The sequence below is a fragment of the Porites lutea genome, chromosome 7, assembly GCF_958299795.1.
Source record: "Porites lutea chromosome 7, jaPorLute2.1, whole genome shotgun sequence".
Taxonomy (NCBI): domain Eukaryota; kingdom Metazoa; phylum Cnidaria; class Anthozoa; order Scleractinia; family Poritidae; genus Porites; species Porites lutea.
Window position 1 is genome coordinate 10431603 of NC_133207.1, and position 67719 is coordinate 10499321.

At 40.1% G+C, this 67719-nt stretch overlaps 6 protein-coding genes and 1 long non-coding RNA gene across 8 annotated transcripts in view; 5 read left to right on the plus strand and 2 right to left on the minus strand.

The window, feature by feature from the left end:
• The window catches only part of LOC140943614 (uncharacterized), a 20157-nt gene extending 19015 nt beyond the window's left edge, over positions 1-1142 (plus strand). The window contains exon 3 of the long non-coding RNA XR_012166613.1: positions 537-1142. This is a non-coding gene — a long non-coding RNA (uncharacterized lncRNA). The remainder of the gene's footprint in view (positions 1-536) is intronic.
• A 15745-nt stretch (positions 1143-16887) lies between these two features.
• Positions 16888-25792, plus strand: LOC140942508 (lymphotoxin-alpha-like). The gene is made up of 3 exons (XM_073391421.1): positions 16888-17004; positions 23068-23185; positions 25287-25792. The coding sequence occupies exons 2-3, from the start codon at positions 23068-23070 to the stop codon at positions 25643-25645; spliced, it is 477 nt and encodes a 158-aa protein (XP_073247522.1). The 5' UTR covers positions 16888-17004; the 3' UTR covers positions 25646-25792.
• Positions 25793-27998: 2206 nt separating this feature from the next.
• On the plus strand, positions 27999-45356 carry LOC140943249 (protein transport protein Sec23A-like). The gene is made up of 22 exons (XM_073392317.1): positions 27999-28202; positions 28299-28417; positions 28527-28584; positions 29902-29988; positions 30274-30354; positions 31540-31611; positions 32046-32132; positions 33296-33399; positions 34683-34827; positions 36515-36574; positions 36896-36994; positions 38511-38626; positions 39301-39424; positions 39818-39898; positions 40296-40385; positions 41162-41358; positions 42111-42249; positions 42378-42451; positions 43540-43627; positions 43995-44081; positions 44360-44515; positions 44766-45356. Exons 1-22 carry the CDS (start codon positions 28101-28103, stop codon positions 44922-44924), a joined length of 2325 nt encoding a protein of 774 aa, XP_073248418.1. The 5' UTR covers positions 27999-28100; the 3' UTR covers positions 44925-45356.
• Positions 45357-46773: 1417 nt separating this feature from the next.
• On the plus strand, positions 46774-49787 carry LOC140943874 (uncharacterized). Its single transcript, XM_073392990.1, has 2 exons — positions 46774-46905; positions 48101-49787. Exons 1-2 carry the CDS (start codon positions 46824-46826, stop codon positions 49348-49350), a joined length of 1332 nt encoding a protein of 443 aa, XP_073249091.1. The 5' UTR covers positions 46774-46823; the 3' UTR covers positions 49351-49787.
• Positions 49788-51446: 1659 nt separating this feature from the next.
• On the minus strand, positions 51447-60080 carry LOC140943711 (protein-glucosylgalactosylhydroxylysine glucosidase-like). Its single transcript, XM_073392823.1, has 7 exons — positions 59395-60080; positions 57501-57700; positions 56448-56785; positions 54970-55487; positions 54031-54192; positions 52280-52627; positions 51447-51574 (listed from the first exon to the last, which is right to left on the minus strand). Exons 1-7 carry the CDS (start codon positions 60004-60006, stop codon positions 51560-51562), a joined length of 2193 nt encoding a protein of 730 aa, XP_073248924.1. The 5' UTR covers positions 60007-60080; the 3' UTR covers positions 51447-51559.
• Positions 60081-62011: 1931 nt separating this feature from the next.
• On the minus strand, positions 62012-67374 carry LOC140942713 (protein-glucosylgalactosylhydroxylysine glucosidase-like). The gene is made up of 6 exons (XM_073391685.1): positions 66446-67374; positions 65865-66058; positions 65389-65726; positions 64253-64770; positions 63515-63676; positions 62012-62674 (listed from the first exon to the last, which is right to left on the minus strand). Exons 1-6 carry the CDS (start codon positions 67049-67051, stop codon positions 62213-62215), a joined length of 2280 nt encoding a protein of 759 aa, XP_073247786.1. The 5' UTR covers positions 67052-67374; the 3' UTR covers positions 62012-62212.
• LOC140942714 (3'(2'),5'-bisphosphate nucleotidase 1-like) overlaps positions 67072-67719 on the plus strand; it is an 8258-nt gene continuing 7610 nt past the window's right edge. Inside the window, exon 1 of one of the 2 annotated variants that reach the window (XM_073391687.1) lies at positions 67072-67170. In XM_073391687.1, the coding sequence (XP_073247788.1) occupies positions 67078-67170 (93 nt within the window). In that variant the 5' untranslated portion in view covers positions 67072-67077. Of the gene's footprint in view, positions 67171-67457; positions 67618-67719 lie in introns of those variants that run through there. The other variant, XM_073391686.1, reaches the window with a different exon arrangement.

The following is a 67719-nucleotide window of genomic DNA, read 5'->3' on the forward strand; positions in this document are numbered from 1 at the left end:
GGATGGTAAAGTCCCACAACAGTTTAACCTCCTCATTCTCTTCTACGCCTTTGGGGGAATGCTCATACCATTTGTCACTGCACTCAACTCCATATTCCTTGCACACCTCCCAGCTCCCAGTGAATGACCCGCCCAACAACATCATGCCTCTTTTTATATTCTGTCTGCGCAAGCTTGGGGCAACTACACAAAATATGCTGCACAGTTTCATCGTGGCTACCACACATTCTGCATTTGGATGATACATTTTGGTTTTCGATTCTGGCATTTACGGTGTTTGTTCTTAGTGCCTGATCTTGCGCGGCAAAAATAAGCCCTTCTGTCTCCTTCTTCTTCTTCTTCTTCTTCTTCTTCTTCTTCTTCTTCTTCTTCTTCTTCTTCTTCTTCTTCTTGCTATTGTTATTGTTATTATTATTATTATTATTATTATTATTATTATTGTTATTATTATTATTATTATTATTATATAAGTAGTAGTAGTAGTGATAGCAGTGGTACGTTTTGTGTAATTTTATTTGTTTTTGTTTTATCCATAGTTATTACCCACTGGAACCCGAACGACCCAAAAAGCCACGTGCTTGGCGGCTTTTACTACAACAATGCAGGCGGACTCACAGTCCCATATACTGGACGCTACTACGTCTACGCCCAGCTCTTCTTTGTCCATCAGCCATCTCGGTCAAAAAACCGCGTGTTGGTCATGGCAGGCAACAGAGTTCTTCTCATGATCAACAAGGATTTACCAGGAGGTTCAATTGAAGAGACCGGAAGTGCTGGAGGAGTGTTTTTATTGCATGCGGGAGAGCAGATCTCCCTAAAGCCTGATCGGAATGATACCAGTATGTGGTTCCATCCAGAGCATTGCTATTTTGGAGCATACATGGTCTCTGCTTAATTAAGCTTAATATCTCAGACCAATGTTTAGGTTTCAACTGTGAAGTTTAAATTAGCGAATTTTGTTTTGAATATTGGCGGTGTAGCTAGGACCAGTGAATAAACCACATGTTTTCGTTGAATTAAAATATGATGCTAACGTTATAGGAACTTTTGAATGAATTTTTATCCAGGGAATATGCTTGGGATAGTCTTGTCTGCTTCTTTATCCTGCGCAATTAAAAACTAAGAACCGTTCTTCGTACTTATTCGATGGGTTACTTAATTGGTTCCAGTTTTAGTCTTCTTTGGCCGAACACAAAGCGGGAGACTCGGCCGAGTAAACACTTCACGGGGTCAGATTTGTGTGCGTTTCGATCGATCGTTGCTAGACTCGAAACATTTGAAACCGAGATGGTCGCCTGTAACGCAAAGCTTATGCTCAATCAATCAATGGATTGATAAAGAGGTGTTATTGTTAATTAATTAGATAGAAGAACAGAACTCGACGTAAAGCTAAGTTGAAAGATTCCGTAAGTTTGTGGGAAAGATTTCGTGAGCTTAGACGTCAGGTTAAGAAAATGGTTAAATTTCAAAAGCGTAGTCACCTCACTAAGCTTAGTTGTTCCTTAAGGGACAATCCTCGCAAACTTTGGTCACATGTATTATAAAGCGATTACCAAAACTACTAGAATTCCCGGGGTGATTTTTATTTCCTTATAAGAGGCTAATGGGGATGTACCGCTGGATGGGGTCGCATTTTCACGAGTGGATTGACTATAATGGGGTCGCATTTTCAAGAGAGTTACTAAAATGGGGTCGCGCATTTTCTGACTTTTGGGGGTAAGACAGTTCTTCATATTTACGGTTAGCAAACGTACCAGAATGTTTGTACTGTAGATGGAAAGTAACGTGTTCTTCATTTAATCTAAAAAAATGGTCAATTCATAAACTAGAAGTGACTAAGCTGGGATCGCGAAAATGAAATATTTGTCCAAAAGTGACTAAGATGGGGCCTATAACTGGCCACAGAATAGACTATAATGGGGTAGGGGCTCTGAGAGGCCAGCGGCAAATAGCCAGCAAAAATTAACCCAAGTACCCCCGTTGTATCATTTACGTAAATGTATACATGTTATGAACAAAATTAAACGAGTGCGATGATCTTCGACGCACTTTGATTTGGAAACACTGACGTAAAAGTATTATTTCTACTTGAAAGGGGGATTTGTAGTATTGACACCGTCGACTTTTTTTCCATTTGTAACTGCAGTTTCGGTATTTGGCTGAATTTTACTGCGGTATTGCGGTATTCTCGCAGTTTCGGTATTTGGCTGAATTTTACTGCGGTATTGCGGTATTCTCGCGCTACCATGTGCGGTATTGCGGTATTCGTACCCCCCCCCCCCCCTTACGCCCCCTCCTTGACGTTAACAAAGCTTCCCTTGGTCTTTCCAGTAAGTTATTGCAAGCATGTGCTAATGAAATTTCATCTTCATTATGCAGATTATTCAATTTGTCCTTAGAGCTTGGGACATCTCCTGAAAAATGGAAAGACACAAATCTTGTCCTTATTCATAAATGAGAATCTAGGACGATGGTTTCAAACTACCGTAGTATTTCGCTTCTTGATGTTCTATCTAAAATTTTGGAAAGACAAGTTTATAATGAGATCTTGAGTATTATTTGCCCCCATCTTACCCACTGGCAGCATGGTTTCCTACCACGAAAATCCACCGTGTCTCAACTATCTCAAAATGTTCATCAATTCGCTAACGCTCTTGAGAGGAGACAACAAGTTGATGTTATTTATTTAGATTTTTCTAAGGCTTTTGATCGCATGTCTCAAGAAAAATTCCAATTTAAATTTGAATGCCTTGGTATTGGTGGATCCTTGTTAGCTTGGTTTAGATCATATTTATCGGGTGGAAGACACAGAGTCGTGATAGGTAACAAGTCGTCTGATTACCTCCCTGTTACATTTGGAATCCCGCAAGGGTCAATTTGGGGCCTTTACTGTTCGTGCTTTTTATCAATGATGTGCCTAATGCAATTTCAAAGGAAACGTCGTTACCCCTCTTTGCTGATGACTCGTAGTGTTTTCGCTTAATTCTTGGGCGGGATGACGGCGACAAATTGTAGGATGACTTTAATAAGTTATGAGTTTAATTCCAAGAAGTGTAAGGTTTAAAGGGTGGCTCCTATAAGATCAATCGATGACAGGGACTATTACCTTGGTGGGATTAAGTTGGACCATGTTGATGTTGAGAATGTAGCGTACTGGTCATCACGTTGCGTTAAAAGGTATAGACCAAAACCATAGATAGCGATCGGTGATACTTCACAAATTTATTTATCGTTTAGGCACGAAAAACTGTAACAGAAACAACAATGAAATTACCGAGAGTCTAGCTAAGAGACTTGAACACAATGTCTTAAATAACTCGGCGATAACATGATACAAAGCAAATACGATTATCGACTAGTTCGGTAGGTAAATAAAGACTGATTTATCCGTGATTCATGCAACAATAAAAGCGAAAAAATATATATTAAACGAAGAATCATACCTCTTTTCCCGATTAAAATGATTGGACCTTACAAAAGTTCATATAACCGATCACGATATAGGCATAAAGCACAAAGCAGGATTACAGACGATTACACAATCATCGGGCCTCGCCCCCTAGGCTGGTGCGCATGCACGTTGGTAACGCAATACGAAGTAACGCATTCGTAACATGGCTCCCCTAAATTGTAGCAACAATTTACTTAACAAACGAAACAAAACTTAATAAAAGTCATTCGATCATTGTTCATTGTCTCTTCTTGGGATTCTGGCTGGTATTAGGTCAACATTATACTTGGTACTGCTATGGCTCCTCGGAGGGGATTCCCCGGTCTGCAAGTTGATCTGTAGGGAGCAATAGAACCAGTTTTTGGACAGGTCGTTCAAGGTACACAGCTGCCTTTGTGGGCCTGCCAAGGTCGTCAAGGGCGTCTGTGGCAACCACGATTCTTACTTTCCTGACCAGACCGTCGTTGTCGGGATAAGTCTCGCTGACACGAGCTAGCTTCCAGCAGTTTCTTGGCAAACTGTCGTCCTTTACGATCACGACATCATCCACTTGCAGATTTCGCTTCACTGAAATCCATTTCTGTCTTGACTGCAAGGACTGCAGAAATTCTCTTTTCCATTTGCACCAGAATTCGTTTACTAGGTATTGGACACGACGCCATCGCTTGCTTAGGTATAGATCAACGCGTTGGAAATCACCCGGGGGAGGTAAGACAACCTTCGACTTCATGGTGAGTAAGTGGTTGGGCGTCAGCGGCTCGGAAAACTGCGAGGAACTGATGCTGTCAACTGTTAAAGGCCGACAATTAACGATCGCTTCGGCTTCAACCATGAACGTTCTCAGTGATTCGTCATCTAGCTGGCTTCCGTGACGTTCTAATAACGAGGCTAGGACACTTCGCACCGTCCGTATCTGACGTTCCCAAACTCTTCCCATGTGGCTTGCGTGTGGAACGTTCATCTTAAACTTCACCCAATCGCAGCTACTTTTCAGCAACTCTTCTCTTATCTGCTCGTGATTTAATTCGGAAAGGGCTTGTTGCAGTTCGTTCATCGCTCCAACAAAGTTGGTACCTTGATCGGATCGAAGCTGGCGCACTGGTCCACGGCGACCGATGAAGCGACGATAAGCGTTTATAAAGGAATCCGTGCTAAGTGTGTTCGAAACTTCAAGGTGGATCGCTCGGGAGCATAGGCATGTAAACAGTACTCCATATCTTTTTAGCTGCTTCCGACCTTCCTTCACGAACCAGGGTCCAAAATAATCAACTGCTGAGAACGTAAACGGGGGAAAAGGCTCGAGACGATCCTCTGGCAGGTCGGCCATTTTCTGTTCTTGAGGAGCTGCTCTCAGTTTTCGGCATTTGACGCACCTTGAAATGTGACTGGACACGGCTGAGCCACCACCGATAATCCAATAACCAGTCGATCTGATCTCGTTATGGGTGATTCCATGACCTTGGTGTTCGACTGAATGATGGTGATGACAGACAATCAACTCGGTTACAAGCCCCTTTTTCGGAAGGATGATGGGATGTTTGGCATCGAAGGTAAGGCCAGTTGCAAGTCTAACTCGTCCACCAACTCTGAGTACTCCGTTATCGTCAAGGAATGGATCGAGCTTGTAAAGAGAGTTTGTCTTCTTCATTTCCCTCCTTCCTGGAGCGGTAGAGGTGATTCGGTCAGTTGCTCGTTCTCTGGTACTGGCTTCCTTGAGAATACGTAATTCGTCGCTAAATGCTTCTCTTTGTACGTTTTTGATTATTTCGTTTTCAGCCATCTGTAACTCTTGAACATTAACTGGAATATACTTGGTTTTCTGAGAACCAGTTGGATATCGTGCAGTGGTGTCGTTGACGCCAGGAGATCGACTTCGAAACTTCTCTTGAATGCGAAGACAAACAGCTACGGCTTTCTTGGCTCGGTGCCAGCAGGAAAAGTATTCTAGGCGTTCTAAAAGGGACGGGGGATTTTGGACTTTAGTCGTCAGAACGGAAGCCCTTTTAACTTCGGGATCGACGGGATGAATAGAAGGGCTAATGTCAGTCTGGTTCCAAACTCTTGAGGGTTTCCAGAGGAAGTCTGGTCCATTCCACCACAGACGGGTATCGATCAGTTCTTGTGCCCCGGAACCACGGGAAGCGATGTCGGCTGGGTTTTCTTTGGTCCCTACATAATGCCACTGTGCTGGTGACGTTCGTTCACGTATCTCCTGGACACGATTGCTAACAAAAACGTGAAATCTTCTAGCATCGTTGTTTATGTATCCCAGCACAGTTTTGCTGTCTGTCCAGTAGGTTTCCTTAATTTGGTCAAACTCAAGTTCCTTCCGCAGGACACCACCCATTTTGGATGCAACCACAGCAGCAGTGAGCTCAAGCCTGGGCACTGTAAAAGGCTTCAATGGCGTTACGCGAGACTTTGCTATAACGAGGGAGCAGTGGATACTTTCTGCGTCGTCTATCAAGCGAAGATACGAACACTGTCCGTAGCCGTTCTGGCTGGCATCGGAAAAATGATGCAGCTCAACTGTCTTAACTTCTCCGAAGTCTTCCGGTTTATAGCATCTCGGGACCTTCAACCTTTCCAGTAAGGGGAGTTCGGCTCTCCATTTCTCCCATCTCGCTCTAATGTTGTCTGGAATATCATCGTCCCAATCAACACCTTCGCGACACAATTCCTGAAGGATTCTCTTGCCTAACAAAATGAAGGGTGCTACCAGGCCCAGGGGATCATAAACAGAACTAACGGTGGACAGGATACCCCTTCTTGAGAACGGTTTGTCCTTCAGTTCGATTCTGAATTGAAGTGTATCAGACTCTATACACCAATGCACTCCCAGTGCGCGTTCGATTGCGGTGTCGTTGAGGAGGCTGGGATGCTTCGTTTTGGTGGCTCGGTCTTCAGGAGGTATGGAGCTGATGACTACCTGACTATTTGAAGTAAATTTGTGTAGTCGGAATCCTCCTCTCTGGCATAAAGACTTGGTATTCTTGATGAGGTTTATTGCTTGTTCGTTCGTCGCCACCGACTTGAGGCCGTCGTCGACGTAAAAATCTTTCCTTACGAACTCTGCTGCTTCTTTGCCACAAACATCTTCAAAATGGTCAGCAGTGGTCTTTAGGGCAAAGTTGGCACATCCAGGGGAAGAAATTGCGCCAAAAAGATGAACAGTCATGCGGAACTCGACTGGATCGCTCTCGACGTTTCCATCCTCCCACCACAGGAATCTGAGGTAGTCTCGATGCTTGAGGTCGACCTTGACTTGATGAAACATTCCCTGGATATCGCACATGAAAGCCACGCGTTCTTTTCGGAAACGACACAATACTCCAGTAAGGTTATTGGTGAGGTCTGGGCCCTGTAGAGGCTGTTGGTTGAGGGACTGGCCATGGCATAGGGCGCTACAATCAAACACCACTCTTATTTTGCCTGGTTTTTTCTTATGGTACACTCCGTGGTGAGGAATGTACCAGACGCGTTTATCGTTTCTTGATACCTCTGTGCTGGGAACTCTCTCTGCGAAGCCGTTCTCTAAGGTCTCTTGCATAAAGCCAACGTAATCCTCTCGGTATTGTGTATCGCTCTGCAACTTCTGCTTCAACTTCATTAATCTGCTCAGTGCTAGGTCCTTGTTGTTCGGCAGTTCGACGTTTTCGTTCCTTAAAGGGAGAGGCATTTCATAATGCCCGTCTTCTCGTTGATGAATGCCTTCCTTTGCTGTCTTAAGGAATCTTCTATCTTCGAATGAGAGTGACTTTTCTTCTGTTCTTTTGTCGTTAAAGTCCAACGTGAACATTCTCTCTACTTGAAGAGGGCTAATAATTTCTTTAACATGGGTCTTCACGGCGAAGTGACATATTCTTCTTTCTGATGTAGTTTTGACTTCGTGAGCAACTATTCGGTTGCAGAGTATGTCACCGGCAACATCAATGGTGCTGTCGTCTTGGCTCGTTCGTTCAACCACGCCAATAATTCTCCAGCCAAGAGCGGTTTTCTTGGCGTACGGGTCGTCATCATTTCCGAGGATCACTTTGTGCGGTTTGATTGCTCGGGCGCAGTTAGCTCCTATGAGGAGACCAACTTCGATGTCGTTATCAAGTGGCATCAGGTGACTTGCAATTTCCTTTAGGTGGGGCCATTTCCTGGCGGTCTCGGGAATCGGTATTTGGCTGCTTCTAGCAGGAATGACGTTTCTTGTATACGTTCTAGGGAGAGGAATATCTATCGTTTCATTGATGCCACGGACTGAGAGGCCGGTTATCTTCTTGCTAGTTATGGTCTTCTGAGCAAGAACGGTTGAAAGTTCCAAGTGAATTTCTGGACCGTCAACGCCAAGCGTATCGAGAGTAGATTCCCTGATGAAACATGCATCTGACTGCTCGTCCAGTAGTGCGTACACTTTGATCTTGTTCTCAGGGTTATTTTGATGATGAAGCCAGACCGGGACGATCAACGAATGGGATGTACAGTGGTCGAAACCCTTCATATGACAGACTTCAATTCGATTGGAGACGGATGCGTCCTTGTTTGAGTTGCTCCTGTCTTGTTTCACGTTAGGGGCTTCTTCCTTTGTTGGTGTCTTCCATGTTTCATCATGTAAGGCAGAAGGATGTAGTCCATTACATGTCTTGCAGGCTTTCTTCCTACGGCAATCTTTGTTTACGTGTCCCCACTTTAGACACCCCCAGCATAGGCGCTTGGCGAGGACGAAGTCTCTTCTCTCATTCAGTGGCAAGCGCAGAAATTTGTCGTAATTTTCAAGATCATGAGAGGCTTTACAGTAGAGGCAGAGCGTCTGTCGGTTCCTTTTCTCTTCTTTGCTTTTCTCGCGTCCTCCCTCAGCTTCGTTTACGCCTGTTGCGAGACTGCTGAGTCCAGGACCCTTGCTCCTTCGTAATCCGCTATGCGTTTTCCCTTTCAAATCTTCGTCTTTAATTGCTCTTAGAGAGGTGACAGGATTGCATGCAATTCTCGCTTCTGTCGCCAGGAACTGGCAAAACTCCGCAAAGGAAGGATATGTAGCTTCTCTTGCGTGACGAGGTACTTCTTCTAAGTTCAATGTGTCCGTTTGCTCTTCACCAATGCATTTATCCACAATTCGGCTCCATCTTGAGACTAAATAACTTGGAAGTTTCTTGAGCATCCTTTGATTTTCCTCTGGATCGTTGAGTACACCCAAGTACTTAATTGAATGCATTGCGGTGTTGCAGTGTTGTAGAAAATCTGAAAACCTTCTAAGACCTGGGCCATCGTTCGGCAATATCCTTGGCCAGTCGTTAATTTTCTTCCGATATGCATTTGACACCAGGAAGGGATTTCCAAATCTGCTTGCCAGGATTTTCTTAGCTTCAACGTAAGCCTCCTCAGAGTCTAGGGGGAGGAGTCCGTTGATTGACTCCTTAGCTTCGTCAGCTGTAAACTTGCCGAGGTAGTAAAGTCTTTCGGATGGGTCCTTCGTTTTTCTCTCAATAAAGGTCTCGAACGACTTGATCCATAGTGGGTATCGCAACAGGTCGCCGTTGAATACTTCAGGTTCTGGCCTGGGGAGTGAGTCCTTGTCCTGTCGCTGAGTGAGCAGATCTGCTAATTTCGTGATGACTTCGCCGACACCTGTCAATTCCGGTGTAGTAGCTCTACCGTTCGGGGAAGCCTGGGAAGGACTGAATGGATATGTAATCGTTTGGACAGGCGTCGAATTTGTCGTAAAGGCGGGAGCGGCAGGGTTTAAAATAGAAGGCTGACAAGAACTGGCAGTGACTTCTGACCTCTTTACGAATGTAACGTTTGTTTCGGCGTGCGATCTTGAGATTGAAGTGGAGGGGGCGTTTTGGAATCCAGAGGCTGCCCCGGAAGATTGATACGAGCTGGCGACCACTTCCGACATCGTTGTGGATACGACCTTTGTTTTAGCGGTAGCTTCGGGAGACGATTCGTCAGTAATGGACTGCAATTGTGACTTTAGGTATTCCTCGATACGGCTATGGGCATCATCTTCTGGGAGTCCAAGATCGTCAGTCTTATTTATAGTAACACCGAATTCCTCCTCTTCGATTTTAGTTACTGCTTCAAGTTCGGCGTTAGTGGCTGCTAGTTCCCTCATTATTTGCAGTTTCTTGATGTCTTCTTCTTGTCGTTTTAAAGCGGCCACCTTATCTCTTTCGATATCATGGAATCTGAGTTCTGCGCCAAGTCTGGCAGCTCTTGCCATCATTTGCGCTCTTATTGGAATAGAGAAGCTGGAGTTTTTAGATTTACTCGACGATTTACTTCGGCGAGAACGTTTTGAATAGAGGGAGACTCTATCGTTCACATCGGATTGTAACTCGCATATCTTGATATTCAGGCTTCTGGTAACTTCCATATTTTCGTGCAGCCACATTCCGTGATTTTCCATGTCCTTAGATCTTTCTTCGGGATCTTGCAGGTCGTTCAGTTTATGACTCACTTTAGTGAGATCCTCCATTCGTGTTTCCAGTTTGAGGACTTCTCGTTGTAGGACTCTTAGGTCATCCGAGGTCGAAGCCAATGACCTCGCTGTCTGGAGCTGATCCTTCCATATTTTCAAAGCTGAATTGCGATCTCTTTCTAGTAACTGTTTTCTATAGTCTAATCCTTTTTCTGTCATCCTTCTTTCGCGTGAACATTTCCTAACGTTTTCTTCTTGTGACGGTTCCGTTGATTCAGCCACGTTTTCCATAATAAAGTCCTTTCACAGTGGGAGAGTTTTTACTGTAGCGTACTGGTCATCACGTTGCGTTAAAAGGTATAGACCAAAACCATAGATAGCGATCGGTGATACTTCACAAATTTATTTATCGTTTAGGCACGTAAAAACTGTAACAGAAGCAACAATGAAATTACCGAGAGTCTAGCTAAGAGACTTGAACACAATGTCTTAAATAACTCGGCGATAACATGATACAAAGCAAATACGATTATCGACTAGTTCGGTAGGTAATTAAAGACTGATTTATCCGTGATTCATGCAACAATAAAAGCGAAAAAATATATATTAAACGAAGAATCATACCTCTTTTCCCGATTAAAATGATTGGACCTTACAAAAGTTCATATAACCGATCACGATATAGGCATAAAGCACAAAGCAGGATTACAAACGATTACACAATCATCGGGCCTCGCCCCCTAGGCTGGTGCGCATGCACGTTGGTAACGCAATACGAAGTAACGCATTCGTAACAGAGAAAGACCAGGGGGTTTTGGTTAGCCACAATTTAAGCTGGAATAATCACGTTGATCTTATCTCCTCGAAAGCTCAAAGAATGCTTGATGTCCTTTACCGAACATGCAGGGACATAAATGATATTAGTAGAAAAAAATTACTTTATCAGTATTACCCGGGTTCGTTCGCGCCTTGAGTATGCTAGCGTGGCATGGTCTCCTCATACCAAACGAAACATAGACAATTTGGAACAAGTTCAACGCAGGGCTACAAGATTCGTTCTTGGAAGGGATTCTTCTGGGTATGAGCGCCTTAGTAAGTTAAATTTATTACTTTTGAAGTATCGCAGAGAAATAAATGATTTCAGGTTTTTTTTAAAGTGTCTTAAGAATATATAGAAGTTAAACATTTTCGATTATGTATCGTTTCGCTCTTGTACCAAACCGCTTAGGAATATTGATCATTTAACGCCTGATGCCCCTTTCAGTAGGACTGACGTTTTTGTTCGGATCTGTCGCCTGTGGAATGAATTACCTCTTAGTATAAGAGAGCCAAATACCGTGTCAATCTTCCTTAAGAATTTGATGGCCTTTTATTATGATAAGTTTAATGTAAATTTTCCCTTATTTTACATTGTAATTTACTATTTCATTTGTCCATTTATGGAAATTTTTTATTGAATTTTTATTTTTTATCTCATGTCTTCTGTAAATTTTTTAATAATACTTTTTAAAAGAACGTTTTAGATAATTTTTTTACTTAATTAATTCTCTAGATCTATTTATGATGTAATAATAGGTGGCTTATTTTTAAGGAGTCTTTTACTCTGTTTTTAGCCTTCCTCACTAACTAACACTATTCATAATTAACTGTAAATAGTCTAGGGATCGGCCAGCTGATCGGCGACCCCTAAGAAGGACGTTTTGACCGTCAAAGCTGCCGAGACACAGCCAAGAAATGAAGTCTCTCTCTTTCCTTTTCCTTCCTTTTTCTTACTTCCTGGCGTCTCTTTAAATTCTTTGCAAAGCTTCCCGCCATTTGAACCCGCCCTTGGTCTTTTTTCGGTGATTAAGGCCCCTTTACTCTTTTCTCCAAAATCCTTCTATAGTGCGGCCGGCTGGCTGACGTTCAGTAATGGCGATAACATTAATATTTTAAACCCAAAGTTTTGAGCTATCTAATTTTTCTGAATAATAAGCCTTTACTTATTCCGTTTTGCTCTTTATATCACCCCGTAGATTTTTCTCCAAAAAATGATAAACATTATGAAATTCAGCAATATACCACATCCCTGGGTATACCTCTGGTGACGAATGCTCCTCAAATGGACACATGACTAATTCAGAAATAACCGGGGTTCATAGGCACCTTAAGAATTGATTGAGCCACAATTATTGTTCTTCAAGTCTAAAATAACTTTGGTATTAAGATGGCGTTATGTAAATCACGTTCACGAATCAATCTATTTTCGAAACAAGCGCTTCATTCCATACTCTAATTCTCCTTGGAGGGCCTCCAACATTTCAGTCCCCAAAGGTGACTCATGTTAGCAGGGCAGCAAGATTTATTTTTAACATTGCCTGTGTACAGCCTGGCAATACTTCGCATGCATTTAGGGGCTGGTCGTTTATTACCTGTACGTGCGAGGTGGGTGGGGGCATTTTGGGAAAGCTTACTGAATTTTCAAACCGACTCCCCAGTTCAACCGAGCTTTTTAGAAATGTCCTTCCCTCCCCCATAAATTTTTTCATTTTGTGAAAGTGACCCACCATCCAGCTGCTGTGGAAACTACAAATATTCTAGCCACAAATCGTGCCGAACTTCACCAGATACTTTATCTACAGACTGGTGTTTACTATTTACGACTGGTTCATTCAATTTCAATTCACGCTCTTTACTGCTTACTTACCTTCTTTCACGAAATTGACTGAAAATGACCCCCAAGCAATGCTCTCTTATCTGAAAATGACCCCCCACATGATCAAGCAAGATTTTGAAATTGGCCGGCTCCCACTCACAGGTAATAAACGTCAAGCCCCTTATAGGAGAAGAGGATGGTGCACTAACACAAGCATTTCATAACACTGAGCTAGCATCAAGCATGATCCTATTGTGACACCTCTCTTTTCACTTAACATTCTTCTTTGAAAATGAGAGAGACAATCTTTTAATTTTATGTGCAACGAGTTACTATCAGGAAGAAGGACACACCAGTTTCAATTTTCGGGACAAGTAAATTCAGTGTTTACAAATTCTGAAAACAAAAGCCGATTGCCTATCGTGCTATTCTTTAAAAGGTACTTTTCAGTTTTAGAAGCACTATAAATTACTTCAAACCTTGCTCTGACGTCGAATGACTTGTTCCTCGACATTTTTAAAATATCCCTTGGCAGTTTTGGTTCAAACTCCTGCTACATACATTTTGATGTATTGCAATGCATCCTCAACGGCTTTTACTGCTGTTGGTTGCTTCCAACTCAGGAAAAAAGTATATAGATTGGACGCTACCTCGTATCAGAGATCAGATAGAACTGTCCAGCACCTTTGTTTATGACTACAAAATGAGCACGAGCGGCAATTCTGCGAGGAATTCTCCTTAGTTTAATATTTTTTCGAGAGCAACCCTAAAAGAGACCTTTAAGGCTAAATATAATAGTGTTTTGCCCAGAACATCCTAAGCGAGACCAAAATCCGAAATTTACACCCCTAAGCGAGGCGACGAGCATCCCCACCCCTTCCATATACAAAGTCCGCCCTCCCCCGGGCATTCGAGTGCCTCCAAAAGCCTATGGCATGACTACGTCATCGATCAGCTAAAAAAGAGTTATCATTTTAAATGTTGGGAGTTTAATTTGATTTATTAACACTAAATGTTGAAACGTGAAGTTGAAAGTTGGTTGCTCTAACTTATTGTTAGCCGCTCAAGTTGAACGTTGAGTAGTCAAGTTGATTTTTGGGAGGGGATTGAACACCATATCTAACTTGATATTGTTTTACTACCTGATGTATTTCTAACTTGATAATCATTTTACTACCGTGATGTGACATTTTCTACCTTGATATTTTGACTACCATGATGTGACTTTTTCAACAACATATATCAACATTTGGGATTAAAGGTGCAAACTTCAGTGTGTTAAGAAGCATTTCTCCCGATCACTTGAGCCTGTCAAACCGAGATTCAGCAAACAGGGGCGGATCTAGGGGGAGGGTGCAGGGGGTGCGCACCCCCCCCCCCCCCCACAAGATGACCTGCGGTTTTCTAATACAACTGGTACTCTGCAAAAAAAAAAACTATGTGGTTTACTGGTGTTGAAGTAGAACAAGAGACGAGTGCACCCCCTCCTAAAAAAATCCTGGATCCGCCCCTGGTATGCTACGCCAAAAGTGACAAAATATCAAAGGTGCAACTTTTTAATTCAAATCCACGAATTCACGATCAAGATGGATTTTTGCCTTTTGAATGTGTCAAGATTGTAGAATTTAATTTCAATTCCCACGTGTTTCATGTCATTATCAGGAGGCTCCTGCATGTATCAAGAGACACGTTTTCTAAATCAAGATGTATGTTTTTTTAAATCAAGAAGGGAGACGACAATTTTTGATCAGTTTTGTTTCTGAGAGGGACTGAAACCTAAAAATCTGCGAAATTCTAGCCCATTCTCGCCCTCCCGCGTGAGACATGGCAGAGGAAGGAATCGAAGAACTTGTCAGAAGAATCATTCGAGCAGCACAAGGAGTTAACACATCTCGAACACATCTCGAACGTGTCAACACCTGACGAAGAACTGAGGCGGCGATTTAAGAACGAGATAGGCTCGACCAGAAAGAAAGCAGAACAGGCTCTCGTAGAAGCGCTGGTGAAATATCACCACAGGCGCGCAGAACGATTAACAATAAATCTCGCAGGAATACTGTAAGGAATAATATAGGAATACTAAGCAGACGTCTCACCAGAAAACGCAATCACCGGATAAAAAGAAAACTGTCAACAAAGATGGCAATGTAAATTGAAGACCAAGATTAGCGAAGTCGATGTATTGTTAGAGCAAATGAGATCACAAGTGTGTGCGAATAAACAATTATAAAGTGAATCTTACTCTTGTCTCTTATAAGACTCCTTAGAAGTAAGGGGAAAAGGGAAAGCAAACCGCAGAGATAACAAAGCGGCCAAAAACCGCAAAAGAAAAGGGTGGAGAAAAATCAAAGACAAAAAGCGCTTTTTTAACGCCATTGAGTCACGCAAACAGTATATCAAAAACCTGTCAAATGAACAACTGACAGATAAGCAAATTACTCTACTATCGCGTGGTCTAAAGTTTATCCCTACACCCGTGACAAAAGAAAATCTTATCAGGTGCCAGCTTCTCGCGGATTTCAATCAATTTGCGAGACGAATACGACTACAATATATTTTTCACGGGGAAGAAAACGAACCTCATCCTTTCCACGTGAAGTCGGACTGGGAACCACCAGTCCAGCTATCTGTAGCTCTGGAGACCTTCCCGGAGAGGAGGTAAAATTAGAGCTCGCAAGTATTGAATTTGACAAGCCAAAAGATAATATATGTACGGGAGAGCGCCAAGCTCTCAAAGAGTTATCGCGCAACAAAAGCTTTACACCAGTGTATTGATGAGCAGACAGGACAAACTAAACGAAGGTCAGGTTCTGCTTGATGATTTAAATAACTACCGACCTCTATACAAACCAGTGGTTGAAACTACAACCAAAAAAGCTCAACAACTTATTAAAACACTGCTCTCAGAAGGCCACATTGATAAAACGACGGCTAAATGGCTCTCCCTTACGCCCGATCCTCCGCCAATCACCGTGTTTTACACACTTACTAAAATCCACAAACCGACACCTGTTGGAAGACCTATTATATCAGGGTGTTCCGGACCTACAGAACGGATCTCAGCATTTGTTGACCACCTTATTCAGCCAATAGCACAACTACAACCTTCGTATCTTAAAGATACGACAGACTTTATTAACTTCATCAAGAGGATTAAACTGCCTAAAAGTGCCATACATGTTTCAATGGACGTCACAAGCCTATACAAAAAAAAAAAAAAACACAACGAGAGGGTATTACCACTGTATGCCTTGCATACGAAGAATTTCACCAAGGAAACCCTCCAGTCCCTACCAGGTTTTTAAGCGAAATGCTTAGTCTGATACTACTAGAAAACTCGTTCCAATTTAACGAGAAAGATTATCTTCAAACCCATGGAACAGCCATGGGCACGAAAATGGCCGTAGCCTTTGCTAACATCTTCATGGCCAAAATAGAAAAAGAAATACTCATACAGAGCAGAACAACTCCCATCCCACAATCAAATTCACACACGGCTGAAATATCAGAAACAGAGACTGCATTCTTGGACACGAAAGGTACAAAGGTGTCAGATTCAACAAGGATTCTATCCTTGACGTGCGAACACACTTCAAGCCTACAGAAACATTCCAATACACCAATTTGTATTCGTGTCACCCACCAGGCGTCACAAAAGGCTTCATCAAAGGAGAAGCTTTAAGGCTTCTAAGAACAAATTCCTCTGAAATCACTTTTGAAGAGAACATGAGGAATTTTTCAACACGCCTCAAGAAGAGAGATTAACCATCCAGCTACAACTGTAGAAAAACATCTCTCAGAGGTCATTTTCGCAGACAGAAAGAAAGCACTAGAACAGAGAAACAAAAATGCAAGTAAGAAAATACTACCCATTGTAACGCAATACCACCCTGCGTTGCCCAACCTCAAGAACATACTCAAGGGGAAATGGCACCTTATACAGAACCAACCATATCTCAGAGACATCTTTAAGGAACCTCCCCTCATTTCATATCACAAAGGAAAATCCCTAAAAGACACTCAAGTAAGAGCTAAACTATAAAGGTTTTAAGACCAATCTATTTGCGAGCTGCAGGAGTCGTGCAGGCCCGTCAACACTTCCAACTTGTGTGCTCGGTTTCAGTCCCTCTCGGAAACAAAACTGATCAAAAATTGTCGTCTCCCTTCTTGATTTAAAAAACATGCATCTTGATTTAGAAAACGTGTCTCTTGATACATGACATGAAACACGTGGGAATTGAAATTAAATTCTACAATCTTGACACATTCAACAAGCAAATTGATGTTAATTTTATCGATCTTGATAGTGAATTGGTGGATTTGAATTATAAAGTTACATCTTCGATATTTTGTCACTTTTGGCGTAGCATACCCCTGGCAAATATATGAGATCACGCGTCGTGAGTGACAGCACGATGCCTTGAACACCAGTCTGATAGTCTGCCTGTGTTCACATCAGTCACGTTCATTCACTCTCTCTCTGAAACCAGAATTACCAGGCTAAGCGAGGTGAGTTTTCATCTCTTCAAGATTGCTTCTTGGTTGGTTTCTTTAACATTAATCGTTTTGGGAATCGACTTATGGTTATGTCCCACACTTTCGTTTGTAAAAAGCGATCGCACCAGGCTCGCACCGATCGCACCAGGTGCAAACGGATTGCGCCGGAGGCGATTCGTTTGTTGGTCGATTTGATGTGTCGTACGGGCGCTTTCCATTTAGATGAAAAATGCGGAATTTCGGTGGGAACAAAACTGGATTTTCCGATGGGTAAAAAGTTGTTCCATTTGATCGTAAACTCCGGTACGGCGTTATCCGACGGGACACCAAGATGGCTGCCGAGTTGGTAACAACTGGGATTGGTTTCAAGTACAAGAAACGTGTAAATGGAACAAGAAATTCGGTTCGGAACGTTCCAACCGGGAAAACGGGCCTACCTTTAGAGATTTTCCTCTTTTTCCTGAAATTTTCCGGTGGGACGAACCGAGGAAACGTTTAGTAAATGGAAAGCACTCGCAGTCATATTTCGAAAGAAAAAAATTGCCGCATTTTCAGATAGGGTTCTTCGTGCTGTTGTTGTTTTACCTGTACAGACTGTCGCTTTAGCTGTATGACTGTCAGCACGTCCGATACCAAGGTAATACAATGGCGAATTCGAGACTGCCACACCCTGGTTTCAAAATTTGAGACCGAGACTACAAAGCGTTTTTATCATTTCCTAGCCCGAGATACTTCTAAAAATACGAGCCCGAGACTCTTTTGTCTTGTTTCACTGCCTTAATTAATCTATACTAGCTCAGTTCAATAAGCTGTATCCATGAACTCAAAAAATTTCGACTTCTGAAGACCAAACCGAAAGAAAAAGCGACAAACCCGAGACTCCGAGATCCGCTGGCAAAAAATCTCGAGACTCCGAGACGCAACAAACGCTTTCGAGATTTCGACATCGCGCCAAAGTTTTTCAAGACGTTTACCGAGGTAGCATACTATACCCCTGATACCGCACTCTGATTACTGTGATACAAGAAAAATAGAAGATGGGGGTAACGGCGCATGTTATATCATACATTGGTAATATTTGAGGCTGAAGCTACCAGCCCAGTTTTCTTAAATTTAAATCAATTTTTTCTTTTATTTCATAAGAGCGTTTAAATATTTGCATAATCACCATAGCGTGACATTCTTGGAAAAACAGGAAGTTGATGATATAATGATGGGACTTCCCTATCTGCCTATCAAAAAAAAAGTCATCAAACTTCTCTTGTTTTCAAGTTGTATGTCTAATGCTAAACGTAACTAAGGGACGGACCATTAGAAATAACCGGAGGGTCCTGTTTGTTGCAAGATTTTATTTTTTAAGCCCACTTGTCTGCAGGAATTTTTTCCCACACATTTCTTCTTTTGTAACTAATCGTGAAAAACATGGAGGCAATGCGTTTTTCACACAAATGTCAAGGAAAAATAACAAGCACTTAAAGAAGAGCCACAAAGAGAGGTGATGAAATCCTCTGAAGTTGTGAAGGCAATTTTGACTACCCATACAGTGTAGTTTTGTTTAGATATCTTAAAAAGACAAAGACTTGGTTCAATTTTATATCCCCCACCGGGTAAAAGATTACAGCGTCTAAAGTGGTTGTTTAGATTTATCCAGATTTATAGAAATTAATTGAGTAAATTTGATTTAGGGAAAATATTAGCGAGTGGTACTGCCCGCAAATGTGTCTCGATCATTTCGATGCAAACATTTAAACGTTTTTTAACAAAACAGGAGAACAGTAATAACCTAACTTCACATTGTGAAGATTGGTAACGTCCCCTGCCTTTGGCAGTAACTAGTGGCATTCTAGTAACTTAAGCACAGGAATAATCCAGATGGTTGGTCTGAATCCCTTTCGGTGGCTGTTTCTCAGCAGAGGACTGTTGCTTCGGCTGAGGAAGACTTCCGTCATAAGCAGTGGCATCAACACCCATAGCTACAGTAGCTAAAACAATTACACTTCCAGCCCTAATGTTGTTCGTTCTGCTGGTTTTTGCTTTGCTGTGGTTTGCGTACGAATATGAACCTAGTATATGGCCTCGCTCAAGTGGATAGAGCACCCGCCCTGTATTTGGGAGGTCAAAGGTTCGAATCCTGTCGGGGACTCAGATTTTTTTCTTTGTCCCACGCTCGTGACATGCTGATCATTATTTTCATTTTCACAAAATCTTTTGAAATGGTTAATGAATATGTTGATTTTAATGAAAATAAACATAAAATTCGTCGAAAAAGTAAATATTACAGAAAATATCGTATCGAGAATATTCTTAATTCATTATATCAAAAAAATTAATGAAATTAGTTATAACAAAAGACAAAAAAAAGTATGACATATTTAATAAAATTGATTGATGAAGTGTTACCTCTAGTTAATCAAGGCGGAAGAAGGGTGTTTAGCAGAGTATCAACTATATATTAAGAAAATTATTTGGGATGCTAGGATTGCAATATGAGAGAATAAAAACAACAACTTCTATGAAAACACTGAAGTATTATAATCAACGGTGGAATAATATTTATGGGTTAATTAAGACTCAGTTAACGATGATATTCACAAAATTATCAACAAGTAACCAGTTGTGAGATTCTCGGGCGGCATGAAGTCTAAACGTTTATATACAAAGGTATTTTCCCTTTGAATGAGTCACAAATTAAAGTTTATCATTAAGTTTACTCTAAAAGTTTACTCGGGTGTGAATCACGGTTTGTCATACTGCTTTTCAAAACTATCAACCACTGGACACAGATCAATAATTCAGAATATTTGAGTTTGATTGAATGTTTGAGTCAATTGAGTTTGATTGAATTCTGCGCCTCTTATAGACGCTCTTAAATCGACTAACACTTTTTCAGATGTTGTGTGAACAAATTTACACATTTCGATTTTTTTCTTACAGTCCTTGATTTCACTAAATGTTTTAAGTAATAAACCAGCACCCGAAATAGTCCTTAATATAACAGAATTTAATGTAAATCCACCGGCTACTGTGCCAGCCCAAGCATGTTGAGCTTATATTTACGGTTAAATTTAATCGCTTGAAATATTTGTAAGCCTGTTTGTAAGACCAGAATTTTTTTAAATAATTTGTATATAATCGTTTTATTTCTGATCGCGTTTCTTTGTTGATATTTGAAATGATGATTTATAGTTAATGATATACTAGGACATGTCACTCCTAATTTAATTTCTTTTATCGTAATATTATTATATAGAATTATTTTTTTTACAACCATTCAATAAAAATATTTTATTAGAAGCTTGCTCGTGTATTTTTAAATATTCATGAATAAAGTGAGTTATTTGTTTTTCAAAGTCATAATTTAACATTTTTGGTCCATTTATATCCAAAGGAACAAGCATGTTCATTTTCGTTTTATCAATCTCATAAGCTTGATGAGCGTCATATACTTCCCTATCAACATGATCAGGCAATTATTCCATCTACTCCATAAGCAACAATATACACTTTATCTTTAAAATCAGCAGGGTATGAGTCCATGTCACTCCCCTGGTGTTCGTAATGCACAGTTTAATAAATATAAACAGGCGCACTACCACTTGTCCGTTTGAAATAAACTAATATGTCTTTGCGTAATATAATAATTTTCGTGTATTGTGTTGATATAGGTTATATTGATACTTTTTGTGTGTTATAACCTTCAATGGCACATACCTGTCCCAGTAAATGTAATAAATGTTTAAGTCTTTATTATAAATTTTTATCATGATAGTATATTCATCATTGGTTATTGAACGGAGCATTGTAAGCCAAGTCTCCAGATGTTGCTGTTATCTGGGCTTTTGATTGGTGATAGGTTCAAGCATTTTTTATCCCAATAATGAGGACAAATATTTAGAATCATCAATGTTTCAAACATTACAGCCATATTCTGTAGACCATTCATTAACATCATTCATGAGATACTGAAACACATTTTTAACAGTATGACTTGGCTTTATTTAATATTTGTCTTTTTAATTTGATCATCAAGATATTTTTTGTTAGGGACGGACCATTAGAAAACTTATGGGGGGGGGACGAAGTACAAAAAAAATATTTGCGCAAGGGAAAATTAAATGAAAAAATTCATGCACGCCAATTAATCTCAAAAAATATTCATGCTATGGCCTAAAAAAAGTTCATACAAGGAATTTGATGACGAAAAAAAATTCCTGCGGCTCGAAAATTCCCTTCCCCCCCCATAACCTTTCTAATGGTCTGTCCCTTATAGCTTCATCACCTGTAACAGGATGAAGTGACAAACCAGTTATTCGATTATCATCCATATCTAATGAGCTCACCATTAGTGAAGTTCCATCTGTTTTAACATAATGGGATAATTAATTTTCAACAAATTGTTTATTTACTACATCCGTTGAATTTTGTGGATCATTTAAGCCACTCATTCTATGATTATCCATTTGTAAATTCCCGCTATTTTTAAACTCTCGTTTAGTTTTAAAAATCTCTACATTGATTATATCACTATCCAATCCATTTATTTCATAATTGAATAATACTTTTTGTTTACGGTCAAAATTTTGATGATGATCTCGAATACTGTAGGGTTTAATAGACCTCAGATACTCAGTGTCAACCACAACATCGTTGACCGTAAAACCTTGATTCAGATTGAAAACTTCCTCCTCTAACATCCTAATCATTATTTACATCTGAGTCCAATAGATGGTTTTCACAGTGACGTCATCAAATTGTAAAGTCAAAATAGCGAGGTTTTACGAATCTCTTATTTACACTAGGTTGAAGATAAACAAAAAGTAAATCTTTGTACAAGTTTCCATTCCCGTAGCATGTTTCATTTCGAAAATACAGCAATTTGAACTTCCGAGTTTTCACAGTGCGTGACACCAAAATGGGAATGCTGTCTCGTTGAAAAAACGTCTCTCCTCTTGATTTTCAGCAGTATAACCAGTTTAAGTATTAGAAGATATGTTTTTGCCCACGTCTGCTTAAGTTCTCGAGTGAAAAGAAAGAGCTTTTATAGAAAAAGTGAACTCCAGATGTTTTAGTTGATTTCCAGCGGCCATGTTGGTGCACCAAAACGGTACACCAATATGGCGTCTCCATACAAAATTCTACAAAGGTGCGTGAAACGTTTCGGCAAATAACTCAGAAACTGTGGGCCACAAAGACCTGAGACTTTGGCAAATTGTTTATCTATTAGTCTTTTGTAACATTTCATTTTCTTGGCTTCTTCCACTGGACGGTTTCCAATTTAATTAATTTATTTTTTTGGTGTTGCGTGACAGTGAAAACAATCTCTCTTCTATCTTTTATTGGCAATGTATTGTTTCTCCGAAAGAGAAACATTTGTAGAGTATTGGCAGTTATTGATTAAGTGATTTGAGGGCGGCGCTCTTTCGATTAAATGTAATAGAATATTGTTTTCGATTTTCGAACGAGCGGCGCGGTGCTTATTTTTGTCCGACTTCAATTGAGGGTGGTGCTCTTTCGAGTATACGGTTTGTATTGTATATGACGGGTTTATTACATTTGTGGTTAATTATCACATTTGTGGCTTCAACATCGTTTCTTAATTCATGTCATCTTCCTGATCGCTGTTCTGCTCCGTGCCTCTGCCATATTGGATCTCGCATCTGGGCATCAAAGTGCATTCTGGTCTATGGCACACCTAGGCAGCTGCCAGCTGCACAATTTGTTTTTTTACTATGGAACTCATAGGCCATATTCACTTTTTTTCCCTTGTATTTTATATTCCTTGTTGTGTGACTCAGGAAAAAATAATAACAGAAAAGAAATAAGAATTAAAATTTAAACGTTAGTATTAATAAAACTAAAAATTATTGGAACAAATAACTTATTTTTCCGTTATCCTACAGCTTTTTCCTATGGCACATATGGGGCACCATACCATACACCACTGTGTCACAACACCTCATTGGAGTTCCATTTCGTAGCATTCTTTGCTTTCTTCTTTACACATGCACTCATTAGAAATGTCTCAGCGAGGCGTCAGACTTATTAACTGTTTTGTGGTTTCCATTCTTTTCTCAGATGCAGGGACAATATCCACCCCAACCCGGCTATCCCGGCATGCCTCCACAGTTTCCTTCTGTGCCATCAGCCCATCTAGAAAGCCATGGACAAAGGCAGAACTGTCCAAACGGGCAAAGTATGTAACTTAAACATGATATTTTACTCGTTTAACGGAGACTATATTCACTATAGTCTCCGTTAGTCTTAGTTTAAAAACTTACTAACTCCGTAACAGTTTAAAAACTGACTCCTGGAGCAACCTTATTACCTTGAGCTGTCCAAAACTGTGTACTCTTTTGCCTGTCAACTCAGTGCGTCAACAAAAATTGAAAGTATAAAGGTCGATGAAGCTTATTACACTGGGCGACACACAGACTCGCTGCAAATAAGTCGAGTCTAATCAATATTGCTCAACAGCAAAGAGCTTTGGAGGAATCTGGTCAATAGAGCATTTTTTTAATTGATTTAACCGCCTTCGAATGTCGTGACAAAATGGCGCGTTTTGACCTCAAGGGTCGCTTTTGTTTGGCGTTCAAACATTTTCCCTGCAGGATTGCCCAAAACTTTTATTGCATTTATTTGAAGAAGACACCTTGCTCTTTCTAGCGGTAGGTAAGTTATGGCTCAAAGCCGTATACCAAGTAGTGATTTTTGTGTCTGAAATTTGCTAATTTTATCTCTGTCAAAAATCGGTAAAATAAGTAAAATTATTTAAAATCCGAAAAATATTAGATTTGCTGTCGAGTAGGAAAATTGTACATCGAAACTATTGGTTAAGTTTTGTTCTTTCTATTAAGACTTTCAGAAGCAGAGTTTGTTACTTCTTTAATTTCAAACGATTTTTAAGTAATATATGGTCTTGAGCCTGTGAAAACTGATCTGAGAGCCTCCGAACCGACTCGGTCGCCGTACACGTAAAATAAAAATCCAATCGAACTAACAGTTATTTTTCTAGAAATAGTTTACCTAGACCTATATTCTGACAAAGTTTGGGGATTTTCGATTTTTTCATTTTGCACACCCCCAGGCGATATTTACGGACGGCCGCTCTTAAGTATTCATTGTCATCTGCAAATTCTATTTGGTCAGAGGCCCAGTCTCATCTACCCAAGAACATTTACAATTTTACCATCCGCTACATCAACAACACCCTCCCTACAGGTAAGAATATGTCAAGGTGGGGATTATCACAAAGTCCTGATTGCTCCTTTTGCCTTAATCCTGAATCACTCCCTCATGTTGTCGCTGGTTGTCAACAGTACCTTGATCACTTTACCTGGAGACACGACTCATTCCTTAACTTCATTGCCAAGTCACTTCAACCTGTAATTGATGTTCACTCCTCACTCTATGCAGATGTTAATGGTTTTCTGAATCCCTCAATAATAACTGCTGAATATTATCGTCCAGATCTTCTTTTCCTAATGCAGTCCAAGTGCCTATAATTATGTTCTAGAATTAATAGTTGGTTTCGAGTCTAACCTTAACAACAATGCAGTGCAGTGCGTAAAAAAGAAAAATATCTGAACTTGATCAACGAAATGAGTAGAAATTAAAGATGTGTGAAATTTGTAAATCTCTCCATGAGCTCCCTTGGCGTTTTCTCCGATGAATGCTCCACGTTCTTAGACATGATGAATGACATTGGCATTGACAAAAAGCAGCAACTTTCTATAATCAAGAAAATGATAAATATAGCCATTAGAGCAACTTATGTTTACATAAGCTCGGATTCCTTTGTTCTTTTCGGGGGGAATATATTACATAACCCCGGAATCAACTGTCTGAAAAGCTGGGTGCGGCTTTGATTGTTTGAAGGGAAGAGCGGGGCTAATGAACAGCTAATTAAAATGCGAGGGAATTATGTATTAATATGCGAGGGGGATAAGTGACTTATCCCCTTGCATATTAATACATATTACATCTTTTGTTCTAGAAATAGGAATTGGGACAGCCCCGACTTAATGCAATTTTGATTTCTTTTCTTTTCCTTTCTTTTTCTTTTTTTCTTTTTTTGTTTTGTTTTGTTTTGTTTTTAATATTCCAATCTCAAGCAGCATTTGTAAATTACCTATACGTAGCGAGATTTACAATTGTACATTCAAAAACACAAATAAAGTTTCCATTATTATTATTATATTAGTAGTCATGTAGTAGCAGCAGCAGCAGTAGTAGTAGTAGTAGTGATAGCGGTGGTACGTTTTGTGTAATTTTATTTGTCTTTGTTTTATCCATAGTTATTACCCACTGGAACCCGAACGACCCAAAAAGCCACGTGCTTGGCGGCTTTTACTACAACAATGCAGGCGGACTCACAGTCCCATTTACTGGACGCTACTACGTCTACGCCCAGCTCTTCTTTGTCCATCAGCCATCTCCGTCAAAAAACCGCGTGTTGGTCATGGCAGGCAACAGAGTTCTTCTCATGATCAACAAGGATTTACCAGGAGGTCCAATTGAAGAGACCGGAAGTGCTGGAGGAGTGTTTTTATTGCATGCGGGAGAGCAGATCTCCCTAAAGCCTGATCGGAATGATACCAGTATGTGGTTCCATCCAGAGCATTGCTATTTTGGAGCATACATGGTCTCTGCTTAATTAAGCTTAATATCTCAAACCAATGTTTAGGCTTCAACTTTGAAGTTAAAATTAGCGAATTTTGTTTTGAATACTGACAGTGTAGTTAGGACAAGTAAATATAAACAATATGTTTTCGTTGAATTAAAAAAAGATGCTAACGTTATATGAACTTTTGAATGGATTTTTATCCAGGGAATATGCTTGGGATAGTCTTGTCTGCTTCTTTATCCTGCGCAATTAAAAACTGAGAACCATTCTTCGTAGTTATTCGATGGATTACTTAATTGGTTCCAGTTTTAGTCTAAGTTTAAGTCTTCTTTGGTCGAACACAAAGCGGGAGACTCGGCCGAGTGAAACACTTCGCGGGGTCAGATTTGTGTGCGTTCGTTGCTAGGCTCGGAACATTTGAAACCGAGATGGTCACCTGTAACGCAAAGCTGATGCTCAATCAATCAATGGATTGATAAAGAGGTGTTATTTAACAATTAATGAATGAGGCTGAGTATCTTATGAAGAATTATGGAGATCGAGGAGGGTGTTATCCGTCGAGGCCGTAGGCCGAGGCGGGTAACACCTTCCGAGATCTCCATAATTCTTCATATGATACGAAAGCCGAATTCAATAATTGTTTTATTATTCATTCAAAATAATTCCTAGTTTAAAAGCATGGCTAAATCGTGTGTCTCACGAAAAACTCCTCTTTAAGCTTGAATGCCTTGGTATTGGTGGATCCTTGTTAGCTTGGTTTAGATCATATTTATCGGGTAGGAGACACAGAGTCGTGATAGGGAACAAGTCGTCTGATTACCTCCCTGTTACATTTGGAATCCCGCAAGGGTCAATTTTGGGGCCTTTACTGTTCTTGCTTTTTTATCAATGATGTGCCTAATGCAATTTCAAAGGAAACATCGTCACCCCTCTTTGCTAATAACTCAAAGTGTTTTCGCTTAATTCTTGGGCGGGATGACGGCGACAAATTGCAGGATGACTTGAATAAGTTATGAGTTTAATTCCAAGAAGTGTAAGGTTTAAAGGGTGGCTCGTATAAGATCAATCGATGACAGGGACTATTACCTTGGTGGGATTAAGTTAGACCATGTTGATGTTGAGAAAGACCATGTAACAACTGAGGTGCAAACACACACAACAAGTATGTAGACAATACACACAAAACGCACAAATACTGACAAAACAAAAAACAACAAAGGAAAAGACAAAAGGACAAATAAAACAAAGAAAAACAAACAAACAAAGAATACATTACACAACGAAGTTTTAAGAAAGAGCGAAAAAAGGCGGCGAGGTAATTATTACCTATAAGACGCTGCCACAGAGCTTTGGACAATCGTTTCAACTACACCCAATTGTTTTAACCATGCCATTCCCGTTTCAAAAAACAGACTGATGAAAAGCATAAACATAGTCAAATAAAATAAAACTGCGTCCAAAAAACCTAGATTTGTCTATAAGGGAACAAATCGTCCATCGATAAACAATTTCTCGGGTTCTGATTTGCTAAAGAAAGCAGTCTTTCCCTCCTCTCTTGATTTTTTAAGACGTGGCCACTGCTTTTTTCTTCTTTCGCTTATTTCTTAAGGAAAATCCGCGTAGACCTTAATATCGATAAGAATGTTGATATCGACGTCGAAGTTGCTGAAGGAGCCATTAAATCGGACTATTGATGTGTTTCCTTACTTCATATATATCTTTTTATTTCATTATTATTATTATTACTATTTTTTTTTGTTTTTAGCAGTTGAAAGAAACTTTTGAATTTTAGAGGTTGACAGTTTTTTTTTTATTATTATTTTTTTTATTGAAATGAAATGTTTGTAATTCGAAAAAAATTTTCTTAGTTAAATTAACTTTTTTAAAGCTAAATTAATTGCTTTTTAAATCTACAGGAATTGTAAATAGTGTTTTTGAATCCCTTAATATCGATATCATCCGCCAGCTCGCGTACTCTTCGAAAAACCAGCTCACGTTCTGGAAATCTCAAAAACGAACAATCACCGGTCTAGTTTCGCCCGTCTTCTTCTTTCCTTGTCTGTGAGCTCGCTGGAATTCAATATCTGCTGCGTTTTCCATCTCCAACTCGTCGCTAAGGAATTTTCGCACAACTTCATGCGTATATAATATGTTGTATATAACGAACGTGGGCTTAATTAATAATAAAACAAAAAACAAAAAACAGAAAATTTTTGATAGAATATCATTGCTGATTATAATAGATGCTGAGAACAAAACTCCATTAAAAATTATTGTTATCGCACTTTCTCTTTACACTGCAATTAGGATATTTTGGGGGCCCAGCGTGTCGCCGACAGTAGCAGACCGAGGAAGACGAAACACTAGTTACCAGGTTCCAATAGATTACATAGGCGACGTGGCATGAAAGCTGTTGGCAACTTTTTGGTTGATTTGTCAGAAGTTAGGCTGAGAGTCTGTGAAATTCGGACCACTTCTGGTGAAAATGACGACGTATCAAGACTTTATAAATCAAAATGAGGATCGTGATGGTGTTAGATTTAGTTGGAATGTTTGGCCTTCAAGCCGTTTGGAAGCTACACGAATGGTGAGTTGAAAATGACAAAATGCAGGAAAATCCGTTCTATCGTTGTTTTCAGCTGATCATATGAGTGAAATATTTTCAAATCGTGGTTTGATTTAGGTTGTTCCCGTTGGTTGTATGTTCACACCTCTAAAGGAACGGCCAGAACTTCCTCCAATTTGTTATGATCCTGTTCTATGTACTAGAAATACCTGTAGAGCAGTTTTAAATCCTTTTTGGTAGGTGGCATCGATGTGTTTGGAATTTCTTAGGCTTCTGTGATGTTTGTAATGTTCTTGTGATCTAGATGTTGCGGTAAGTTCCTTTCTTTTCTTTCTCCTTGATCAGCCAAGTGGACTATCGATCAAAAGTGTGGCATTGCAATTTCTGCTTCCAGCGAAATGCGGTATGAATTTTACTTTTTGCCTCATGTAGAGCTATTTAAGCTTACAGAGATTTTCTTTCCAAGATGTGTTGATGGTTCTTTTAAAAATAAATATCAAATTTATTTTATAATTTTACTTGAGAGAAAATTCCTCAGAGTATCTTTCTAGACATACCGTACATACATTTTTTTACTTACATGTATGTGTTTGTTCATTGGCTCATCAGTGATTATCCAAGCCAACTGATGAGATTGGCAAGTCATCCCACCATCAAGACATTAAATTGCTATACATACTCTATTAAGCCACAAAAATAAAACTTTTCCTCCCCCATCCCCTCCATGTGATGTTGTGTGTTTTGATCTACCTATAGAAAGCATCAAAAAATTCCAACTTTGAATGGAGGGGAGGGGTGTGGATTCTTTTGCTCTCTGAATTTTCCCTATTTGAGTACAATGTTGCAACAATTTTGTCGCCAATTGTAGCTTTAGAAAACAGCCAACATTTCACAGTGCCACCACTGGTCTTCTGGAGAAATGATGTCTGGGGAACAAGCGCAGAAATGTCATGCCGATAATGCATCACTACCCAGATCTGCATAGTGCTTTTGATTGGATGAAGTAAATTTTCAACTAGTCAGAAGCACTTTGAGGATCTGGGTAGTGACACATCATCAGTATGGAAATTTTGCGCGGGTTGTCGCTTTTTTCTTTTCATAGGAGACCAAGTTGAGGGCGTTAAAAATATAGGCCATTAAATTCTCAGGCTACTAACAACTGTACTACGCCCAATCTCCCTAAGGCTTATCATTTTCAAGAACATTTGGAGGAGACCCATAAGGGAACAGCACTTACTCAAGCGTGCAAAATTCATATTAAGACTAGGATGATGCTTTAATTCTTTAGGCTTTTGCAAGAGGAGTTGGGGAGGTATTCTAGAGGGGAAGTATAACTGAAGATTGTTATTAAAGTTATTTTTTGGGAGGTTACATATCATTGTCTAAGTATACAAGTGACCTGCCAAACCATCAAGCCCAGCCTGATGTACATGTACACTCCCTACCAGCACTCAAAAAAAGACTCGAATTCCAGCTTGTCCTTTGGGTAAGCAGCTCTCTCGTTGAGCTTGCCTGGGGCTACCACTTTCTTGCCTTAGGTAATGATTTAGTTGGAGCATGATCTGCCTTACCCATCAGGCAGGTGAGCCTTATGAGTCACTACTCGTTCCAGACGAGCACACTTAACTTTTTTCAAGCCCTGCCTACCCCTACCCCATTTATAGGTCCATCTAAAACCTCATATTTATTCAACTGTAACTGGAGCTTTTTTGTTCAACAGTTTCCCCCTCAGTACGCTGGAATCACAGAACAACATCAACCTGCAGAGTTAATTCCACAGTTCTCCACTATTGAGTACACTTTACAGGTAGTAAAAATAATGACCACTTGTCTCTGTGCAACCATACAAACTTAGTGTAATGGTTTTTCACGTTCTTTATTTTTGTTGAATGCACAGACACAGTGTTTTATCACTTATCAAGCATATCAACATGGTGTACCAGTAAATACAATGTAGCTCTACATGCCTTTTTTAAATGAATACCCCAGGAATGTCATTTCGCACCCTGATTAATACAACTATTTAATCATCATCAGCAGCAGCATCATCAACATCATCATCATCCTCACTGTATTGTTTGATTTTTTTTAGCGTGGTGGAGGATCGGGACCATTGATCTACCTGATTGTGTTGGACACATGTATGGATGATGAAGACTTTCAAGCTGTCAAGGTTTGGTTACAATGTTCATGGCTCACCTAATTTCTGTATTAATTTTTTGATGGTGTTGGAAATAAATTTTGCTTATCCTATTGGCCATTTTGAGGTCACTCTTGCAGAGCTGTCATTAAGAGGTGGGAGCCAGGGTTTTTCCCAGGCTACTATAAATGTGGCCCTCAGCTACTTTCGTAGGAAAATAGGAGAAAAATATAACCAAATTCCTAGCAATCTGATTCCCCACCTATTTGTTTTATTTACCCAGCAACTTGAAATCTAAGTGACATCCCTGGCTTGAGACTGCACCCTGGGGTTGTTTTGCCAGGGGGACACTGCTGTTGTTTCTCAGGTTCTACTTGAAACCCAAAAAAATCATCAAAATGGGTAAATTTAGCTCTTGCGTACCTGGATGCACCAGCAACTGGAGAAATTTACCAAATATGAAATTTCACACTTTACCAACTCAACCTAAAGTAAAAAAGACATATGTACACTGTACGACTAGTAAGAAATGCAACCTTGAAGAAGGATGCGCTGACCAAAAGGATTTGCCGAGTGCATTTTCCAAATGCAGAAAATATCCAAGCCCCTGATAGGAATTGAGCCTATGACCTTCTGTACACTGATCAGATGCTCTAACCACTGAGCTACGAAGGACATCATAGATCATAGCTCAGTGGTTAGAGCATCTAACCAGTGTTCAGAAGATCAGAGGTTTAATACCTGTCGGGGGCTCAGATATTTTCTTTGTCTCATGCTCGTGACATGTTGATTTCATCATTTTTCAATATTCCAGTTATTTCCTGGTTACAGGAGTATATTTTAAAACATGCTTCACGTCTGAATAAAAAATTGTCATAGGCTACCGTAGTAATGATGTTAGCTAGAAAAGTCTGTCTAGTAAACATAGAATTCTCCCGTCTCTGATGCCTAAGGGAATGCCTAATGCCTGGTGAAATGTTGATAGACGGCATACATGTATTCACAGTCACTGTGATGTACATGTAAATGTGATAGTGAATTTATAGTGGGCTGAATAATGGAGAATGATGCTTGTCCATTCAGTAACATGGGCAGTTAACTTGGAAACAGTATTTTAAACTTGTCTTTGTTTATACGTTTGACTTCATCAATTTGTCCAGTGATGTGGGTTGAATGCTCCATGATGCATGTATTCTAATAGTTTTTTGGTATTTTCAGGAATCCCTGCAGATGTCCTTGAGTCTAATGCCACCCAATGCTTTAGTTGGGCTAATAACATTTGGTAAAATGGTAAGTGATACAGCCAAACATCCACTGTTACAGGCATCTCTGTGATGCAAACAATTCACTTGATTACAGAGATAATTATCTAAAATTCAGACGCCTTCTTAATATCAATATGGACACTTGGCTCTGTCCCTCTATCTGTTATTAGGATGTTACGCGTTTTACTGTATTTCAAAAATGTTGACCCTGTTTCACATGCTTTTCAATTAAGTTTTTTTTAAATTTTTTCCTTTTTGTTTTTGTGTACTGTTACCTATAGTGGTAATGAGGATAAGTCAACAAACACTTGCATATATAGTCGCTGTGTCAGTGTTTGTGTTAGCTTTTTTCAGTGAAGATGATACAAAATTAATGTACTGTTGTACTTTCGTCAGCAAGTACAGATGTGCTTGTAAGTAACTGACATAATTAACCACTGTTCTGTTATGTTATGTTAGGTTCATGTTCATGAGCTGGGATGTGAAGGATGTTCAAAGAGCTATGTTTTTAGAGGAACAAAGGATCTAAATGCCAAGCAAATACAGGTTTGTTCATAATAAAGTTTTACAAACTGCAGTTGACTCCTAATAACTCAAACCCTTGCTAACTCGAACCAAAATCGATTTCCCTTGGATTTCCTTCATATGTTTACTATAATTTTACCCTCAGTAACTTGAACCCCCTGTTAGTTCAAAGTATTTTTATTTTTTTGTTTCCCATCTAACTCAGATCTTTTCTATTAATGTAATTTTACCCTTGATAACTCAAACCATGTTTAGACCCCCTAAAAAGTCGGGAAAAAACAGTGAGTGTACCGGCGTCCAAAACATTGGATTTTGAATTTCCCATAATTTGACGTGTTGTAGGCATTTATAGTTTACTTGTGGAGGATGATATTGTTTGCCACAAATCTAGCATGAAACAGTTTTGCTTCTCAAAACAGTAAAACCCACGATCTATTTAGGCAATGTTTTGTTTCGTTATGTTCTGATTATTTTATAATCCAGCAGCATCTTTCAATTTTCACTTAACATTAAATTTAATATGATTAAAATGCTCAATGTGCAGTAAAAACTAGCTTTTTTTGTTAATCCGGGCTATTTGCTTCAAGCTCCTTATGACTCAAACTCGAGATAACTCAAACTTTTTTGAATTTCCCTGAAGGTTCAAGTTATCGGGAGTTGACTGTACTATCATTTTAAGTCCATGGTTATAATAATGTTATTAATCGTTGGAGTACATACATGTACATGCACTGTACTGATTGTTGTAATTTACATTATTGCTATGTGCAAACAGACACAGCAACTCCCAACATTGTTAGCTTGGGAGAATGCTGATGGTTTTTGGATAGTGTTGGCAGTGGTGTGCAAATGGATGTAACAACCCCTAATGACCATAAAATTGATAACTTAAAAGAATTCCACTGCTGTGACACTCGTGAATAATGTTCAAGGAGACCATAAGTAACACCCATGTAATGTTTGAGGAGCTGCACAAGTGGATCCAACAATGTTGCACTACACTTTGTCCTTCATGGAACAAAAGAAAATGTTGCGAGTTGTGGGCTTGCACGTGTAACACACAACAATGTTGCATCTGTTTGCATGGAGCATTAATATTAAACCCTCATTGGAATTTATAATTACCAGTACTTCCAGTACCATTACTCAGGGCTACTTTTGCTGTGTACATGTATTTGCTCTAGGAGATGCTTGGTTTAGGCAGCAGTGGAAGAGGCCAGCAGCCACAAATGAGAGGAGGCCCCGTCCCCCCACAACAGCATCAACCTGGCAATGACATGTTTAACAGGTAAGAATTAATAGTGACAGTAAAGCAAATTTTTTGTCTGAGAATAATAATTTATCATAGCCAGTAACAGTACAGTCAAACCTCCATGTGCGACCACCGGATCTCTCTGTTCGCTGTGTGCACCATGCTGCCTAAAATATAAGAATAACTTAAATAACAACATGGACCTACACATGGTGTGCAATGTACATGTAACTTAGAAATTGCATGCAATAAATTATCTTCCGTAAAGTAGATGGGTCCGGACCTCTTCTCAGAAGAGGCCCCCTGTGGTTCGGTTCTTGTAGAGACCACCTCTCGTAAGTAAGTAAATCTTTGCATTTTGGGTGGTTGCTTATGGGAGGTTCAACACAGCAGTTACCTGAATGTGTTCTTGTACGTGTATATCTTACTAAGTGTAAAAATCATAGTACCCTTGTGTGAACACAGATGTTTGTATTTGAGGTGCAAGTTATTCATCATCAATGTAAGCAATTTAAACTGAAAAAAAATGGGCTTGATAAGGAATTTTTCCATGTCTTTCTTCTTAGTAGACTCACAATTTAAACAGCAAAGAATTTATTATGTTGTGGTTTTATTTTTGTTTTGGCTTCATTAACCCATTCGCTCCTAGAGATTTTGCCGAAAAACGCGTTTTGAAGCTAGTCGAGTGGTTTTCTGGTCACTGTCGTGCTATAAAGAGCTAAAACTTACCACAAACTGGTTTACAGGTCGAACACTTCGCGGCCTTCTGATCCAGATGCAAAATATCAGCTTGCGAAGTTCGGGCATGCGCAGAAAGCAAAATTTCGAGATAGTTTTTGGGTTTAAAAGTGACACAGCAGTCTTGACTTTTACTTTTCGCTTTCTCTCCTCCCCCCTTTTTTTGCTTTTCTTGCCTCATTTTTGTTTCTCTTGCTGGGCATTTAGTAGGCTTGATTTTGGTGGGAAGAGTTTTTAGGAAAGCTTTTAGGATCTTAGGATTAGGCGAAAGGAAAGGTAGGTGGGTAATGGAACAAGATTTTCATGGAGATTTTCAGGTCAATGTCACGTGGTTTTTTGCTTGTTTCTCCGGTGTCCTTGACTGAATTGTGCTCATTCTGGTATGGTTTGAAAGATCTCTTCACTCTGCACAAGTTAGTGAAGAAAGTTGTCCTTGACCGTTAAAACTGATGACGTCACAATGGGTAGAAAGGACCTGGATCCGCATGGGCGGTTACAGGCGGTTCAGGGGCGAATGGGTTAAGTGAAACTAGTTTCATTTTCTTACATGTAACTGTTTTGTATCTTCCCTCTTTCCTCAGATTTCTGCAGCCAGTTCACAAGTGTGACATGAGCCTTACTGATTTACTTGGGGAGCTTCAGAGAGACCCCTGGCCTGTTGCTACTGGAAAAAGACCCCTGAGATCCACTGGTGCAGCTCTTTCAATTGCTATCGGTCTGTTGGAGGTACAGATCATATTGAGTATCACTTGTAATAAGAGGCTTAAGTGTCTTAAGTACACTTCACAGTGATGAAAAAAATTATTTAATTTAAGTTTTGCCTTGTTCACAGGCAGCCCAAGCACACTATGTGTGGGTTCGGGCTTCAGAGTTCATTTGGTCGGAATATACTAGAATTATTAGTGTATTATCTGATGCTAAATAAACGCAAAAATCTTAAAGATATGAAGTCTTCTCGTTTGTCTATCTGTACTAGTAGCCTTTAAGATAACGAAGGTCGATATTTCTTGCATTATTACATGTGATTCGGGCCCTTATTGTTCGAATTTTCTCACATGTATTCGAATCTACAACGCTAAGAAAAAATATCATGATCACGCGAAATATTGATTCAAAAAGCTCCCTTACCTTTAGTTCATAGCCACTCTGTGTCCTACGGCCAGTTTAAACGCCGTTTAGTTTCCATCGAATACTGAACACTATAAAAGAAGGGGTTCTTTTATAGTGTTCAGTACTCGATGGAAAGAAAGTCAACTAAACGGCGTTGAAACCGGCCGTAGGACACAGAGTGGCTATGAACTAAAGGTAAGGGAGCTTTTTGAATCAATATTTCGCGTGATCATGATTTTTTTTTCTTAGCGTTGTAGATTTGAATACATGTGAGAAAATTCAAACAATAAGGGCCTGAATCACAGGTAATAATGCAAGAAATATTGACCTTCGTTATCTTAAAGGCTACTAGTACAGATAGACAAACAAGAAGACTTCATATCTTTAAGATTTTTGCGTTTATTTAGCATCAGATAATACACTAATAATTCTAGTATATTCCAACCAAATGACCTCTGAAGCCCGAACCCACACATAGTGCGCTTGGGCTGCCGGTGCCTTGTCCTAATAATGTAGCGCACATAATGTACAGTGTATAAACTTAAAGCAACGTCACAAAGATCCTTGTGTCAATTTTGTAAAAAGAGTTAGTCCTGACAACTTAATCTTCCCTTTTAAAATTTAAAGCAGAATTGTTCACTTATCTTCAGCTTATTGTACGCATTTAAATCCATCATTTACCAGCCTACCATCTACTACTGATCATTTCGCTAATTTTGTGACGGTAAAATATGCTACCGTTTAGTGTCATAATTATGTATTGTTTATGCAACTGACTTGTACCTGCAATTCAGATCTAAGCTGCAAATGGTGTCAATAAACAAATCATTCATTCATTCATTATTATTCAAATCACCTTATTCTTGTCACATTAGCATAATGATGACTTCCGATAGCTATCGACTAAGTTTTAAGAAATTGCAAAGCCTGTTGCTTGAAGCTAGGGAGTAATAATTTTTTATATTATTTCCTTCAAGCAACAGGCTTCACTAGTTCTTGTTAAAAAATTGAATGCATGCTTTGTGGAACATTGATGTATGTGTATTTGACAAAGAAAATCCCGAGCTCTTGAAGTTTCTGGCAAATACATCATGTTGAGATTTACTCTTTTTCTAAATAATCAACGAAAATATACCAATAAAAATAGAGTGGAAGTTACATTTAAACTCTAGAGCTAAGTACCTTTTTGAGTTCATGGCTTACTGTAAATTCTCACAGAAGTGCAAGCGAAAATAAAGTTTAATATTCCAAATTGAGCAACATATTACTTACTGCACAAAATGAAACTTCTTTCACATTTTAGTGTACTTACCCCAACACTGGTGGAAGAATCATGCTTTTCATGGGTGGACCTGCGACACAGGTAACATGGCAAAATTATACTTGCAACCTGTACATGTACATTTGTACTGGTACACTGTATGTGAAAAAAACTACTTTTCTATTTTTCCACTAGAAAATCGCCTGGTGGTGAATAATAGATGTAACATCGCCAAGCTAAATTTGCAACCTTGGCTGGCCAGAAGTCTAATACCTTAGATTAGTTTTTCTAGACAACCCCAATTGTTGCAGGAATTTGTAACCGACAGGATCAAAGCAGTGTCTTAATTTTTGGTGGATGATAATAATTATTATTAAGTTATTGGTGCATAATTATTGTTAAGTGTCTCTTTGATTGTAACAGGGCCCAGGCATGGTTGTTGACAATGAGTTAAAGAATCCAATGAGATCACATCATGATCTTGAGAAGGATAATGCAAGATTTGTCAGAAAGGCAATCAAGGTACATGACTGTACATGTATCTTAAGGTTACTTTGTTATCAAAGTAACCAAGTTCATATACAACCTAAATAAACATGTTCATCATTGCAGCAAAAAGATAGTTCTTATCTTAGTTGATTTGATTGATTCTAGGCTTAACATATAAAATTGGAATGTACACAACTGTTTTAACATTTTAAAGCTACAGTGCATTTGGCGTGCAGCTGTCTTTAGGGAGTTTGAGATACCACGACTGTGACTGCAGCAAAAACATCCCTTAAAAGTGAATTTGTGTTCTTTTAATCTCTATCACATCCAAAGAACAATAACCAAGTTCAGAAAGAGAAAGAAAATGTTGTTGTTGCTTTTTTGCCTCCTCCATAAAACTTAAAACTTGGCATTTCACTTCGCAGTCATGCAGGGATGGCAAATAATACAGTTGAACCCCACTTTATGTACACCCGCTTAATATAGACACCTCGTTATTATGGACAGTTTGCTTTGTCCCTGGGGAAAGTCCATACCTTTTCTCTAAATTCAACCCACTTAATACAGACACCCTTTTATCGGACAACAGACACATGTTTCTTGACCAATGAACAGATTCTCATAGAAAGTTAACCTCGCTAATGCAGACACTTCATTATCAATGGCATGTTTTTACAAACCTTTCCTTTTTGAAGGTAAAAAAATCTCTAGTTGAGGGCATGTTGATGTTCACAGCACTACAATACACCGGATACAATGATTTGTAGACGCCAATTGAAGACTGAGGCATGAAACTAGTTATGCAGAGATCAGTTTTTATTAAGTAGTACAAAGATGAGCGATTTTTGTAATGTTTCCTTGCATTAAATTTGACAACTTTGTGAAAGATGATTTTTGGCTTTATTAACATGACCCACTTAATATGGGCACCCCATTAATATGGAAATTTTCTATATCCCATTCTGTGTCTGTATTTATGGGGTTTGGCTGTGGTACAAATGAAGTGATATACATGCAAAGTTGTTGTTCTGTTTTGATGACTTAAAGCCTCCATTAGCATTTAAATATACCTGCCAACTCTCACGCCCGCGGGTTGAAAACTTCCATCTCACGCCAGCTCACGCTTGGGGGCCAATTTCTCACGCCTGATTGAAAAATGTGAGTTGTTGCCATCTTGCTAGACACAATTTCCAAAAATATGTTAACTCAGACCCATGTCAGCAACGAAAACCATGTGTAAAATGAATAAATGACAATACCTTCCTCGCAATCTCTGATTTTGTGGATAAGCGTTTTCTCAATAACTTTGCCTTCGGCAGACTTCGGACTTCTTCGGGAATCTTCGGAAATGATCGTGTCGTCTTCAAAAGTCCCTGCACTCCCAGGATAAAAATCTCACGCTTATATCTCAGAAAAAGTTGGCAGGTATAATTTAAACTGTAAAAAAACCATCTTGAAAGATTCTACATTGCATTCTGAACTGACCATTGGCACATTCTTTGTCACTTTTTATATTTAAACTAATTCATCTATATCATGTAACTTGTAGCATTATGAAGCACTTTCAAAGCGTGCAGCAGAGAATGGCCATGTTGTGGATATATTTGCTTGTCAGTTGGATCAAACAGGACTGCATGAGATTAAAAGCTTTCCTAATGTCACAGGGTATGTACACTAGATTATTAAATAAAATATTATTAATTATTGTTCATTTTTTTAACAGTTTATGATGCACCACTTATGTCTTGGGCAAATATTAATTTTGTTATTCAGCGTGCAAAGAAAGTGGTGTCCGATAGCCCGGGGCTAGTGGATTTTCCTATCGGGCTAGTGAATTCTGTTCTTAACTTGCCCGCAAAGGCAAGTAATGTTTTTTGAGGAATTCAAACTGAAGAAGAACTGTGAAATCAATTCTGCTCATCAGAAAGCTTTTGGGGCTAGTTGAAATGACATTTGGGCTAGTAAATGCTTTCTTCAGCTTGCCTGAATGGCAAGCTGTAAAAATGATTCTCTTTACCCCCTGTTATTTGAATTAATTTTGTTGTGATTTGAATCAGTCCTTGTTTCCTCTATTACCAGTCACTATTCAGGAAAATAAGCACATACTCATCCCCGAAAGAGCAGTCTTTTAGGGGAGGATCAAAGACCAGACTCAGGAGAGTGGCACTGATCAAGCCTGGTGGAAATGGGAGACTTGCTTACCAATAACAACTTACTAACACACTTTTATTAAAGTGGCTTATACTGTAAAATAATATAAATCTCCCAGTGTGATTGGAATGCATTCTGATCTGCAAGAGAGCTTGATGTTTTTTTTGCTTTTGTTTTGTTGTCCACAGAGGCTACATGGTAATGGGTGATTCATTCAACACAGCCCTTTTCAAACAGACTTTTCAAAGAGTTTTTGCCAAAGACATGCGTGGGGAGTTTAAAATGGCTTTTGGTGCAACACTTGAAGTGAAGGTTAGTATAAACTAATGTGGAAAAACAAAGTATTGTATTAATTTTAAGAAAAACGCATTATTTTTAATATTATTACATATTATTATTATTATAGCAATAGTATCATAATAATACAACTAATTCGTATTTCAAATTTTATTTTTATAGCTAAATTATTCAAATATATTAAAACTTGACAAAATATTTTATAAATGTAGAATAATTCTTTAAGAATTTTTTTTCCCAACTTAGAAGTGTTAATTCCATTTTTTGAGAGGTTACATGGGTGATTTCAAACATTTCTAAATCCTGGAAACCAATTTAAATGCTGTATTATTCTGATTTTTCTATCCCCTTACTGTGACTGATGTAGCTGTAGGTTTTTATTTATGGTGCTGTTTATTATTGGTTTAGACCTCCAGGGAGCTACGGTTGTCTGGTGCCATAGGACCGTGCGTATCAATGGACAGAAAAGGACCCAATGTGTCAGAAACGGTACTTACAATCACACTGTTTAAGATTATTATAGTTGTTCTTGGATAATATGGCCCTGTTCAAACATCACATGTTTCAGGTAGCGAACTTAATACCTATTTGGGTCGACTCAAATGATATGAGCCTGTTAATTCAGACATAAAACTTAATGAGTCGGACGCAATTCATTTTTACGAAGTTTATTTACAATGTAAAGCCATTTTCGGTGTGGAATTTACTAAATAAATTTATTATTTTTGACCTCCCAAGTTTCTTTCTGAGAGGCGAGTTTCCTGTAACAGAATACATGTATGTTAAATTTATTTTTAAGTTAAGCACAGAACTTTAAACTGTTTTATGAAGGGTTTTTTGTTAGAGCATGTCTGATTTTTCTTCGTTGTGTGTTGGTTTTTTTTAGGAAATTGGTGTTGGAGGGACCTGTGCATGGAAACTTTGCGGATTGGAGCCTCAGACAACAGTTGCCATTTTCTTTGAAATAGTTAATCAGGTAAAAAAGAATACCAAACACTGGCATAACCATTAGAACATGTTAGATCCTCATCTTTACTGTTGCTTACATGCAAGGGGAGAGTACCAAAACCATTGTGACAGTCATCTTTGCACGCGCTTTAGGGTCGATGGGATAAAAGTAACATCACGTGATACTTCAGGGGGCAAACAAAACATAAAATTTGCCAATGCGATAAATCGCAGTCGACTTTGTTTATTTTCTCAAAACGAAACGGCGATTTAATGGTCATGCAAAATGCACGGTTTGAGTTTCGACAAAGCTAACGTCATTATTGCTTGCTGTAAGGACATCTACGGACGCTACTGCATCCAAGAAAAGGAAAAATGATCACTTCCACCCACAATTTGCCATTATCGTCTAAAATATAGGAAGTTGTTCATTTTCTGTTGTCAAGAATAAACCAATTCGACGGCGATTTCTTGTATTGGAAAAAATTATCCCTTGTTTGCCCCCCGAGAAACCACGTGACATCGCTTTTATCCCATCAGTCCTTAAGAGCGTTCAAGGATGGCGGGCATCGTGAATAAGGTCTATTGCTGATTCCCTTTTATACAGACATCTCTTGCTATGAAGTCAATTCTGTAGGTCATTCTTAGCCTGCCAGCAAGCTCTCCGTAGCGCTTTGCATACCCTGCACCACCGCTTCCCTGGACCCCAGGTGAGCTTGCTTGCAGGCTAGGTTAAGAATGCCTTTATTATTATTATTATTATTATAAATGGCTTGAACATCTTTTACTTGTGACTTATCGCAGCACACAGCTCCAGTACCTCAGGGTGGACGAGGATGCATACAATTTATTACACAGTACCAACACTCAAGCGGTCAGCGGAGAGTGAGGGTCACAACATGCGCAAGAAACTGGGTAGATTCGACCAATATTCAACATATCGCCCTGGGTTTTGACCAGGAAGCTGCAGCTGTCATGATGAGCAGAATAGCTGTTTTCAGGTACGTAATCGCAACCTTCATTGAACTACAATTACACGATGGAGTACGAATTCGCATCTTCTGTAAAGACTTATCCCTCAGTCTTAACCGTTAAGTCTCTCTTGGACAGTGACTGGAAAGAGTGAGATGGTTACTTCACTGACTCCAAATTCCTTAGTCGTTTTCCGAACTCGTACTTGGATCTGTATTTCAATCGGAAATTTAAAGGCTGGATTTACCCTGGGCAATATTTACAGCGCGAAAGCTGGTGGGGCCGAACACAAAACTGCAACAAATAATTCAAATAAACATAACAGGGTTAAGAACCTCAACAGGCCGGAGGCAAACCATTTGGCTAGTCACAAGCGTGATCGAGAATTTGAAGTCATGCAGGACTACCAAGAACAAATCCAGTTGGCGGTCAGGGCGAGACTTGAACTCTGGGCTGGAGGTCCATCGCTCTAACCGCTTGACCACACCACCTTCTTGTTTGCTACGTATGTTGTCGATTATTAAGTCCATTGTCACATAGACGGCAGCTGCAACCTGTATTATAGGGGTTTTAATATTCCTCTTTACTACGATCCCTACGAGACAAGTATTCGTAATGACTGCAGCAACGAATTTACTCTCAACCATCATTATGTAAAGCCGGCTTCTCAAGACAGCGGCATTTGTGTGGCATTTTAGTTGCGAGATAACGTAGAAAACCTTCTCAAACATAATACCACTTGAAATGTAATGATTTAATCTGTTTCCTGCTTTCGTTACAGAGCTGAAGGAGATGATGGGCCAGATGTGTTGCGATGGCTAGATCGCATGCTCATACGACTGTGTCAAAAGTTTGGTGAATACCACAAGGATGATCCAGGATCATTCCGACTCGCAGAGAACTTCTCTCTTTATCCACAGGTAAACTGAAAGTGTAGTCAGTTGTCGTAACGTACCCATCCTATCCTGTATTTCACCCACTATCTCTATAGCCGTTTTTTTTTTTCATCATGGCTGGTTTACTGATTGTTCAATTCTGTATGTTTCAGTTTATGTTTCATTTGAGACGTTCACAGTTTCTTCAAGTGTTTAATAACAGTCCTGATGAAACAGCTTACTACAGGTGAGAAACTCTTGTCCTTGGACGACAACTTCGTTGAAGTGACTATGTCTCACAGTAAGGTAGAGGAGTCAGTGATGCTGTACGAATATGTGTTGAAGAATATATGATACACATAATTCGTTGCCCGTGAATAAAAGAAGAAGAAGAAGCAAGTAAAACAGTGGGAATATATAAGGAGTTGATAGATCTGTGACCTATTCCTGGCGATAAGCCGTCGTTAGCCATCTCTAGAGTGAGAGCTTGGCAAAATAACTCCCTGTCGTGCCTTAAATCCTCTATTAAGCCTTCCCGCGGGCATATTTATTTCCAGCACGTTTGAAGGAGGGGCTTATTTGAGAGGGCGGAGCTTGTTTATTTTGGTGAAACGGGGCGCTATACTGCTTTCCCAAACAATCAAAAGATGGTATCAATGGCCCACTACCTAGGCTCGTTTGTGAACAAAATTCTTTGCGCACGATTGTTCTTTTCAAAACAACTATCTTGGGCATTCAGGTATATAAATTTACGCAAATTAAGATTTTCGATACAAGGCTCGTCTGACGTTAACACGCACTAGGGTTATTTTCTGTAAAGAAATAGAAAGTAAAATAACGAGAAACGTACGAAATCGAGCGAAGATGGTCGAAAAGTACGACAAATGTTTCGTCAATAGAGCGAAAACCAAACGGAAGTCTTCGATGCTTTGATATAACGTCGAAAACCGCTCGAAATCGAGCGAAGACGGTCGAAAACTACGACACACGTTTCGTCGGTCATCCCGAATTACGGACTGCACTGCATGTTGACAAGGTGGATTTTCAGTTGCTTAGCAACTGAAACCACAAAGCAGCTCAAGCACACGAAGTTACAGGTCTAGTATTCGAAGATCAAAAACAAATCCGAACTTCGGGCACATGAATTATTAAACCTTACAAGATCAGTCCACGTGATTAATTGATACAGTCATAGAGTCAATACATTTACTAAATTTGGTTATGAAGAATATAGGGGGAGCAGGGGGGGAGGGTGCATATGAGAGAAGGGGCCTTAATAGAGGATTGATGGTATTTAGAAGACTATCAGTACTATCTTTTGTTCTTTATATTTAGACACATTCTGAACCGTGAAGATGTGACAAACTCGCTCATTATGATTCAGCCTATTCTGTACTCATATTCCTTCCATGGACCACCTGAGGTTAGTTTAATAATAAGTTTAGTTACCATCTGATGTTCTAAACAAAATTAATAGCACCTGACACTGTATTAGCATCAGTACAATTTTGGTAAACGATTATTAAAATCACATGAATTATCCCGTTTGGAAATAATTATTGAGTAGCCGGACCTTACGTGTATATAGCCATTTTTTACGAACAGTTCACAGACTTCATGTTATTCCTGAAAGAAAATTCAGTACAATTCAATAGTTTTTGCGAAATTTGTTGGAATCTACTAACGCTCCCTTTGACTCGTGAATAGTTGATTTAAGAGCTGGACCATATGTTGGTGAATGCTAACTTACTGGAAAATGTTTTTCACCCTTTTTTTGTCTTGTATTTCAGCCTGTTTTACTAGACTCAAGTAGTATCCTTCCAGACAGAATTCTACTGTTAGATACATTCTTCCAAATCCTTATTTACCATGGAGAGGTAAGTTTTAATAGTTGAAGCTTCAAGTTATTCTCTTAAGGGTAAACCCAGGTTTTCCACTGTCCTAAAAGGCCATTTCCAAGTTGCCTCAAGCCTCTGTTTCAAAGTGAGGCTAAGTGCGAAGACATTGGTATGAAAATAACATCAAAGGTTTTTGCACTTCTTTTTTGCCTCGTTTGGAAAGTGAGAGTGTTTGGAACTTGAAAATAGCCTAATTGATTCATTTGATCAGTTTACGAATGTTTTGATCTTTACCCTTGTCTTGTATTTTTTCTCAGACGATTGCACAGTGGAAGAAAGCCGGTTACCATAACGACCCTCAGTACGAGAGCCTTCGAAGTCTTCTGCAAGGTCCGGTAGATGATGCTGGGGAGATTTTACAAGTGCGCTTCCCCATGCCCCGCTACATAGAAACTGAACACGGTGGCTCTCAGGTAATACGCTTTTTCACGTTCTCTTTATTCAATCTCTAGATTGATAAATTTTAAACTTGAAATCGCTAACAATTTTGGCGATCAACTTTAAAATTTGAACGACTGATAGTCGGGAATTCTTTACTCTAATGTATGCTTGGCATAAGTCTATCCAGTAGTATAGCAGATGCAATGGGAACTGAATGTTTATTTGTTTGGGTCAGCACTGAAAGTAGTTTTTGGCTTATTTGTTAAAATTAATTGTTTTCAGGCTCGTTTCCTGCTGTCGAAAGTGAACCCGTCCCAGACCCACAACAATATGTTCGCTTGGGGCCAAGATGCAGCAGGCGCGCCTGTACTCACTGATGACGTCAGTTTACAAGTGTTTATGGAACATCTCAAGAAACTTGCCGTATCTAACACGTCATAAGGATTCTTAAAAGATTCTCCGAACAATTCCTCGGAGAATATTCTCAACGGGATTCTTTGAGTGATTGCTTCGGAGATCACTAGGGGAAACCCCGGAGAATTATCTGGAACTGTTTTGCTGACGTCGCTAACAAAGACTGCTCAGGATATCCAATATAGAAAACTATTTGTACGAATCTAACCCCCTTCAAATTTTAATTAAGCTCTTCTACTTTTTCGGTGGAGAAATTATAGTGGTAAAACTGGTTGACCAAGATTTTCTCGGACTTCTTTTGTTGAGAGGACAAGCTGGATCTTAAAATGAAAATAAAATTCTGTTTTGCGAGTATATGCATTTTCCTCGGTACAGATAGAAAGAGTCCGTTGTTACTGTTATGGCAGTTTGCGACTTACATGATTCAAGAAAAGATCAAATAAAATATCAAGCATTTAAGTACGTGGAGTAGTTTGTTTTATCCAAATCGATGCAAATCCAGTGAGTATCATAGATGTGTTTCTTACAAGTTTCCGGCCGGAAACGAAAGAAGGACTAGCGAACTGGGAAGCAAACTCGCATACAACAGAGATGAAGATTCCTTTTGTATTCTTAGGGTATCAATATGCTTTGGAAGCTTTTGTGTTTTTCAGTATCATAACTATGTCCACAATTTTGCCTTCAATCCAAATTTTGACGTAGTTTGGTGCATTTTCATTCCACAAGATTCTTATAATCTTCTCAAAGTATCCAGTGATCATCCCAATGGCGCTGTTACAGCACTTGGCATTGTTCGTCCAAGCGCCGTGGGAATGCAAGGTGCACGACGCGTTGCTAAATCAACACGTTTCGCGACGTTCATGTCACAACAACAGTTGCGAAAAGTAGAACTTTTGTATACTTTGTTCCGGACAACCGCGACAAGTGTAGATAGGTGTGTCAGTTTAAGAAATATAAATCTCATTGGCTCTTGTAGTAAAAGAAAACAGATAGAAGCCTCAGTCGCTCCAGTCTGACTGGTGAGACACTGTAGTGCCTACTGTGTTGCAGTAGGCGCTACAGCGCGTGCAGGAACGGGGAACACAGGAAAAGGAGGCCTGAACACCACCGCAAATGATCCCCGATCACAAATGATTCCCACATTCGACCACGACCAATTCCCTACCGCAAATGATTTCCGAATTCTACCACAAATGGTCCCGACTAAAAATGCCGAATTTCGTAGACTTGCTTTGCAAAAAGTGATTATTTTTCTGGTATATTTCTCATTGCCAGCGTGGCAGAGGGAAGAGGTTCCTTGTTCCACCCGTGACCTTCAGGCAGCGTTCTCGCCTCTTTTAGCTTCTGTTACAGACGCTGGTTGGTTTTCTCTACGCGTTAAGCTGTATGTAGTGCATGGTCACATCCGTAGAACACAGCTGTGGACTCGAACACACGCTTTGCGACGTCATTGTTCTGTAACCTGAGGAGAAAAGGCATGGTCACAGGTTATACTCTTCAGCAATCAAAACTCTCATGAGTACACCTATAAAATTTGACATGAATTAACTCCGCTTGGAAGTTGCTGTTGTGAAAAAAGGGGTTTGATCAGGTTTGATAGACAAATTGGTAATTTGAAGTGGTTTGCTTCCAAAACTGACCGGTGAAACCTTCCTGTAACTGACACCTCTCAACAGTGACCCACATATCGATAAGTCTAAGTTCTGTCAGAATGTACAGCAGACATTTTCGGTGACTTGATAATTCCCTTGTTTGTTTTCCCTGCAGGTAACACTTAATCATACGGGTGACCGCTAACAAATTGGAAGAAGAGTCAAGAATGCGTGAAGTGGGAGCTTAACAAACACATGGTCTGGCTTCTATAATAACATTTAGAGCTCTATCTATTGTAACCATCTCATTTGTTGATAACAACTGTAGCCATTCATGAACCTATTGGTACCCTGTATAGTCATTCTTTTTCACCAAAGTGCGACAAGAGCATCCCAAGAAAATGGAATACAACAAGGTAGATATATCCGATGTCTAATAACAACATTAATTACGCTCCAAAAGGTATCCAGCACGCGTTGTTTTCTGATGAGGTATCAAAACCCTTCAGAGATGTTTATGTTAGAAGCTTTTGGTTTGGTTTCAGGAGTCCAACTGCGTCTTAATTAGTTTAACAAAGAAACAACGGTACTTGAACTGATGCCAGTGTTTAAATTTTCCCGGTTTTGAACTTCTCCTTGTCCATCTGTGCCGGAATAACCGACAGCGCGTATACTAATGGTCTTTTTTGTGCAAAAGACTATTAAATTTCGTCCTTTCATGAGTAATTAGAGTAATCCAGTTTATTAATTGGGCAGTATCCTTTCTAACAAACGTCCCCTGAACAAAGTTTATTACTCGCTTATTTATAAAAATGGCCACGAACTAAATCTTAGAATAAGTCAATCCAACATTCCAGACATGTACAAGGCAGTATACTCTAATTAATGTTGTTTGGAGAGATATTTCTCGGTTACCAAAATCAAAATTGAAAGTGTCTTTTTCCCCATTCAGTCCACTTTCCCTTCTACCATTCTAAAGTAAGTAAAAGTCACTGCTTCTAAACTTCTTTCTTAATTATTATATTAGCTGTCACTACTATATCAATGAAATTCACTGATTAAAAGGTAGCCTAGGTTTACAGCCGTAACGTCCCTAGCGACGAAGGGTATTCGCAGGCTAATTACAACGCATCTCTTAACTTTCAAAGTACTCTTGATAAAACTGTCCCTTTAAATTTATCATTAAGTAAGCCAGGTCCGCAATCCATTTCGTAAATTTCCGGTCACATGACAAAACGTCGTCGGCAATGCTTTCTCAGATATCAGCTCATGTCTGAAAGCATTTTTGGAACAGAGGCAAAATCCCCCTGCCCGGAGCGGCTCATCCCACAAGAACAAAGCACAGCGCGCAAGCGTGGCTTAATCACTTTATACCTGCCTCGTACCCAGACGTTTCTCTCGGGCTGAAAATTTGAGCGGAAAAGAAGGCCGGAAGGGGAAAACGGGCCTCGCCTCTCATTTTTCTCCTTCCCATGGTCCCTTGCGCTTCGTTACCCATTACTCGCGTGTAACTCGCGTTTCGCACTCGCCTCTATGAGAAAAACGAAGCGCCTGAAAAGATACATATGTTGGTCAAATTAGATAAATTAATTGCGCTGCGATATTTTTCAGGACATCATCACCTGAAGAAATTGTGGAAGGTAAGGGTGTTGGCAACACTCAGAAAGGGAAAGTTCCAAGAGAAGGCCGCGAAACGAGATTCTACAAGACAACACCGTATAGACAATTTAAACGACGAGAAAACGAGAAACGTAACATACTTTCGGCTTGTAAAGATAAATGCACTGTTGAAAAGCAAACTGAAAAAGCCAATTACAAAACATCACCGAAGTAACAGTTCAATAGAGAAGAAATACCCGATACAATTTCAGCAGTTTGTCGCTAAAAGACCCTCATATGGGCCACTCATTCAGGTTCCACAGAAGTTGAGGCTTCCTTTAGCCGGTAAACCAAGTACGGATTTTGATGAGGAAGCCACTGAAGAAGTTGGATCGACTAAAGATACCATACAAGACGAAGCTTCGTTTCAGGAGTCCAGGAAAAGTGAGAATGATCCAGATTTTGACGGGGGTAAAGAGAGCGACAACTCTGCGGCCTTAGCTCCCCATATACGTGTCACAAAGATTCATTATCACGGTGCAGATAAAGATGACATGATGCTTGTTCATGATGAAGGACAAGTTGCAGATGAAAAGGGAAGCCTCGTCGAAGACCAGATTGAAAATAAACAGAGCCAAGAAGAAACAACAACGTCCAAGGATAAGGAAGATGATGAAGAAGAAGATGATGAGGACGAAGATCAGGAGGATGATGAAGACAAAAAAACAGAAGACGAAGAGACTGACGATACTGTAGAGCAGCGGCCTCAATCGTTGAAGAAGATGAAACAAGGACCAAGGGAAATGTCCGATCAAAAAAAGCAAAACTCTGAGATCAAACAGGATCAACTAAATGCAGTCAGAGCCGAAAGAGAACGACAGCTCCAACGTCTTCAAAAGTTTTATATAGCTCAAGAAAAACAACGAATACTTCAGCGATTGTGGCTAAATTATGTAAATACAAAAGATCAAAATACAGGAGCTCAGCCTTTTCGGCAACACATCAGTCCATTAGCTTGGAGTTATCCTACAGGTCTATCAAATGCATTTTTTCTTTTAGTTCCCACAGACCCGGGCTATCAGCCGGCTAATGAACTGCGTCCAATTGAAGATACAGAGAACAACCAAGGTTACAGTGTTTCTGTTGACGGATTGAAGGGTGTTTTCTCCAAGGAACCTGGCCTAGTTGTTAAATTTAATTCGCCCAGTAGTGAAGTAACGGTTGCTAAAAGGAGCAGTGAAGTTACTTTGGTCAATAAGTAACGACCACCAATAAACCTGCACTGAACCAAAAGGCCAACGAACAATTCATCCAACGGAAGGGAGATCGAGGGGGCCACAAGGCGAATAACATGAGCGAGGAAGTAACTGAGGACCACTAAATAGATCGATATGGACATTCATGAAAACCTATGCTTCTATGGACCTAGTGAATGCTTTTATGCTGGACTATAAGTGTATTCCAAACCTTTCTATACGATTTCAGTTGTAACACGTGAAAATATTACTGACCTCAACTAGAAACATATTATGTCGCGAGATCTGATGGATACTGCCTCAAACTTTTTGTAAAAGTTAGGCAAGTTATGAGCAACAGTATGGTCTGAATTTAAAAAATAAATCAGTTTGAAAACTTTAAAAAGGGGATTTGCGAACCCTTAGAAAGAGGATTAATAAAGCTGGTACCACTTTCAAGTTGACTGTGACTCAACTTGCGAAGCTTTGCGAAGGCTTCGGTGGTTACGGATATCTGATCTCATATACACTAATTAGTACCTTCTCATTGGCTAACATCCTACTGCAGTCGTTAATTTTGGAAATCAGCGCAACTTACAGATTAGTCAGTTATCTCCGATTTTCTGCTACCAGATAACCAACTAATCTGTAGGTTGCGCGCAACGCACGCATGATTTCCAAGAGCAACGTCAAATCGGTTCCATGCGACGGTGTATTTGTCGTTAGTTATTTCAAAAAAATGTATAATAAAACAATTATTAGATTCGGTTTTTGTGATATCCGGAATAATCCGGCAAGGTCTCGCTAAGTGCTATCAACCTCGGCCTTCGGCTCGGCAGATCCTGAACGCTGACCTCGACCTTGATTATTCCGGATATCACAAAAACCTCATCCAATAATTGTTTAAAATTTTGGAGAACGATTGCTTAGAATTTTTATCTCTAGATAGTATTGTATGTAAGCTACATCAGCCCCCAGTTGTTAAAAACTGCCATAGTGCTATCCATCGGATAAACCACTATGCAGAGGATAAGTATATAGAAACCAATTGCACTATCCACTGGATAGTGATTTACCCGGTGGATAGCGCTATCCGCCTTTTGATGAGCTGGGGCCGGGTGTTTAAAGGACAATGTCATTCCGGAATAAATACATTTTTCTAACTAGTAATAAAAAGGTTATGAGGTGTTTGATTCTCTCGTGAGCTTTCAAAGTCCATATTCTTCTTAGAACATTTGCAAAAAAGCATAATCTTGTAATTCACCATTTCGTAACTTGCTTCGAAACTTCATTTTGTCTAAAGTGGAATTGGCGGGAAGCTGCTGCGAAAAAAGGTTGAGCACGTTGTGGCCTATTTGGCCTCTATCGACCTCTAAAAATATATTAAAATTCTCTCAGCTTCAATATATACTTTTAATATATCTGCTTGATCTGAGAGACACGTGACAAAGAATGGGATGTTCTGACTGTGTGAAAAAGTTATTGTTTGCGCATCGTTCCCAGAGCTTATCCTGAGATCAGGCTCTATTTTCGTTTCGCTTTGTAAATAACATTCCGACGGGCAAGGCGAAACGAAAAGAATTTTAGCAGGAGCGCGTAAGAGAGAATGTATGAGAACTGCTAAAATTGGGCCTGATCTCAGGTTACCAGAGCTTTGATACTTTTGGTCGGCGTCGTGGATTGAGAGAGCTCTCGATCCTCAACGCTGACCAAAAATGTCCCATTTAATAAACCAGAATCGCAGTGGTACATTTTTTTGTCGCGGCTCTGGTCGTGCTGAAACAGTTATAATAAAAAACCTAATCAATGTTTCGTACCAGATGTCGCGCAATTTTGTTGCACCCCAACAAGACAAGTTGCAAGCGAACTTGCTGAGTGAACACACCCTGAAAAACAAGTTTTTTTAAAAAAAAAATTCTGTTACAGAAGCTTACGTTCTTACAATACTTAAACATTCAGTCAAAGGATTGAGGTTCTTGTTTTTACTCTGCCTCTACACGTTTCATCAAATTGCGAAAAAGACGTTTTCTTTATACCTGAAAGTTAAAATTTAGCTTATTTCAATTAGTTTAAATTACTATTGATAACACTCCAAATAGTAATATGAGCCAAACAATCAAAACTCTTGATAACAAGCTTTAATCAAACACTAAAAACTACAAAAATAAGAAAGGGCCCCAGGGGTCTGGAGTCAACTCTGTGTACCAGATCCCATCACTGAGGCGCTCGGTTGAATTCATTTCAGCCCTACCTGTTAAGACATAAAAATAAGCCAACGTTTAAAAAAATGTTCAAACCTGCACACTGCCGTGTTCGGAACAGAGACCATAAAAGTTCTGGTAGTTTTTCATAAGGATATCCACACGTTAAATGAAATGCCCCAAACAATACTCCTTGAGGAACGGGAGTAAGTAACGAGCAACATATATAATGCTGCTTCTCGTTTATTGGTGGCAAAATGGCGCGAGAATTTCCAATTACAAGGCGAGGCATTACGAAACGAGAGTTTTTAACATGCTTTCGACAGCCAGTTGCAGAGAAGTCGGTTAGACTTGACAGTCCGATGTTTTTGTGCCAATTTTTCTCGTGTGCAATGGTCAAACAACCATTTTTGGAATTTAATCGAACTCGGAGATCCGATGGTGAAATAGTGGTCAAACAACGTTTGACTCCAGGTATTAACAGCTCCCCAGCTGATCAAAAAACGTGCTCCGAATGGACGTCTTGCGAGAACGACTGTACACTCATGAACGGGAACGGGAACGGGAACGAGTCCGAGGGATCGCCCGCCTTAGTTGAAGAACTGCGCTTCAGTCATGCGCTTTTGGACCACTCCTATTACGCAGACCAACCAATCCGTTTCCAGGAACAGACTAGACGTCATTGTGCCTTCATCACCCATCTATTCAGACGAGACGCGGCCAGTTTCATATAATCACGTATTATTCCTACTCACGCGTTTACGCACAATCCCAGACTTTGTTCCAATAATGCGGACGAGTTTGCCTCGCTTCAGCGGGTATACCCGTTCGTCTGCCAGTACCTCCAGGTCTGGGGATATTGGTCCATTGGAGACTACAGTGAAGCTCACCCCGCCAAGTGTCACTTGGAAGTCAATGGCGCTTTCTAGATAGTGTATACCAATGGTGAGCTTAGTTACCCCGGGAGGGAGGGTAGAATTGAAGTATAGCCCGTCCTTCTTTATGCGAATGCCACCATATCCATATACAACCGCCTGAAGAAAACCACCAGCTCCTGTGATGAAATTCACGGCACCCTTTCCCCATCGTCTTTCTGACCAGACCTGTCGAGTAAACCGTAATGTTGCTGACGTTAGTCAAGAGGTGTCATAGCCTGACAATCAGGCCTTCCTTAAGGGTTAAGGGGAGAAGAGATTTTAGAGGGGAGGGAGAAGCTGTCCATGTCTACCCTTTTCGCTTCTCTCTCCTACTTTTCCCCGAGAAACGCCTGATACTAAGGTAAAGGTGTTCGCAACACAAAACTTTAAGGGCGATAATTTGAGCGCGCCCTCGATAGAATATGAGAAAGCGCCTCTGACAACACTACTCAATGGAATTCTCATACCTAATTATAAATAAAGCATACTTTCCACAAACACAACATACCGTAAATCCTCTATTAAGTCCCCCTCTCTAATAAGCCCACCCCTCTTTTTCAGGGGAGGAAAGTTTATAAGCCCTTCTCCCTTTTAAGCCCCTACTCTCCTTCCCCTTATCAGTTTTCACTGATAAATGATAGACTGTATCAATCAATCATGACTGTAAAACTTCGTGTGGACTGATCCTGGATGGTTTATTCACAAACTGGAAGTTCGGCCAGTTGTTTTTGATCTTCGGCTGCATGAGCTCCAACTTCTTGTACTTGAGCTTTTCCACTTTTTGTTCTAGGTCTTTATGAAGAATCGATCCCATCGTCTTTGCTAAATTAAATAAGCCTCCTATCTCTATTAAGCCCCCCTCAAATGTGTTTAAGGTAGATGATATTTTAAAGATCTTGTTAGTTCCGAGTTTTCTGAAAAGAAACCGCGCGAAATTTCTCGAGCTCTTTTGTTCTGAATTTCATATTTTTCTGTGGTCAGTGGCAGTAGTTGTGTTTGCTGTGTTACTTTTTCGATGCACTACAGCGGTAACCTATGATTTGACAAAAATGATTTTTAGTCGTCTACTTTTATTTTTTATACAAAGTAGTAATGTATTAAAATCATTCGTGTCTATTTATTTGTTTTGACAAAATATTAATCAACATTCAAAGACCTTCTTTTCATTCTTTCTATGAAGGCTTGGCAGTTTCAGGTAAATGATGTTCTAAGATAGACACTGCTCGATCACGTGTTTAGGCACGCAATATCTGTATTTGCTTTTAAAACAGTTAATTGAAACTCATAATCATATTCGCGAGAGATTAAAACACTATTTTAGAAGGCTGAAAAAATTTTTTTAGAAACTTCAAACTAATAATCGTTTTCGTCCGTAAAAAATTAAGTCATCTTCAACCTCAATTATTGAAACGATTCTTTGTTTTAAGAACTCTCTGTTTTTACGAATTCTCTTGCTGTGAAATATTCATCGTATTCTTGAGCCGCATTTACTCCTCCACACTGAGTTGTTCGTTTGAAAAAAAATGCAAATATGTGGCTGACTATAGTTTTATCTGCCGGAAAGGAACCCAGCAGGACAAAGTTTCTACCTTAAAAGGACCTTGGATGTTATCGTAATTCTTCAAAAAGGCGCGATCTGCTTTCTTTATTTCACCAACTTCTAACCAACCAATAGCAAACATAGCGTGAGTCATGGCAGGACCATTAGGATTTGTCAGGCGTTCGTAATAATCCAAGTCATTATGGCGAACCTGAGTAGGAACAAAACAGAAAATAATACAAAGAAGTGTGGACTTGAGATACTCAAAGTAAAAACAGATTAAAGATGAAACACAACGTGCATGACAATTCTTGGTCTTTACTTTATTTTTGGCACAAGATGATGTAGAAACACTTTCACTGATGGCAATTTATCGTGTGATGGATACTTTGCTTAGTCACTATCTACATTTTCTTCATCAACTCTTGGAATTATAAAAAGCTCAGTCGGTATAAAACAGTCAATCTGTTTTAAGCGGGTTGGTTGGTCATTCGCGAAGAGTTACCCCTAAATCAAGGTTTGACTGGTGATACAAAGTGTAAAGTTACTCAGATTACCATTGGAAACTAAGGCCACGTCCAGACTAATTCGGATCTTTTTTAAAAACCGCATATTTTTAATCCGCTCACCGAAACCGCATCTTTTTGAAACGACTCTCCAGAGTGTTTAACGCCCCTTACACACGAGTCCAGGCAAAAAAATGTGGTTTTAAAAATGCCCGGATTAGTGAAGACGTATCAAAGTATTTCAAAACTAGCCTGCGAGCAAGCTCTCCGGGGCGCTAGGGCGCCCCGCCTCCAGCGCGCCCCGGAGAGCTTGCTCGCACGCTATAAAAAACAAGTTAGACAAGCGGAACACTGACAAGCTACCAGGACCATTTTACCTTAGCTTACATTCAACGCTGTCACCGCGAGTCTCTTTCAATATTAAAAGCGACGTGTGGCACTTTTGTCTCGGTTGTGGTACGTCATATTATCATTAAATTCACCTGTTTTTGCATTTCATACATCAGTGGATAGCCGGCCAGCACGACATCTGCCTGTTTAACCATGACTGTTGGAATGTAGCCTTCATATTCCGGATGGAAATTACGCTTGCTATCAAATGGGATGTACATCTTCTCTGCTATTGTTGACCATAGTTCTGGAACTTCCTCTCCCAAAATATCTGCAGCTTCTTGAGCAAATAAGAGATTTATTTTAGCCACCACATTTGTGTACAAAGAATTATTGACTGGGTAGTGATATTCATCAGGAGGCATCACGTGATTGATGACGTATTTATCTTGTTTTGCATCATAATCCACTCTGCTGGCCCAGTACTCCGCGGTTTGGTATGCCAGTGGATATCCAACTGCCCTCAGCCAGTGAAGGTCCTTAGTTGCTTCCCAAAACAACTTCGCTGCAAATGCGACGTCACCTGTGATGTGATTCTGGTTTTTGCCGTACTTTTCTCCCGGGGATGTTTCCAGGCCGGTGAAAGAGCTCTCCCAAGGGAACATTGCACCTGTGGACACGAAATCATTGTAGTTGCATTTTATACAGTGCGACTACTCGAACCGGGGAACTCTGAAGAAGGTTATCCAATCGCAACCTTTTTTGAAAACAGAAGACTCTCCAATTTTTTTTTCGCAAACGGAGCAATAACATGCATAAATTTTAGGGCTGCTTCTTGAGAGGTCAAGTAAGTTCAAACGGTTTTAATATTTTCACCGGTTTGCAGAGTTGAGCCTTGAATTTTATTGGTCCGCTTGCAAAGAAACTTGGGAATCTTTTGTTTTCAAAAAAAACCCTTGTTATTGGATAATCTTCTTCCAGATGCCTCGGTTCGTGTAGACGCACTGTAACTGTTTTATCACTCATTCAACATATTTCTAAGTTCTCAAAAAGTTTACCTCTAAGTACACTTGCGGTAATTCAAAATTTTGGCCTGTTCCCCGGCACCGCGCTTCAGGATATAAACAGACGGGTTTGTTTTAAGATAAAACCCATCGAGCAATATGTTTTGCTTATAATTATTTGCATTTCTTCCGTTCAGTTTTAGTCAGATATTCAGCTATTTCATCGTCGGATAGTCGTGAACGCCATTTTTTTAGTTCACTATTGCTCAAGCAGCCTTGTTTCCAATCATATATACCATCGAAACGATGGAATATTATTCAATGATTGAGGTTCCAGATGAAGGAGGACGTATGCGCAAGCTTACCAGGAGGTAGAAATTTCTCTTTCTCAAAACAAGGAATGCCTGTTGTAACTAATGAGTCTCCTTCAAAAAAAATTCATGCTTGTGAAACTTCAGTCTTCTTTCAATGACAAGGATAGCCATATAAACTCCAGTTCAAGGAGTAACGGGGTAAACGGATTTTAAATTTTAGTCACTTGCAAATTCAAAATTCTTGTCCGAATTTATTACTGCGCCTGAGATGCTAACCGCATGATCATTCAAAAGAATAGCGTCTTTTTTTACCTTTAAAGCCGTACTTCTTAGCAATTCTGCGCGCTGCTGGTAGCCGGTCCTTGCGATATTTCAAAGCACTTCTGGCCAAGTCCGGATGTAACAGGACTAGAGGAGGATACATCCAAATATCCTGGTCCCAGAATGTATGTCCCATGTATTCTTCTCCCCCCGGTAGACCTCCGGGACTTAACCCGTACGGCCAATCACTCCGAGTGGAGCTTAGAATGTAGTACATACTGCCATACACAGCCTGTGCCATTTCCAAGTCACCTTCAATTTCTATGCGGCCAGTCTCCCATAATGCTTTCCAAGCTGCCTTATGTTCTGCCAGTAATTTTTCCTTTGCCCTGAAAAAAAAAAAGAATTTACTTGACCAATTTTGCCAATTTTCAATTCTTCTTGCCACAAGATGTAACATATGATCTCAGGCTAGAGTCTTCTTTGTTTTGCTGCAAATACCATTTTGAATATCGAATGGAATGCAGAATTGTCGCGCGCACTCGTTGGTTTGTTTGTTGTGCTTTTTATTCAATGTTCACTGCGACACACTAAAAAAACTACTAAATATTTTGTTCCGATAATTGAGCACAGTGGATTGAGCACAATTTATGCTCATAACTATTCAGTGCAAGAGATGGATAAAACACCTGTTATAGCTATAAAATGAAATTTCTAATTTCTGTTTTTTTACTCACTAAATTCAGTTAGATTGGATTGAAAGAGAGGAGACACTGAATGTATTTTTAGTAAGAAAATAGATTTATGAAATAACCAAAGCATGACCTGTGTCATTTTCAATGCAAAATCTTTCTCAGGGTTTTACCCACCCACCGTATCCCCCTCTTTGGACGCTGGGATATTCTGTTACCCTGCTTCTGCTTTAAACTTTAAGGAATAAAAATCCGGGATTTCGGATTAGATTAAAATGGCATTCAATATTTTTTTTTGGTCACAAAATGAAAAGATTTCTTCGTCGAACTTCATTTGTTCCTTGGGCTTCATCACCTTTCTCCCTCGCAGCTCTAGTTCATCAGGAATAGGAAAAAACTATATAGCACGTACCGAGTGGCCTCATCAAACTGGAAAAGAGCTTCAGTAAGCGGGTTGAACTTGGTATCCAGGTTGGTTGCTATGGAAGTGATGTAATACCAAGTCTGTTCCTCGGAGCTATTCTTGATTATCAGAGGGTTATCGGGATCTGGGTAGGTCCAAACAATGGCCACATTTGGACGAATGCTTCCTGTCTCCTCCGTTTGGTTTATCTATGAAATATTAAACCCAATATTAAAGCATAATGTTCAAGAATGCAATTCAGTTTCAAAAAACCAACATAAATATTGCGAGGACTTGAGCTGAGGCCAGTAAAACTAGATTCTTATCTCATGAAAATTAATGTTAGTCTGTGAACTAGCCTTTGGAGGAGGAAAGAGAGAGGAGATTCCAAATGTTACTTTTACGCATCACTGAATTGTGAACCAGCAACTTCAGACTTGTGTGTGAATCCCTACAATTACAACACTGGGAAAAACACGAACATTATACCACAAGTCAGTTTCTTTTGTTAATGCTTGCATACACGATCTTCTTTAAGCCCTATCACGCTAAAAATGGTATTTCCCCAGGACGGACGGCTTATGGTTCTATAACGACGAAGCCAAGTTCTGAGTCTCGTTTCCCGAAGTTCTCTCACGGGAACGAGTAATGGCCTCGGAACGAGGTTCCTATGTTCTTTGAATGTTATCTGCGGTGTTATGTATTTCGTTTAGTTGTTGATTACATTTTTTGGGTATATATTGCTATTGGAATTATTGGCCACTCCTTGTAAATACCACACCACTTGGTGCCTTTTCACTCGTTGCTACTTTTGTCAGTCTCTTGTTTGTAAGGTCCATTATATTTAAAACCAATGTTATCTATTCGTAACAATTACATCGTCTTCATTGACTGCGATCACATTGCAATTTTGTTTCAGATTATCTTCTTAGTGCTTATGTACTGGCCGCTCCCATGTTGTATTACTGTGCTTTATGTTGTTGATACTTATAACAAAAAAAAAAAATTCTATTCGGTTCAGCGTCGCGATAAAGAATAGAACTGAAGTATTTTTTTTCTTCTTTCTTTCTTTCTTTTTTCTTTTTTTTTTCTCCGCGTCCACTTTCTTCTCTCCTTCAGAGGGTCAGTCGTTTCTGGGCCATTTGCGGCGCGTAGAAAATCGAATTGATGCCGAAAAGTCTAAATACGGATCAAATAGTTACTGGTATCCTGTGGGTGCTGATGCGCACGGACGTGTTTTGCTGTGCTCCCGCAAAAGACTATGAAATTTTGATTTTAAAAAACAGTTTTCATCGTTATCTCTCCAAGCCAACGAAGTTATTATGTTAAATATTTGTGTGTAGCTCTACTCGCGAAATATACTCCCGGCTTTGTTGAGCAACATACCTTTACTTTTTTTCTTTTCTTTTCTTTTCTTTAATTTTAAAAATTAATCCAAATTTTGATTCAGTACCCTTAACTTGCATGGATGAATGAATGAATGAATAAATGAGTGAGTGAATGAATGAATGAGGAGATAAGTCGAATCAACGGATGAAGCGATCTTTATTTAAGGCCTGTGTTTGTTTTTACCCGACTTTTTTACTCCACTTTTAACATCCCTTTACGTCCTACTCTCCCCGTCCCTAAAAAATATAAAAAATAATGTAAAAAGTAAAACGGGATCAAGATCCCTGACAATTTTTCGCGCACAGCAAATTCCCCGGGCTATTTAGTGCGTTCTGACATGACGGGATCCCGCGACCCGAGAACTGCCATGTCACAAAAAGTCACCGGAAATAATAAACAAAAGTACAAGGCTTTTTATTGTCCATTGTGCACGAGACGAATATCAGGAATGTATGATGATGTTAAAACATTTTAGACCTTTCGATATACAAAACTTAAATATAATGTAACTTACCAAACCAGTGGCGGCGAGAGCGTCGCCTCTGAAAGAGTCTTTCATGTAGAAATGAATATCATCAGTTACATGTCCAAGATTTGGAATGATATCCATTGCAAATTTCCTCCCAGCATCATTCTTCGCCGTGATCTCTACAACCAGAAGGTTTTTTCTGGTCCTGTGCGCATATATTCGCTCTTCCACTGTTAAATTCACGGCCTTGAACCATTTGTAGAACACTCCCTCGCTCACGTCCAGCGCGTACGAGGAGTTCCCTGGGATTCCCCTGACTTTGAAGTTAACAGATGCCGTGGACGGCACGCGAGCCCGGTGTGTGTGTTGGTAAAAATATACCGGATAAATGGGGTATTTCTTCGGATACGACGGGCCATTAAACACCCCAGATATATGCACAGTATCACTGTATATCACTGTACCCAAATAACCATTACCCACTGAAGCCATGAACTGACCATTTCGGCTGTGTCGCACCGAGCTTCTGCTGAAATCTCGCGGTAGTTTGTCAGTGACGAAGCGAGTGGGAGTCCCAGCTGCAGAGGATGATTTCACCAAAGATATAAGGCTAAATGAAATAAAAACAAGGATTTCACTGCCGCAAATGACCCTCATGGTGAATGGATTCACCACCAAACAGAAGTTACATTCGCAACAGGTTAGCTCAAAAGAGTTATGTCGCCCTTCCTTCCCGCTGAACAGGAAAGGCTCAGCTCGTCAGTGGCAAAGGCTATTATATTTATCTAATCTGTAAGCGCTAATGATTAACAGATCTATTTTAGGAATTTGGGCCACAACACTCCGGCCCCAGAAAGAAGTTAAAGTAGAAAAAGGCTGCAAAAATACGAACAAGCAAAACCAAATTTATGAAGACAAAGAACGATACATTAGTCATTGGCATCAACAGTTAATTAATACCTTGGACAAACTTCCAAGCTTAGGGCACTAAGAGTTTTTCAACATTTTTTCAGCGTAGATCTAGGATAAAACTCCTCAGAACAGCATGGGTTGCTTTCAGCGTAACCAGTGAACAGGCTCTACATTTGGCCATGGGGGAAGGGGGCTAAAAATCGCAAGGAAACAGCGCTGGAGGAAAAAGTCGACGAGGGGAAGTCCCAGGGGAAAGTGGCGGGGCGATGGGAATGTTGCTATGCCTCGGCAGTCGTTAAAACAATACTGAATGCAAGGCTGGCAATAAATAAATAAATAAATAAATTGGTTTATTGCTACCTTTTGCAGTGAGAACTGAATTACAGGTAGGGTCAAAAATAACGGGAATCTAAGGTAATAAATAATACAAAATACGTATGTAAAGCGCTTAGGAATCTAAATAGGTGGCATATTTGCACGTTACAAACTGTGCAAAACGGTCAGTGTTGGTTTGTTTGGATACAATGTTGGCAAAGGGCTGATTTTTTTAGGTCAATATTTCGCCTAACAAAATTAGCCTTCCTCAAGGCCAGAGCTACACGTGAAATACAGTACTATAATGGCTCCTAAAATACATGAGAGGATTAATGATAAACTAATAATGCGTACAACAGATAGCATGAGAGATGCTCGCCGATCTTTCCTTTCTTCCCACCAGGGAGCCTATTCCCAGGCTATTTTCAACGTAAACCCCTCTACTGTACCGTCTCGTCGTTCACACAGTAAGAACGATATTGTAAGAAGAGAGCCGGAAATAAACGCTTTGTAAACAGAACGACTGAACGTAGATTATCACCGCATGAACTTGCCGCAATTTCACTCCGCAAAACATAGGAAGTATGATATACTCATCCTGAGGTCATCTCTGACGTTCGGCAGCTCAGTTAGCAACTAGAGCCCTAAGATAGATCTCGTCCATCTAGCCGTAATGCAAGCTGAACATGTCAATTGCCCGGGGGTACTCCCTATAATGGCCTATACGGGCAGGCTCCGCTCGAAAGGAGTTCCCTTTTATAGGAGTCATGTATATGAAATGGTGGGGATTTCATCAGTGGAAGTATATGAAAGGGTAGGGAAATCTAACATTTCGGTCTGTAACTGAATGCCTAACAGGGCGTAAGATGCATTTTATGGCTGTGAAAAAGTCGAGACAAGGGTGGTCAAAGGCGAGTGACAATCGGCATCTGATATGTCGCGGAACAAGAAATTAGTGACGCCGATCCCGAACACATTTTCCTCTAGATAGAAGACATTTTGTTCTACATTTCGCAGGCATTTTTTAGATATATGTCTATAAAGGGAAACCCATAGGAGCGATCGCACCGTGAACAAAACCTTACCCTAAAGGTTATGGGTGTGGCCTTAGCTGATCGACTATCTCATTTAGCCTAAATTTCAGACGATTGCTTGGAGTCGTTTGTTACTCGCTGAGGGAGTAAAAACGATTCGAGATAATTGTCTGAAATTCAGGTCATATCTCATTGGCACAAAACAGAATTCCACCTGCTGAAGGTAGCCCCCAAAAAGTTCTGCTATATCCAGAAAAAGTGTCATAGTTTTTCCACTTTCAGTACCTAGGAAACCTTACTCCCAGTGTACAAATGAGACAATGAGAAAAGTTAATTTTGATGTATAAACTTAATAGAAAAACTTTGAAAATACTGAAGCAATGAGAACACGTAATATTAAGACGATATGCGGAAAACTGGTAGTAATGTCTCACGAAAATGATGATAAAAATGATGATGATGAAACAACAGTGAAAACAGCCTCATAACAAGGTATAGGTAGAGTTTACATGCGGTACTGATAATCAAAAGTTAAAGTCACTGTCACGGACCTCGTATATAGAGACGGATACATTCACAGCAACACTGATTTGTTTTCCTGGTCACTGATAGCCGCGTACTGATAAAAGATATAAACAGAAACTAAGCAACAACAACAGGCAAATGTGAAGCCGAGAGTGGTCACATGGCGCACAGCTGCGGATATGGGATTTAGAATCCGCGATACGCAGTACGCCTCGATCTCTGGAAATAGAGACAGCTTTACCACGCTCGAGGCTGAATATCCCCTCAGAAGTAGAAACCTCTAGACTTGGAGCTATGGGACCACTAGAAACCACCATGATCGTGATCTTTTCGTCTTTGATCGTAAAGTCAATCAAACTCCCCAGGTAATTTACCCTGATCGTCATTTTATTGACGTTCGGTGGAAGGGTAGGATTGAAGGAAAGTTTAGAATCTTTCAGTCTAAAACCTCCGTAGCCATAAATTACAGCCTGCAGAAAACCACCAGCTCCTGTGATAAAGTTGACGGCGCCCCATACATCACGGCGCTCTGTCCACACCTGTTAAAAACAACAGTCAATGATCAAGTACTCGAAACAGTTGACAGACATGACGGTGCCCCATATATCACATGCACGGCGCTCTGTCCACACCTGTTAAAAACAAAGTAGTCGACACAGTTGAACTTATTCCAGTCAGCATTGAAGTGACTTTGAAATCTGATTTCACGTTTCTCTGTCGATTACACCGGACAAGCAAATCTCGGACCATACAGTTTACTTTAAGTGTCTCTGTTGCTTGTAACAGTTTTCGGTTTTAGTATCTCAATAAAGCGAGAATAACTGATTAACGGTCCAAAAGACGTTTTTTTTACTTTAATCTTTTGTTATGGGCACCGTTCGACACGTTCTCTCCAGGACAAGAGTCCCCGTTCAAGCCACACCCCTAAGGGTTGACCGAGGGAACAAAAAGACTTGGCGCTAACTTACACTCGGCGTCATTCAAGAAGAGAAAGTTTCCCAAACAAAAATCCTCCTTATAATTATTAGTTTTACGAGTTTATGACAGTGCCGAGGGCTTTGAGGTTAATGTCACCCCGCAAGCACGCAATAGCAATAACAAGTGCCAAAGACATCAATCCCTGAGTGTGAGGTCTGCGTTGTAGGGAGTGGAATTTCCAATAGGCCTGCCATTTCCGAGTTCCAAAAACTCGCACTTTCAAAACGAAGCTAATTGCAAAACCTTTCTTGCGAAAATGAGTTTGTTTGCATGAAAATAAAAATTCATTTTAAAAACAAAACGTATTGGAAGAATTATATCTACACTTAATACCAGAACCAAAACCAACAGGCAATATAAACACTATAGAAAAAATTAAACGGGAAGTATCGGGTTCTTACCTTAAATGGACCGCGAATATTGGCGTAATTCTTTAGAAAAGGTTTCTTGGCTCTTTGTTTCTCTCCTAAATCCAGCCATCCGATAGCAAACATGGAATGTGTCATAGCAGGGCCATCAGGGTCCGTGCGATTTTCATAAAGATTCAAGTCATTATAACGGACCTGCCAAAACAGTAGAAAAGTAGCTTATATGTGAATGAAGAACGTGTCTTTTATAGTTACTACGTTAAAACTTCAGTGGTTGACTTTTTCCCTACTTGTTGTAACAGGATGTACGGAAATAAAAGCAACGAAAAACGTTCGCACCGGTATGTGCCCCAGTAGAAAGACGATTTCTTCTTATTTTTTATCTAAACCTTTTCGCCAGGACAGAAAATCATTTGGCAATTTTATTTAAGCGTCAATTTTAAAAGTAGTCAAAAACTCCTTCTAAGGTCGCCCTAACAGTTTGAAAGACGCAAGTGTTCAGATGACCGAAGCGGTCATGTGGGACATGTATGCTCAAAACGAGAACAAGAGGAAACGATCATGACAGAACACAAGTACAGGAAAGAGGAAAATCACACACATAGAAAGCTTATATTTCCCGGAAAACAAAGAAAAATACACCACTATACAACACAGTGCAACTGAAAACAGAAAGAAAAAAGACATAAAACTCTGGCCAGGAGCCCTGGCAACAGCCTGGCTTTGTCACGCGCGGAAAGGATACCCTTTTAACCGATGAACAACTCTCACCTTCCTGTCCATTTCATACATGAGCGGATAGCCAATGAGAATAGCGTCTGCCTGTTTGACTTCCTTGTCTAAAGTGTACCCTTCATATTCCGGGTGGTAATTGTTTTTACCGTCAAAAGGAATTGTTAACTTTTCCGCAATTTTCAGCCACTCTTTTGGAACTTCCTTTTCTAAGATTCCAGCTACTTCTTTGGCAAAGAGGAGATTCATTTTCGCCACCACATTGGTGTACACAGAATTATTCACCGGGTAATGATATTCATCTGGAGGCATTACGTCATTAATGACGTATCTATCGTTCGCAACGTCGTACTCCACTCTGCTGGCCCAGTACTCCGCGGTTTGAAAGACCAGAGGGTATCCAATTTCCCGCAGCCAATTAAAATCCTTGCTAGATCTCCAGAACTGCTTCGCAGCAAATGCAATATCACCAGTGATGTGGATCTGGGCTTTTCCGTACCTTTCCCCTGGGGAGCTCTCCAAGCCTGTATAGGAACTTTCCCAGGGAAACATGGCACCTGAATAAAAGCAAATGCCATTTATTCCTCACTTTAGTAACCACAGCAGGCACTCAACCGGTAAAGAAGGAGGGATATAACTTTCCGGTTATCACATCTGCCTTTTCACCGGGCAAATCTCATGTGACTGACAGCTGGGTTACAGGGCGAGAAAGCGTCGACAACTAAGACGCGCGACTTCAATTTAAATAGCCCTTAACTGTATAGATCTTTAACCTCAGTTCATGATCAGTCCAATCAAATTGGATTAGTCACATATTAAGCTAATCTTAGTTCCCCTTAATGTTAAACAAAAGGGTCCTGGGATTCGGGGTTTTAAAGCAAAATGGGGGCGAGATTCGGTATTTGAAAGGGGATACGGAATGCAGGAATAACCATCGGGATGACGGGATCGAAGAACCCCTAGGGACAGTCGAGCACCTTACACAGTATGGTGGTATGTATGTACATCAGCAGCCCAAATCAGATCCACTTTTGCTTCTATTTACTCTCAGTTTATATGGCGGCAAAATCGAATCATATAAACACGACTCTGTGATACAGTAGGGGATTGATCCACACTATTTATCTCACTATAGATAACGAAAATACTCCTTGAATGATCTTGTGTTCAGTTACCTTTATATCCGTACTCTTTCGCTATTCTGCGCGCAGCCGGTAGCCGGTCTTTGCGATATTTCAAGGCACTTCTGGCCAAGTCCGGATGTAACAGGACTAGAGGAGGATACATCCAAATATCCTGGTCCCAGAATGTATGTCCCATGTATTCTTCTCCCCCCGGTAGACCTCCGGGACTTAACCCGTACGGCCAATCACTCCGAGTGGAGCTTAGAATGTAGTACATACTACCATACACAGCCTGTGCCATTTCCAAGTCACCTTCAATTTCTATGCGGCCAGTCTCCCATAATGCCTTCCAAGCTGCCTTATGTTCTTCAAATAATTGTTCCTTGTCTCTGAAAACAATGAAAGAGCAGATTTGAATCAATTTTTGTTTAGTCTTCACGCCCCTTCCCCCCCCCCCCCCCCCCCCCCGCAAGAGACCCTAAAATGTATTGACAGCCAGAGAAGAGACACTTGAAAGTATAACTTACAGCATTGCCGCGTCCCATTGGTAGAGAGCTTCAGCCAGTGGGTTGAACTTGGTGTCGAGGCTGGTTGCTATGGATGTGATAAAGTACCAAGTCTGTTCTTCAGAGGTCGCCTTTAATGTCAGTGTTTTCTGCAGTTTAGTCCAAACTGTTGCTATGTTCGCTCGCATACTACCCGCCTCTTCTGTTTCGTTAACCTGGCCAGAAGGCAGAGAAATATAAAAACAAACGTCTAAATCACCAACTTATAAATGCCGAACACACGTGCGTGTGTGCATTAGGCCAAAAAGCGGGTGGGTACTCTAAGGAGTAGGGGTATGCCAATCTGCCATGACTGCGAAAGTTGGGGCGGCGCAAGTCTTAAAAAGACTGCAATGCGGCGCAATATTGAACGGATGAAAACCTATTTGAGTTATTAACTAGACCGGTATAATAACGCCAGCTTGCCTATGACACTTTCTAAAAACACAGGAGGGGGAAACAACGAACGAGTCGTCAAACTGGATAAGCAGGTTCAGCGTGACAGCCGATCGTCACACTCTACAGTCGACCCAGTAGGAGGGAAATATGTGTTAAGTTTATACCATGCCAATGGCCGCCAAAGCCTCAGGTCTGTTTGAGTCGATCGTCTTGAACTCAACATCCACAGAAGAATCTCCAAAATTAGAAGAAATGTTCATTAATAACTCTTTAGCAGCGTTATTCTTCGCACTTATTTCCACGACTAACAAATTTTTGCGGGATCGATGCGCGTATATCCTCTGTTCAACATTTAAGCTGTCAGCGCTGAACCATTTGTAAAACACTCCCTCAAGTACATCAAGTGCGTAAGAGGTTTTCCCTTGGATACCAGACAAGCTGAAGTCAATGGAAGCAGTAGAAGGTATGCGAGCGCGGTGAGTGTGTTGGTAGAAATACACAGGATAAATAGGTTTCTTCTTTGGATAAGCCTTGCCGTTGTATACTCCTGATACATGCACCGCATCGCTGTAAATCACTGTTCCGATGTACCCATTTGCCACTGAAGGCATTAAGGTGCGATTTGAACTCTGACGGACTGTAACTCTGTTATGATCTTTAGGTAAAGTATCTGTAATGAATCGAGTAGAGGTACCAGCGGCCATGATACAACGAATCACAGCTGTGCTCGCAAGGAAGAGGGGAAGGGTGATCGCGTGACAAATGCTCATTGTGCACCGCTGATCTGAATAGGCTGATGATGATGAAAATTGGAAAGCTGCTAGCAATCGGTCGCCGTGATGCAAGCCGGTTTTTGTCGCTTGTTCGCCCGATTTCTTTCACGCCAAGGGTATGTGTACTTGCCTGGGAACACTTCACACTCGAATTGATATCTTCAGTTTTTGACAGGTTGACGTTTGAAGTACTCTTTTTTGCCTTCAATTTCATATTTACCTTGTCGGTAGTTGTTTGTCTTAGCACAATTCTAATCCGAGAATTATAAGAACTGATTGCGATGCATAAGGCCCGTTTCAAACGTCGAGCTACTGCCGTGCCGAACCGCAATAGCTCGACCTTTGAAACCACCGCTCGACGTTTGAAACCACCGCGTGACGGTGTCACCCCTCACCACACGTGGCACGAATAATCACTTGAGGTCAGAGCAGACGGCAAAAACATGGCGTCGTCTTCTACCTTCTTGATGCGACTCGTATCCTCATCAGTTTCTGTGGCCAGTAGAGCTGGCGGGATTATTAGAAGCATCCTTAAAACAGGCAGTCTCGGAGTGGTGGATAAGGTTTGTTATTTGGTTGCGCTATTTTCTTAAACAGTCGATTGGAGGTTTTAGTAGGTCTTCCGAAGGCGTGATTGGGTCTCACAAGCCCCGTAGTAAGGAGTA

Coding starts and splice junctions, on each gene's coding strand:
- LOC140942508 (XM_073391421.1), top strand. CDS start 23,068: ATGCAGGGACAATATCCACCCCAACCCGGCTATCCCGGCATGCCTCCA. Junction 23,186..25,286: donor GAACTGTCCAAACGGGCAAA/GTATGTAACTTA, acceptor TTTTATCCATAG/TTATTACCCACTGGAACCCG.
- LOC140943249 (XM_073392317.1), top strand. CDS start 28,101: ATGACGACGTATCAAGACTTTATAAATCAAAATGAGGATCGTGATGGT. Junction 38,627..39,300: donor AGCTTTCCTAATGTCACAGG/GTATGTACACTA, acceptor TGTTGTCCACAG/AGGCTACATGGTAATGGGTG. Junction 44,082..44,359: donor TCCTTATTTACCATGGAGAG/GTAAGTTTTAAT, acceptor ATTTTTTCTCAG/ACGATTGCACAGTGGAAGAA.
- LOC140943874 (XM_073392990.1), top strand. CDS start 46,824: ATGAACCTATTGGTACCCTGTATAGTCATTCTTTTTCACCAAAGTGCG. Junction 46,906..48,100: donor AGAAAATGGAATACAACAAG/GTAGATATATCC, acceptor GATATTTTTCAG/GACATCATCACCTGAAGAAA.
- LOC140943711 (XM_073392823.1), bottom strand. CDS start 60,006: ATGAGGGTCATTTGCGGCAGTGAAATCCTTGTTTTTATTTCATTTAGC. Junction 56,786..57,500: donor CAGTTTGATGAGGCCACTCG/GTACGTGCTATA, acceptor TTTTTTTTTCAG/GGCAAAGGAAAAATTACTGG. Junction 55,488..56,447: donor TAAGAAGTACGGCTTTAAAG/GTAAAAAAAGAC, acceptor TCGTGTCCACAG/GTGCAATGTTCCCTTGGGAG.
- LOC140942713 (XM_073391685.1), bottom strand. CDS start 67,051: ATGAGCATTTGTCACGCGATCACCCTTCCCCTCTTCCTTGCGAGCACA. Junction 66,059..66,445: donor CTTTGGCGGCCATTGGCATG/GTATAAACTTAA, acceptor CCTTCTGGCCAG/GTTAACGAAACAGAAGAGGC. Junction 62,675..63,514: donor ATATTCGCGGTCCATTTAAG/GTAAGAACCCGA, acceptor TGTTTTTAACAG/GTGTGGACAGAGCGCCGTGA.